The following is a 55,590-nucleotide window of genomic DNA, read 5'->3' as shown; positions in this document are numbered from 1 at the left end:
TAGGAGAAAACAGTGGTCTCACAGTCACAGGGGCATGGCTGTTAGGCTATGACAAGTGGGAGTGGGGTCAGAGGAAGCCTGCTACATACAAGTGCAGGACCAGGGTCTCTAATGCCAGAGATTCTCAGGTTCTGACTGAAGTCACTCATCACACCAAGGACTAGCTCTGCAACCAAAGGAAAAAAACCAAACAAACAGGTGACAAAGGATGACAGCACTGATTCATCACAGATTTTACAATTATCTGATGTCATATAAAAATGAACCATATAAAAATGCTTCAAGAAGCAACTATGATCATGCTTGAAGCCAATGAGAAAATAATCCCAGCAAAGAGTCTCATTAAATAAAAGAATCAAATGGAAATTTTATTTTTATTTTTTTTGGTACCAGGGATCGAACTCGGGACCTTGTGCTTGCAAGGCAGGTGGTGGAAGCACTGAGCTAAATCCCTGGCCCCCAAATGGAAATTTTAAAGAAATTATATAACCAAAAACTCAATGGATCAACTCAACAGTGCAAGACATAGAGGAAAGAAATCTGAGCTAGAGGATAGAAATCATCTAATACCTAGAGAAAAAAAGGGCTGCCTAAAAAAAAGGAATGGGTCTCAGAGACTTGTGGGACTCTCTGAAAAAAATCTGATATTCATATGATTCAAGGCCTAGAAGGAAAGGAGAAAGAGAACGGGGCAGAAATGTGCTGGAAGAAATAATGGCTGAAAACTCCCCAAACTTGGCAAAGACATAACCCTCCAAATTTAAGAAGCTGAGCAACTGCAAACAGGTAAGCCTGTTTTACTGGATGTATTTTTGTCTTCACTTTATTTTCAATGCATTGTATCCTTATTTTACATGTGTTTCAGTTAACATATTGAAGCTTTAAGCAATATAATAACCCGATATAACAGATGAACGCAGAACTCTATAAATGGAATATACATCCACACATATGAAATATAATCACACATTACTTAAGGATGGTGAGAAATGCATTATTAGGCAATTCCTCATTGTGTAAACAGAGCAAGACACACACAAACCTAGATAGCACAGCCTTACACACTGTGGCTATCTGGTGTATACCATAATATATGTGAACTGTTGATGGAAATGTCATTATGATACATGTGTGGTTAAAAATTTTGACTACAAACTCGGCCAAAAAGCAAGTCTCAGGAACTCTTAAGATTACAGAGACCACAAAGTAGCTAACTTGGTAGTCAAAACAAAAACAAAGAAGCCAACCAACCAAGCAAGCAATGAACAAAACCCTTAGACAATCCTATTTGGGCACATTATTATGCTACCATGGATCAAAGAATTATGATGGGAAATTCAAATATATTGAGAACCATGAAAAAATACTACATATCAAAAAATCTGAACTAAATAAATATCAAATAATGAAGACAAAGTCAAACTTGATCCTTTGAAAAGATGGATCAAACTCAAAGCTGGCAATATGGATAAAAAAAATGGAAGGCACAAAATTAATAAGGATGAAAGAAAAAACATGACTGCAGATGCTGCAGATATTAGGAATGTAGCAGGCTTTATGAACTTCATGCAATAAATTGGAACACTCAGATGAAATGGAAAAATTCTGGAAAAATATGATTAATGAATAAAAATCCAGTCTCATAATCACAGGACTGAATCAGGCCAAGTGTGGTGGCACATGCTTGTAACCTCAGAACTCTGGAGCCTGAGGCAGGATTCCAAGTTTGAGCCTGGCCTGAGCACTGAGCAACTCAGACTCAGAAAGATCTGTCTCAAAATTAGAAATGCAAAAGGCTGGGGATGCAGCTCAGTGCGAAGGCCCTGGGTAACACACACACACGTGTGCACATGCGCATGCACAAAGTGCAAATACTGAATCAGTAATTTTAAAATAATCTCACAAATGGGATCCTAGACCTCAATGGTATGGTGAATTCAAAATTCTTATCTTACACAAATTTTTTCAGAGTATAGAATAAGGGCAAATACTTCATGACTCATTATATGGGCTTGGGAGACAGTATTTATGACATACATAACCATAGGAACAGTACCAGAGGATTACAGAACTATAACCAAGCATTGCGAAAAAAGTAGAAGACAAAAACAGTAAGTTCACAGGAAGAATATAAACAAAGAAATGTTTAAGCTAGTTAATTAAAAGTAGTATGAAACATTTCATATTCACCAAATTGGCAAAAATTAAACAGTAATTTTAAAAATTAAAATTAAACAATAAAACAATGCTAAGTCTTGATAAGACAATGCAACAATGGGGCCGGTTATCCATTACTAAAGGGAGTATAAATAAGCATAGTTATTCTGAGAAATGGTTTGGCATGCCAAAAGTTAAACATGCATATCTATTCTCAGCAAGTCCACTGTATTGTTTCATAAAAACAAAAGCCCCAGGGCCTGAGATTTAGCTCAGTAGTTCCACTGCCTACCTCGCAATCGCAAGGACACGAGTTTGATCCCCAGTACCAAAAAAAAAAAAAAAATAACCAAAACAAAAGCCCCAAACAATCCAAATGACCATCACTAAGAGATACATGAATTATGGTACATTTATACAATGAAACTACTAAGTCCATCAAGATGGATCAGATTTTTAAAAAACAGCAAACATTTTGATTTTAAACTTAAAAGGGCAACAACTAAAATCACATACAGTATTAAGATACTAAAAGGTACAAAACAAAGGGAAGAGATTAGTACAATATTTAGAATTGGGAATCAGGGAGGGTAACTGAGACTTTTAAGAGCACTGGGAAAGTTTCTTGGCCTGAGAACTATACATTTTCGTGTATTTTATATGTAGTAATAAAATTATTTTGAACAGTATGGTAGGTACATTTGGCCACCTCAAAATACCAAATCTTCAACCTTTGAATTTGTAATATTACCTTATTTGAAGAAAAGTTCTTTGCAGATGCAATGAGGGATCCTAAGATTATTTTGGATAATCCAGTGGGCCCTGGATGCCATGACCACTGTCCATAGAAAGGCAAAGCAAGACTTTATAGAGAACATAAGAAGGCGATGTGAAGACAGAGTGGAGATGGAATTGTGTGGGGTAAGCAAGCCAGCCAGCAACCACCAGAAGCTGAAAAGGGCAAGAACCGGTTCTCTCTTAAAAACCTCAGAAGACTGTGACCTTCATGACACCTTCATTTCACATAGGAAAACTCTGTATGACGGTTATAATACATAATAGTATTATCTTATTTTGATCAGAGTGGCATTTTCTATTAATTTGCTCCACAATATAAGAATTGATTTGAAGCCAGGTGTGGTGGTGCACACCTGTAATCCTAGCACTCAGGAGGCTGAGGCAGGAGGATTGCCATGAGTTCCAGACCAGCTTGGGCTACACAGTTCAAGGCAAGCCTGGACTAAATAGCAAGACCCTGTCCCCCCCAGCCAAAAAAGGATTTGATCAAATTTTACATATGAAACAACATACAATGTGGTATAAATTTGTGGCTTCACATGCTGTATTTAAACAAAGTTTATAGTACAGTATTGCCAAGTAACTTTACATTTTCTTTTTTCATAGATTTCAATGCCAGTTATTATGTAATCAGAGAGAGGTAACAGAAGAGTTTAACTTCAAAATTAAAGAAAAAAAAACTACCGATATTGTGGACAATACTATCCACATAAAAAATAGGAGAATCTACATATTATTTAAAAAATAATGAAAAGATAAAGGATGTTTCATATTTCTATCAATATCAATAGATAAAAATCCAGAGGTATTTGTATGCCACTAATAAACAATTATAATTTAATTTAAAATATAATTTAAATGTTACTATGTATAATATCAACAAAAGCTAAAAGATGTAAATTTATAACTTTAGTAGAAAATTATAAAACTTTATTGCAAGGCATAAAAGATATAAATGGAGACACCATTTTTATAAATACAAAGCCTCAGCATTTTAAATATGACAATTCTCCCCAAATTGATCTATAAATTCAGTATTCTTTATAAATGAAAATCCACAAAGATTTGTAGGAATTTGACAAGCTGATTCTAAAACTTTTATGAGAGTAATGTATAATGATTCAAGATGGCCCAAACTAAAAAAAAAAAAGCCCCAACTGTGTATAACAGTAAATCATGACACTGCTGTGTTCCAACCCTGGGTGACAGGAATTCACACTGCAAAGCTATACTTAAAGGGTGATAGGGCTACATATGGTACTGTGACAAGGCATACAGAAAGGGGTACGAATAAGAAATTTGATATATGACAGAGGTAAATAAAAGATGAACTTTAAAATAAATGGCACTGTGAAAACTAGGTACTGAAAATTATAAACCCGTGCCACAAACTATATATACCAAAAAATACACTCCCTAGTGGCTCTGAAGACCTAAGTGAAAAATAAAAACATATTCAGAAGAGAACCAAAGTAAGTGAAGCAGAAACCATAGGGAAGATACTTAAATATTAAAAAATTTGTACAATAAAAATCATAAAACTGAAAGATCAGTCATAGACAGGGATTGTAACCTATATAAATATCATGGGTTAATCAGGAATATATAGAAAGCTCCTTAAATCAACAGGGAAAAGACAAGGACCACAACAAAAAAATTGGCAATCAGGGTATAAACAGGCAATGTAGAACAGGGGCAGTAAAATGGCCAATAAATATCAGACAACCTTAACAGAAATCAGAAACACACAAATTTATAAACATCAGAGACTGTATTTCAAATTTATCAGGCTGGCAAATAGTCCAACAGCATCCAGTATTAGTTAACTCGGTAGTAAGTGGTGAAGACAAGACTCAAATTTAGGCAGTTTGGCTCCAGAGTACATATTCTTAATCAGGAATATTAGCTGCCTAATTGAATAGTCAATTAGAAAAAGGTTACTAGGAAAACTTAGCCTGATGATTACAAGTAAGGGCTTTTAAAATGAGACTGAAATAGAAGCAGAGTGCTTAAAGTATTTTTGTTTATTCCTTGCCAAACATTTAAACACTATTGTAATTCTATTTCTTTTTTGGTAGTGGGGATCAAACTCAGGACCTTGTGCTTGCAAGGCAGGTGCCGGAACCACTGAGCTAAATCTCCTGGCCCTGTAATTCTATTTCTTGCTTTGAAAATCAGTTCTCCTTTGAACTGCTCATGCAGTTAAGATGAAGATTTTCTTTAATACAACAATCAGTGCACTCTTTCAGTTTCTTTATTAACTTTGTTGCATAAAACATATACATTCTCATGTTGACATTTTTGTCATGAATAAAGGCAACAAAAACAAGGCAATTGCAAGATGTGCTTCACATAAACAATCACATAATAGTCTAGATCCCTGTAAAATAAAAAGATTAGGAAACAAAATATGGATAAGCTTTCTATGCAGAATATACTCAAATACAGACAGTATACTCATAATATTGCTCACTTAAGCTCTTTTATGGTTTTTTTTGTGTGTGTTTTTTTTTTGCTACTGGGGATCGAACTTGGGACCTTGCGCTTGCGAGACAGGCAGCAGAACCACTGAGCTAAATCCCTGGCCCACTTAAGCTCTTTTATGATGCATAATTTCTTAATCATCCATTGGTAAAATAAGAATATTAACAAACATGAAATCCAAATCACATTTATTTTCACAATATCAAGGCTAACCTCAGAGAAGGAATTTCACTGACTCTAAATGCTAAGGGTTTCAAAAGAGGCAATCTTAAATTATTTTTAACCCTCTGAATAAGGTCTGCAAAAAAAGGGGTGTATTATTTTACTCCTTTTAGAAGACCAGGCCCCAACCTGCACTTACATGGCATATGCAACAAGAGAGCCAACAGATACATTTCTAAGAGCAATGCCTATCCATATAAAAGCAGCCAGGTGAACTGTGTTCTTTCTACTTCCATAGCAAGCCTATTAAGCCACCAGCATAAAAGCTCTGACCTCATGCAACAGAAGTACTAAATTAACCACACATTTGTTTGACATTTCCAAGTCCCTGGTCCTAACACAGTTTTAGTATAACTATTAAGCACAGCAGGTCACTTAAGAAAACAAAACAAAAAACCCAAAAAAACAGAAACAAAACATATACCCAGTCTTTGCAATTAAACATTTTTGTAACATGAACAATGTTCAGACAAAATTTGAACTGTCTTTTCCAAATATATTTTATATAATTAAGGCTTTCTTAAAGACAGGTCTTAGGTATACGATTTATACAAACTTATGGTAGTGTATATTCCAAATAAAGATTTTTTTCCTATTATGACATGACAAAAGAATTGTTTTCTGAGTAAAGATATAGCTAAGGCTTAAGGTTGTAAACACTTTGAAAGGAAAACAGGTTAGTGAAGAAATTATTGTTCATTTAAAAACGTGTATCATCTCATAAGAAGCTCCTGAACTTTCAAATTTACATGCAAGAATACATTTACATCTTAAATGTCTATGAAAGGCACAATTTTTATGTAAAAAAGCAGCAAAATTTTAAACCCATCAATTTATTGAAAAAGCCATTACTTTTATTAGAAAAAAATGCTTCTCAAGATGTTGGCAACAAGTCACGGTACAGACACAGGTTTGGTTCAGTGTATTTCTCCCGGAATTATATTCCAGGAGGAGGAGCAGCCCCTCCTTGGCCATGGGAACCAGAAGTATTTGAGGGACTATGTAAGCTGGTCTCCTTGTACACAAACCAAGCATTTCCTCCCCACAGTATCATATTCAGAAAGCCAAAGATCTATGAAAGAGAAAAGTAAATGTGTAAATCACATGCTTAAACAGTTTACTTTTTAACAACTTTAGGCAGTACATCGTTTTATTTCATTTAATGTTTAATACTATATACAAAGTAGAATAAAAAAGACTGTATTTGAACACATAAAATTTGGACATGTGACTTATTCCCAACTAAATACAGCTAAATCTCTAAATCTGTAACACAGAAAAGTCATGATTAAAAATTTTTATTTTTGGATGCTCACTGTTATAAAAAATATGGGATTAAAATAAGAACACTGAGGGCTGGGGATTTAGCTCAGTGGTGCCGCCGGCTGCTTCACAAGTGCAAGGTCCTGAGTTCAATCCCTGGTATCAAAAAAAAAAAAAAAAAAAAAAAGAACACAGGGCTGGGGATTTAGCTCAGTGGTTCCGCCACCTGCCTTGCAAGCACAGAGTTCGATCGCCAGTACCAAAAAAAAAAAAAAAGAACGCTGAAAGTCTCCTTGTATTACTTTGTGTTTAGCTCTCCAGGTTTCCTCCTTTGGGGCTTTCCCACTTTTCTCCTGATTGGAATTGTTACAAGCTGCCCTTGTGTACCTTTTCCTATTTCCCTCCTGTCTCCCCCAGTGCCACTTCCTCTACTTCAACCCAACAGCTATCTAGAAGAGCTTTACTTCCCACCCTGCACTGATCAATGCCAAAGAAATTACTCTCCTCACATATCTTCTGACTAGGTAAAGTGTGAGATGAATAAGCTGAAGCTACTTCATTTTAACAGAGTCCTTTATAAATATATACAATAGTATTTGTAAAGGACTATATTACTAAAGGACAAATGCTTTATCTTTTTATGTATTTATATACAAAAACATTTCTGAAAATGTTCAGCTCAAAGCACTATCAATATAAATCTACTGACTTCTAAATCACAAAGTTACAAAACAAAAATTTGGGCCAACTGCTTTATAAGGCAGTACTGACTTCTACTGAGAAGACATTTTTCTTGAAAAGACATGAGACCTCCCGAAACATAATACAATGCAGTATATTTACAATACCTTTAACAATAAATTTAACTATATTTTGTTAAAGTAGCAGACAAAGTAATACTCAATAAAGACTAAATTTTAGAGTTAAAAAACCATGGAACTAGTGTTTTCATTTACCCTGATTAAGTCACATTTATACGGCAGGCCCTAACGTCAGATCTGGTCCAAACTTTGGCATGCCATTTACTAGTTGTGTCCCTTGGATGATTTACCATATTTGAAGGGAATATCAGCTTCCACATTCCTTTTAAGATGGTTATACAAATTAAGATATGATAGCAAATGCCTGGCACATAATTTCAACAAAAGTTAGTGATTATGATCAGTGCCTTTCAAGCAAAAGTCCTACTTTGAGGCTGGGGATTTAGCTCAGTGGTTCCGGTGTCTGCCTGGCAAGCGCAAGGTCCTGAGTTCGAGCCCCGGTACCAAAAAAACCAAACGAAAAGTTGTACTTTGTCAATTTTGGTGAAACATGACTCAAGCAGATCTTGGTCAAACCTGTTCACAGATAATTTCTTAACAAATTTTCTTCAGTCATAATAGTAAACATTATATCATAACTAGGATCCTGATAGCTCAGTACAAATAAAAACCAATATATTCATCCAGAGATTTATTAAGTTACAGCTTTTCTAATCATCAAAAATTAAAAATTGTACAAATTAAGCATACATACCACAGAAACATTTAGGGATCCCATACTTGTCACAGAGCCAAAATGACACGCTGTTGGTGACTGTTTACAAGGCAGAAGCTCCTGAACAATTCTGGGACCTGTAGCTACTTTAATATCTGTAAGAGCTTTAGCCCAGGCTGAAGTGCTCACCAACCACAAAAAAGTGGCAACAACAGTAACAACAAAGTCCTAAAACAAAAGTAGTAATAATAAACGGTCAATTTAAAAACACTCAATTTTAAATCCACAATGAAGAAATAGGTTACATTTAACTTTATGGTACTAAGAAATGGCTTTTATATTATTAAAATTATTAAAAGATCACACTCAACATAGTACCTGAGATACAAGAGTTAATAAGACTCATTTCTTCTGGAGTCTTATAATTTTTACAGTAGAAACCAAAGTGTTCCATAGCTCTTGCCATAGTCTTACTTCCAAAATCAAACCGTAGACCCTGTCATCACCAGTAACTGTGTTTCCATAAACCTCTTTGGATCACCTACTCTCTAACAGCACCTCTTCCCCCTCATTCTCTGGCATCCCAATCTCCAAAGTCCTGATCCACTAAGACCTACAATCTGACCCTACCACTTTTTTTTTGGTACCAGGGATCAAACTCAGGATCTTGCGCTTGCAAGGCAGGCGCAGTGCCACTGAGCTAAATCCCCGGCCACTGACCCTACCACTTTTTTACTGTCTCACCTTCACTCATGTTCTCATGTGGTTGTTATTCCCTTGCATATGCCCTTATCTTTCTCCTACTTCCTCATACTGTTTTGGTAAAATCCTAACTTTAATTAAGTCTAATTCTCCATGAGATGGGCAATAAGATGATAGATCCAAAGAATACAACCAGGTTTTAAAAAAATTCGTGACTATGAATTTTAAGAACCTCACCATATAAATAAAAAGACAAAAAACCCCGAAAACCCCAAAAATGTCCCAAGACACCTTATTACTAGTAATGTCCTACTAAATCCTTTGTTATTTATTACATTTCTAAGAGTAAAATGAAAAGTTTTAATATCTGGAATAGTTTCTTATTAAACCAAAGAGATGAAAAAGGGGGAAATTATTCTCCTTAATCTTCTCTGCTGGGGAAACAAAATTCTGTCCAGTAATAATGGTGACAATGATCTAAGTAACAGTTTAAACATCTATCTGTACAACATACAGTATAATGCCTTGTTTGGTCTTCTGGAAATTCAGTGACCAAAGTGGGAATAATACCCAGTCTATAGGTTTATAGGTTTGCTATGCGAAGCAGATGGGTACACTTGGGGCTCATATCTGTGGCAAAAATCTTTCTAAGTGCAGACACTTTTAGGGTTTATCACTGAAGTATTTTGCTTTTTAAATACGGGTTTAGATTTTAGTATTTTGCGAGACACCTTTAAAAAGTCATTTATTTAGGATAAACATCAGTAATCTCTTAAGAGATACAGAAGACATGCCATACAGCTTGCCCACTTGGTCAAGATAGCGCTGAATACCTTGTGATTCAAAAACAAATGCCACTTGTACAAGCATGCAGGTATCCACGTTTTTTGCATTTGAGCTCTTCTTAAAAAATGAAGAGCAAAGAGCAAACGACAGAAATATCTTTAGCTGACATTCTCCGCACTGTGGGAACACTGTGCCGTACTCTGCTATACCTTCTGCTGCAGACATTTTCTGTTTTTACTAGAAATATAATGCCTTTTGGAGAACTGATAAATAAGGTGAACAATGTTAAATAAGTTCCCTCCAGGCTAAATCATACCTCCAACCAATGTTATGTCAAATCCCTTTAATCCTCATGTACTCCTTCCAAATTCTTTACTAAAAATTACACTGTCTCCCTCCTTACCTCCCTCACCTTCCTACTATGTTCTTCAAGTCTACTTTGCTAATAGCTTAAGGCATGACCTCCTTATATTTCAAAAGTAGGAAATTTTCTGAAAATGATGCACAAAATTAAAAGAGAGTGAGGGAAAGCGAGGGATTATTCTGGTCCCTGTAGATTGTATCTGTTCTACTCGGGACTATAGTCACGCTGCAATCTAAGTGAAACCTGGAATTCCATCATACAAAACTGCAGTTGCCAAGGGCAGCCCCGCTCCCACCAGTAAGTTAGGATATGGTTCATTACAAAGTTTTAAAATTGGGGATATCTTCCTATTTTGTTTGGCTTCATTTTCCTGTATTCCTCATTCCATATTGCTTAGAAGCCTTAAGCATCTGCTACTTAAGACAGACAGACAGACAGACAGACACACACACACACACACACACACACACACGCACACAGTACTGTATTTACTTAAAAGAGAATTGAAGTAGATTTAAAATTTCACAGTTGAAATACTCCTGGGAATACCTTAGCACAGAATTGAGAATACTGCTGAAAGAGCATATCTTTGTTAATAAACAGCCCCTAAAAATCAATGTTATATTTAAAAATCTGGGTATCTTTAAAAAAAACCCTTTATATTTACATGGTTAATTAAAAGAATTCAAAACTTAAATAAGAAGCATTCACTACATGTTATAACAAAAACATTTATGGAACCAGTTCTAGAATCTCTTTATATGACCACTAACTGACCGTTCTTAAATAGAAAATTACTTTTCACTTCCAGGATGATGCAACTACATCAGTTTTATAGTTTTAACAGAGAGAGAAACCCTCTCCAAAACTGATGTAAATGCTGCTTTAAGAAGTATTGTATAAGGCCAGGGATTTAGCTCAGTGGTTCTGTTGCCTGCCTTGCAAGTGCAAGGTCCCGAGTTCAATCCCTGGTACCAAAAAAAAAAAAAGTACTGTATAGTATTTTTTAAAGTTTATTAGACAAAATTTTATTTAAAATTTTTTTGAAATACTGACAAGAAACATCTTCTAATGAATTTTAATGAGATATAATTATCTATATGATCACCAGAGTCCCTTTTTATTTTTAATTTTATTATTATTTTTTTGGTACCAGGAATCAAACTCAGGACCTCACACTCACAAGGCAGGTGTGGCACCACCGAGTTACATCCTCGGCCCTTTTAAAAATAAAGCTTGGGAAGTCTAAAGAAGATATAGATTCATAAAATATAACTCCTGTTGAATAACCGTTGCAAATTAAAATAACTTATGCCCATCTTTTTGAAAGGCATTTAACAACCAAGAAATATTTTAGAAAAATGTCTATAAACCTGCACATTAAAAGACTAACTTATTCCTTACTTACCCTTTGCGTTCTTTATGATCCAGGCAGCAAAAATTAAAAATAAATAAGTAAATAAAGCTTTAATAATTTCTTCATATTTAGATAGTTTTCCCTTTAAGGGACATAAAAGTAATTAGCAGACATCAGTAACTAGTATCACAAAAATACCTGTTTTCGCTTCAAGTTAATACTGACTTTGAAGTTACTCTTTTACAGTGAAAGCACAGTTTGCAATCATAGCTTATCTCTGGATTTACCACTGATAATCTAGGGCAAAGTCTATTCCTTGAATCTCAGACACTTTTATTTGTAGTTCAGTGAGTCCTGAAGCCATGAAGGGTATCAGGATTTCAAATCCAAATCCTCTGCTGGCATCTCAAAGATCCAAAATCACTCATGGATGCCATTAATGCTAAATATAAGAGTTATCTGGGTTACATTGAAATTAAGTAGTTTTAGCAAGAAAGCTGCATGGACAGTGTATAAAGGGTGAGTATGACCATGTTCCCAAAACATTGTTTTAAAAAAAGAAGTGAGTCAGATTTGATCTGTGGACCATAATCTGCTAATCCTTGCCATAGACAATTAAACTCAATAAAATATTGTAAAGGCATAAAGAGGGCCTTTGAAGAAAGATTAAAAAAAGGTCAGGAGGTGGAACACTGCTGGTATGATTTGCAATTCTTCAAATTAAAGGCATTAATTTCTACTTAATTTTTCTGTTTAAAACTTAATAAGATTTATCACCTGTTTTGAGTTTTTCCAGGTTAAAAAATCTTTCTCTGGAATAATCAGTGAACTTAAAGAATTGGGTTAAACATAATAATGACAGAAAGCTCAACTTCACAACACATAAACACACACACACCAAAATATGTTTAACTTACGTCAAGAATTCTGATATCTAGTAAAAATACCTATACTTAGCTTCAAACGTAACATGTACACTCATATAAATTACTTTCCTATAAAAAGAAATAAAGTGCTTACTCACAGTCATGGGAAGTTTACGACTATCCCGGTACAGGTTTGTGTAACCAACATAAAGCAGGAGGGTGGCGATGCAGTATAAGAATACAAAGACTGCAAATGTAACATAGAATTGTGCAGAAGAGGAGTAATCTCCTATGAGGACATGTCTTTTCCAATCTACACCACAAACACTTGAAGGTGACTGAAATGATGCCTGATTCAACCTATTAAAAAAAGGCTCAAGTAAATGTATGAATTACTGGGCTCTCCAACAGATACAGAATATTAAGCAGAATACTGAAATGACATTTCAAAAAATACTCCCTGATATTAAAAACATTTTCTTTTTTTAAAAAATGAGAATTGAAATACTTAATTAAACTAAAATTTTCACAATATACCTAACATTTTATCTGGTAAGTGGATGATGACAGATTGAATATAGACCGAATTACAAACTTTCACACTTAAGACACTACCTTTCTGCAACTGAACAAACTAGCAGATTAGGTGGGCTCATACCGAATATTTTACAGTTTGAGACACTTCTATTCCAGAAGGCAGTCTGTGTGATTTTCCCTAGGAGAGCCAATTATAACAATGATTCACATTTTAAACCTTAGATTAGTTGTTATCTGAAAAATCACACTGTCTCTAATTTTCCCCATCCATAAATTGCAAAAGCACTTATCACTAAAGATGCTGGTAACAGATTCCAGAATTATACAGAAGGGATAGCACATAGAAAGGCTTTGATGATTAGTTAGTACTCAGTACCTGACATAGATAAGTTTTTATTTGAATATCAAAAAATCTTTAAAAGGTAATAAATTTCAATTTATTGGACAGAAAAACTGAGTCTTAGGTCAAGTAAGTTAAGTGGAAGAAGATTCATGTATCAGCTTAAACACAGAACATAGCAATGAAGACTGCAAAAACTAAATGTTTATTCTTTTTTTTTTTTTTTGTACCGGGAATTGAACTCAGGACCTTGCACTTATGAGGTGCAGTGCCACTGAGCTAAATCCCCGGCCCCTAAATGCTCATACTTATTTAAGAGTAAGATCTAGGCGTGGTGGTGTATATTTGTAATCCCAGCACTTGGGAGGCTGAGGCAGGCGGATCACCTGGAGTTTGAGGAATACATGCTGAGGTCAGGGCTAGATAGCCTCAACTACATAGTGAGACCTTGTCTCAAAAACAGAAAAGAGGGTCAGGGATTTAGCTCAATGGCACGGTGCCTGTCTCCAAGGCCCTGAGTTCAATCCCCGGTACCAAAAAAAAAAAAAAACCCAGAAAAGAAAAAAGAAAAAAAAGAGATTATGAAAGTATGGTTTTATGTTAGGGAAAACAGGAATTCTTTATATAAATACACATGTTAAAAGCTACATAAAGAACAACATTCAATAACTGCAAAAACATGAAAAATCTACATTTTTGTGTCTCTATTAGGGTTTCTCCCACTAAAGCGAGACTAGTCTTTATTTTTCATTTTCAATCCACCCTGGAATGATAAGATAAAAATGCCAAGGCAATGTAATATTATCATCAAAGTTTGTAAATGGTTATTGTCAGCTGCTGCATTTATTTCAACACAGACTAGGAAAAGTTTGTGCACAGGTACTGGTCTCTGTTCTATGGTTTGAGTAGCAAAAATTAAAACTGAGCAGGAAATCAGAAATTTTATAACATCCTCTACATAATAAATTGTTGAAAATAAATGACTCAATATGAAAGTAAAAAGAATTGTTAATTCATAAAAACTACTCACTCACCTGAATGGATAACCAAAAGTAGCCGTAACAGTTTCATTCTTAGTCCCATTACAACTCACTAGAATTTCTGTTTTGCCCTTAAAACCCCCACAGGTGGCAAAAGAGAAAATGGCAGCAATCTACATAAAGTATGGGAAAAAAAGAAAGAAAAAGAAGCATTACTGTATTCAAAACAAAGGTCATTAAAACAGCAAGTAGACTGACTCTCAAAACCTGGCTCAATAACATTCTAGAAATTGCTAATCATAAACTAAATGTATAGTAAAAAGTATTTAAAAAATTTTTCCCAAATCTCAACAAATGTCATTTTATTTTCCCTTGAGTGGAACAGAGAAATTTATATTCCAGTCCATATGTCATTCTCTCATACATGAATGTATCTACTAAGTAGTATGAAATTCAGAGAAGACTCATTTATTAGTATCAAAATAAAAAAGGGCAAATTAGAGATTATTTTTATTTGGAACCACAATACTGGTAAACTGTAAAGGCGAGAAATCATGTGGAGTGAAGAGATGTTACTTCAGGAGCTGTGAAGTAACAGGAAAATTGTTCTCCCGATCATGCAGATGCTTAAAAGAATTACAATCTTCTCTCAAATGGTATTTATAAAAGGGGAAAAAAACCGTGGGAGCCTCCTAAATGTTGACAGGGAAACAAACAATAGTTCATTCATATAAAGGACCATAAAGATGTAAAATGTTGGGGGATTATTTAATAATATAGAAAAATGGCTACCACACATACAGTTTGCTTAAACAATGCACTGTACATGTTCTACATCTTTGTATATGTAGAATAAAATCTAGAAAGGTCTTGCACCAAAATTTTAACAGTGGTCACCTCTCAAGGCAACAGAAGATAAAAGATTGGATTTCTTTTCTATTTGCCTTCTAAATTTTCTCCTAAACAAAGTTAAAAACCCAGATTATAGTATCTGTAAATGAGGACTCAAATACTATGTAACATCTACAACTATGAGTCTAATATATTATAATGTCCATAATATAACTGAGGACCTGATCCTTTAGCAAAAGCTAATGGCTCTTATTTTCAAAACATATTTGGAATCTGACCACCACAGCCTGATCTAAACCACCACTTCTTGCCTGAATTTTGCAATAGGTTTCTAAATGACCTTCTTGCTACTGTCCTTGCTCCAATTTCAGTCTATTATGGGCACAACAGCCACGGTTATCTTTTAAAAACTAATTCTAGAAAACTTTATCCTTTCCTCAAACCCCTGCAATGGTTTCTGGAATCTCTCTCTCAAAAAACATAAAGTTCATATAGAATCCTTTCCTCCTTTAATATTTTTTTACCCCAAGTTGCTTTTTCCTTTGCCTCATATCTCTACACAAAATTGTTTCCCTGCTACTTCTTAAACTTCTCCATCAGGGCTTTCCTAATGGCTCTTTCCTCTCCCTGAACACATAGTTTAATACATCAACTCACCACTCCTTGTTCCAAAATGATCTTACCAGTGGGCTTTCCCTCCCCACATTATAAGGAACAGAACCCACACCACTGCGGTACCTATTCCACCTGCTCGCTGCTCTATTTCGCTTCCATCATAATTTTATCGCTGCCTTACACCATGCTTAGTGTTTTTTTGCCCCTAGAACAGAATCTTGAAGAGGTCAGGAACTGTTTGCTCAAGGCTACAACCCCCAGGAGGTGGGAGATAAAATTCAATGCAGATGTGTAGCCTTATCACAGGTCCAAAAGCAAGTAGGCCAACTTATCATGGACTGCACTTCTGATGTCATAAGCCAAAAGAAATCATTCTTACTGTTAAAAAACTTATCTCACGTATGTTGTAGTAAAGAAAAGTTAACACACTTTATATTAGTGCCTCTAATAAAGTATTCTAGGGTCTTGAGTTTTGTATGCCATAATCAATATCATAGTAACTACTGAGGTAATTTTTCCCCATAAAGGAGAGATATGTGAAAAACAATCTGGTTACAGATATGAGTTTGAGGTGATGTCCAGCACATAGTCTGGGGTCTTTTGTTAAGAATCCGTAGATAAAGATACAAGAATGGATAGACTCTCAGAATAAATATACATGAAAACAAAACACCAGGAAATGAGTTTTGGCTAGAAACTCACTTTTAGGGTTAGGAAAAACAAAACTAAAGAAAAACAAACAAAATGAGATATACAAATTGAACCAACAGAACAAAATAGGCCAGAAGTGGATTAGTGTGTATAGAGAAATTATATCTAACAGGGCTGGCATTGCAGATTACTGAGGAGAAGCATATGGTGATTTTAAAGATATGTTCATAAACTGAGACAACTCTTTTCAAGAGGTGGAGCATAATTTCCCTTTCTGTATGTGTGGAATGGACCTAGTGCCTTGCCTTTAGAAGAGTATGGTAGAAGAAATGGACGTCTTCTGATATAAGATGTAAAGACTGAAACTTCTGTCTTCCTTTTTTAAGCTCCACATACTCACTATCTGAGGGAAGCCAGCTGCCATGTTGGAAGGATACTCAAGCAACTTATAGAGAGATCCACGAGGTATGGACCACCAGCAACCACATGCCTGAGCGTAGAAGTGCAACCTCTGTGGCCTGCCAGTCACATGAGAGAGATGCAGGCCTGGTGACAACTGCAAGCCTGGTCAGTAGCTTGACTGCAACTTCAAGGGAAACCATACTGCCATGCCACTCTCAGATTCCACCTGATAGAAACTGAGATGACAAATGTCTTGTTTTAAGATGCTCAGTGAGGACAATTTATTGGGCATTAACAAACAACAAATACAAGGAAAGGTTGTTCAATAAATGTAACTTAAATGTAAAATCTTTAAGAAGTAAAATCTGCTAGGTGTAGTGGCATATTCCCATAATCTCAGCATTTGGGAGGCTGAGGCGGGAGAACTTCTGCAAATTAAAGGCCAGCTTGGGCTACAAAGTGAGAACCTGTCTCCAAAACAAAAAACAAAACAGGAAAGTATGTAGTCAAATAGAAAGAATTTAACATTAAAAAAAAATACTAACAGATTAATTTCAACTACAGAAAAAAGACTTTAAAAATAAAAAATTAGCTTTTGAATGTAAAGCAAGCTACAAACTAGGTGAAAATTATTTATAATAAATAAATCAATAAATAAAATAAGAAATCTACTAGTCTATAGATCTCTGAGAATCTTAGAATACTAAGAGACACATACATGAATGTTTACAGCGATGATGTTTATAATATCAAATTAGGAAGGGGAAAAGCAACAGGAAAACTGGTAAGATACAGTAGTATATTCTTGCAATGCAAAGTTATATAGCAAAAAGTATCTAGGAACTATAGCTACTTATGTCAATATAGATGAGTCCTAAAATCGAATGCTGATTAAAAAAAACCATTGTGTAAGACTACCCAGAAACCATTTTTTTTTTTTTTGGTACCAGGGATCCAACTCGGGTCCTTGCGCTTGCGCAGCAGGCAGCAAAACCACTGTGCTAAATCCCTGGCCCAGAAACCATTTTTTTAAAGTTCTATTTACATCATTTTTTTTGCTCAAGTCCTCACCATTTTTCACTGGGTCTAATCCAATAGACTCTTCCTCATTTCTACCTCATTCTAATCACACCATCAACAGTGCAGGCTCTAAAGCTGCACTATCTAGTAAAGTAGTCACCAGCTACTTGTGGCCACTGAATACTTTAAATGTGACTAGTCTAAATTGTGATGTACTCTAAGGGTAAAATACATCCTGGATTTTGAAGATTTAGTATGAAAAAGGTAAAATATCTTAATAATTTTGTTTGTTTGTTTTTTGGTATCAGAGATCAAACTCAGGACCTTCTGCTTGCGAGGCAGGCACAGTGCCACTGAGCAAAATTCCCAGCCCTTCTTCTTAATAATTTTTACCTTGCTTACTTATTGAAATTTATGTATATTTGGTTAAATTACACTTATTACCTAAATATATATTACACATTACACTTTATTACATAAAATATATTAAAATTAATGTCACCCACTTTTCAGTGAGGCTAAGTGAACACTTAAAATTATTAGGTAGCTTGCATTTTAAAAATTTGCACTGTATTTTTATTGGGCAAAGGTACTTAAGTGATATCATATTGATGTGAAATAAAAATTGGGCTTCACATGGTGATGTGCACCTATAATCTCAGCATTTGGGAAGCTGAAGCAGGAGGATCGCCATGAGTTCAAGGCCAGCCTGGGTTACATAGTGAGTTCAGGGCCAGCCCAAACTACATAGTGAGACCCTGTCTCAAAACAAAACAACTGGGGCTGGGGATTTAGCTCAGTGGTTCTGCCCACCTGCCTCCCGCCTGCCTGGCCTGCCTGAAAAAGTGAAAGGACCCGAGTTTGATCCCCTTGATCCCTGGTACCAAAAAACAAAACAAAACAAAACAAAACAACCAGATCATGTCACTCCTTTTAAACAGATTTCCTCCCTGGTTTTCCAGTTCTCCTTTTTTTTTTTTTTTTTAAAGAGCCCAGACTTTTCAACTTGGCATAAATCCCATGGCTGATCTAGCCTTAAATTTATCTTCTAGATTTACCTGCAATACATTCCCTGCCAGGTACTGCAGGATTCTATCATTTGGTACCACTCACTGTTTCTGAAACACAACACATATTTATGTCTTCGATGTGTGTGCTTCTCTGGCTGGGAATGCCTCCACTCTCTAAGTAGCTCTACCTAATTCCTCGGGGCAGAGCTCATTATTCTTCTGTGCTGTCACAGACACCCACTCTATTACATACTAAACTCCACTACTGGTATTTTTTAATGTATCTTGCTATATAAAACACAAAATACAAAAAATCATTTTCTTAATAAAAAACCCCAAATAAATGGGACACCGCACTGTATCATCAGTGCTGTTTTTAGGACGATCACCTCTTCTGCCCCCTTTCCACACTGCCATGTCTCTGCACCTGGTCTTGCTTGAGACTTTCAGTGCACATAGGACAGAACACCTGACACACAGCAGCGCTAAATACCTGCTTAATTCAGGAAAATTTTAAATTTCTAAAACTTACAAATAAAATCATATTTTGAGTCTTATATAACCATTACTCTAAAGCTGTCTTTTCATAGTTGGGCATGGTGGCATATGCCTGCAATCCCAGTATCAGGGGGCTGAGGCAGGAAGATCCCCCAAGTTTGAGGCCAACCTGAGCTACAAAGTGAGATCCTGTTTCAAAAGAAAAAACAAAACAAAACAAGCTTTTTGTTACAAAGAAAAGTGTCATATTAACAATTCTGGTCTTTATCTTTTCTTATAGAAAAAAGGGACACAGTATACATTTTATATTAAATGAAGCTCAAAATAGTTTTAGAATGAGATTCAACCACGTCATTTCTTCCAGTATCCTACTGCCATCCTGGTTTAGATTGGAAGTTATCATCTACTGGCACAAGTAGAAAATACTCAGATGTCTATTTAAATGTACTTGTAGACCTAAATATGGAATTAAAGCTCTACTGCCTGCAGATATGTTTGTGTAGTCTTTCCAGTATTTACTTTTTAAAATGTGAATTTATTGTCAACATTTTAATATCAGGATACAGTACTGCACTTAAAAATGTGCCTTTCCTGCGTACACGTGTGAAAACCGAAGATGGAGCAACATCAGACCCACACTGTCATAAAACAATCAGCTGGGACCCAAGTGATAGATGCCATTCAGGATAGGGCATGTCCTTCAGACTGTGTGCTTCTCTACTGTCTTACCCTCAGGACAGGAGTAACTAGGCAGCATCAATGAGATACTCTTGTGTTTCTTCTGAACAGCTTGTTTCACTTACTTTTATGAAGGTGGTTCTACAAGCACTTACTTCATTTGGACTACACAGCAAGACTTTATCTAAAACAAAACAGTCTTCAAAGAAACTATAGATTGATAATATATATAAAAAGAATAGAAGCCATATTACAATGTAAAAACAGCTTCTACTTAATGGAATTATAAGAATTTGATTACCAGAATAGTATCTGAAATTGGGATTTAAAAATATGAATGACTTTCTACTCTGCGCATACCATGCCCTTTAAGATATTAACATATAAAAATATGCATCTAAGTTACAGATGCAAATTGGGACTCCGGGCAAAAAATTGTAGACAGGAATTTATGGCCAAAAAACTGGACAGCACTGGGCTTTTCAAGGAGTTATCCATCCTTCAGCCAAAGCCACAGTCTAACTCTCACTCTTACACCCTGCTGTCAGAGGGATGTGGAGAATGCTGGAATTCATCCAGCTTACGGGTCCACATGTTTCTAGTCACTCCCTATCAGGTTTCATCATTAAGCTGACGTCATCTACTTACATTTTCTTCTGTTCAATGTTTAGTTTATGAGAACAGCATGATTGAGCCAGGCACGGTGGCACATACCCTCTAATCCCAGCACCTTGGGAGGCTGAGACAGGAGGATCACAAATTGCAGGCTAGGCCAGGCAACCTGGCCACCTAGTGAGACACTGTGTCAAAATTTCAAAAACAAACAAAAGGAAAACAGAGCTAGAGATACAGCTTAGTGCAAAGGACCTGGGTTCAGTTATCAGCACCACACACACACAACCCCCGATATAAATGAAATCTTTAGAAGTAGATTATATATCCTGTTTTTACTTTTAAATCAAATGATCATTTAGTACTTAAGATGAACTATGACAGTGTTTGTTTTTTCAATCATAAGATTAGATGCTGAGAGTCAAGGAACTGATTTTTATGGATCAACTTTAAAGCCTGTCACCTTTATTCTTAAACACTTATTCAGCTGTGTATGGAACTGTAAATCCCCAAATTATCTAAATATATTTATTTTAAAATAATTATTAGGCTGTTCAACTATTTTCACGCCCTGTGCAGTTGAATCAACATCTTGATTGTTGATCTGGCTGTCTGTCTTGAAGTGTGGCTGTCACTTCATGGAAAACTGATAGTATTTGCTGCAATTGATTAACTTTGAGTTTTTACATAAAATTTAGTTTCCTTCATGTGTTTTAGGGCATTTGATACAGGCTCAAGTTGGTATTACCCCCCCCCTTTCTATTCCTGTCTAGTAGTTGCACTGTCATTTCTCCTAGGGCTTATCTGTCCCCTAGTTCACCACCCCTTATGATGGGAGTCCCAAATCACCAACATATGAGAATATTCCAGTTATCACACACCTAGACCTTCAGCCAGCAAGTACACTGGTCCAAGTTTTGTTCTTGGGGGCTATTTCTCTTTCCACCCTTTCGTAAGTACTCAGCTCTAGGTAAGCCATTAAGTCCAGAGAGATAGCCTTTCCTATTCTGCTATCTAAAGACTCACGGAGAGCTCCCAAAACTCAGAAACTCACAAAAATAAAAGATCTGCATAAGAATACTAAGGCATTATTTACATTTTCCAATGTGTTGACATTTGCTTTAAGCAAATGCATTGGAGGATAAAACTGCTGAGCCTTAGTAACAATCAGCATTAGTACCACACAGTAGCAGTTAAGAGTTTCACTTAAAGGGAGGGCTGGGCAAGGGTGAAAAATAAGAACCAAGAGAGACTATGTAAAGGTGCAAATTTCCAATGATGAATGTCATTATATTGTACACCTAAAATGTACCAATGATAAGGATGAATAATCGATAATGTAAAATAGGAAGAAAAGGTCCAAAAGGGTAGGGGTAGTGGGAGGGGCAGGGGAAAGGAAAGAAGGGAAAGGAAAAAATGATGAGAAATGGAAAAAATGGAAATAAAGTCTTTGTAAATAGGGAAGGGTGGAGGGCGTGAAGGGAGGGCTAGGAATGGGGGGGGGAAGACTTTCACTTAAGAATGTCTTTGATGAAGCACTTATTTTTTATTAAATCTGACACACTTAACATTTTATGTGATGAAATGGAAAGTGTAAAGACTTTTGCTGCATACCAAATACAATGACTGTCTCCATGGAAAGCATTCAAGAAATTGAGCTATAAGCTGAATTACTCTCTTTTTAAAATATCACTAAAGGCTCTCCCAGCTTCACAAATTATGAATATATTGTCTTCATTATCTTACCAGATATTCATTCAGCCTACTTCAATGTGGCTTCTGATTTGACTGGAACATGGAACTGCTCTTGCTAAAGCTGCCAACAGCCTCCTGACTACCAAAACTAGGGGACACATTTCAGCCCTATTTACTTAACCTCTCCATTGCTCCTAACATTACTGAGTACTCTTTTCTTGAAATTCTAATAGTGATGCCAATACACTATTGCTCTCCATCTTCCTAGTGACTCTTTTTCTTTGCTGTGAGATATATGCTGAATATGTAGCCCATACTTAAGTGTTTTAAACTCTAGGTCCACATATACAACTGTGCATAGGATAACACCATTTTATGATCTTAAAGATCTTTTATATCCTTATTGACCTTCCACAAATATTTGCTCCTCTTCCACTTAGTAACTTACCTTGGATAATGAGGCCACTACCAACCCAAGCCAGAAATATAGCAGTCATCTTAAGAGTCCTCCTTCTTCACTTCTAAATATATTCTAATTTCTAAACCTCTTTATCTTCACCCCCATTAATTTTAAGCCCTAATAATTTCTCATGCAATATATCACCCTCCTCCAATTCTGACCCTTTCAATCCATCCTCTACTGCTAACAAAATAAAGAAATTCTAAAAGGCAAATCTAATTATATTATTCACTTGGATTCTGGGCTTATTTTTTTTTGGTACTGGGGATCGAACTCAGGACCTTGCGCTTTCGAGGCAGGAGCGGGGGGAACCACTGAGCTAAATCCCCAGCCCTGGGCTTATATTCTATACCTAGCACACAGGCATTTTCCTAATGAAAGGGTCCGAGATTAACCCCAAACGTAGCAAGCCCTTCCGAACCTTTCAGAATCATCTCAAACCATACCCTCGTTAGCAGTATGTATAGGTTCCAGCCAACTCCCAAATACGTTCAGTTCACATACAGGGCTATGCTGCTTCCAACTTTTCACCCCAATGAACATCAGATGATCTCTGCCTGGAAAGGGACTCCTAATCTGCTCCCCAAGTGAACAAGTGCTCATCCTTCCAGTGTTCTTTCATCTATGAAGTTCTTCCTAGCTTAGTGGTCCTTCTTTCCCCTTATACTTTGTAGACACCTTTATTATGGTATTTCTCATATGGCATTTTCATATTCTCCATCCTTAAGAAATCATGAGGAAAAGATCATTTTATTCATGTTTGTATGCTAGTGTTTAGCACAGTGCTGGTAAATAATATACACTGAAATACTGAGTAAATATTCTCTATAGCATTAACAACATGCAGTTTTGTCACAAAATTATTTCTTGCATAATATAAAATTGAAAGTATTTACTTAAGAAGCTTAGATTTTCTCCCAAATACTTTAGAAAACTAATGAACCTATCATTAGCACTTCAAAGAAAAAGTCTGTGATTTTAAAAAATTGACAATACAAGCACAAACATAAACCGTCTCTTCCTTCAAGTAAAAATCTACATATAAGGCTTCTTCTCAATCTTTACTTTTTTTGTGGTGCTGGGATTGGAATTCAGGGCCCCAGCATGCTAGGCAAAGGACATAACCCCAGCCTCCTAATTTTTAAATTTGATTAGACTAGTTAAATAATGTAATTTCTCTCCCAATTTTTAATTTTTGTATGCACAAATAATGTCCTTTCTATTTAACCCTGGATCCAGGTTTGCATAAAAATTCATGTCTTTAAAGTGGCCATTTGTGTGAAACAAGCACTATTTCAATTTTCAGAAAAGCAGCAAAACTTTGGGGATGTGGGGTATGCAGGAAATCAGAGAATGGTGTATGTACAAATCAGAGAATCTTGAGTTTCCGTTTTACTTTTTAAAAATATCCTAGCAGGAAACTATAAGTTTCTCCTCTTCTTTACCTTTTCACGAAAACAAAGGAGGAAAAGGAGTTTAAATGTTGCTGACTGTAAACACGACCTGCCTGCATACTGGACAGAGGCCAGCTGTCTATTAACAAGGTTCTGAAAATCAGCACCGAAATATGTACTGGGCCATGGAGTTCGACGGAAACCTTCAGTGCATGTGAATTTACTAACTCCTCCAAGCACACTGATCATTGCCAAAGTCAAATGAAGGTCTCCTTTGATGTTAATGATTGTTAAGTGTTCCCCGAATGAACTAAAACGGACTTCCCAAGCAGGATATTGCTTGCAAGGACCTAACACCAGCATGACGTCCTTTTCTGGCATGCTGGAAAATGAACCGAATTCACTCGATAGGTTTTCTGAAAAGTTCTTTCCCCTGCTTCCCTGACTCACAGTTTCATTATTTTTAACAAGAGTCACCCTTCAAAGCAAATTCAAAGCGCAATGCTCGCTCCATCTGGTCCACTGGGGAGGCGGGCGCGGGCGGTCCGGACTTCGGTTGGCCCGCAGCAGGAAGGAAGCCCGCTCTCGCTTCGCGGCCCGCAGCGGGGCCGGAGAAACCCGAGCCCCCGCCCCCGGGACCGGGACGCGCTCTGGCGGCAGGGGGCCGCCCCGACTCTCTCGCACTCGTGATCGACACCCGCCCCGCCGTCCTCCGCGTCCCGCCGGTCGCTCCCACCTCCAGCCGCGCCGCGCGGGCCGCACTCACCCACTCCAAGACCTTGATGAAGCCCAGCGGCTCCTGGAGCGGGACCAGGTTCATCTGGAAGGCGGACATCCTCTGAGGGAAGGAGGGGAGAGAGTGAGGACGGTGGGGTGGAGGAGGAGGGGACCCGCGAGACAAGAGCGGCAGGGCGGCGGGGACAGGAAGGCGGGGCGGGCGGGCCGGGCTCAGAGTTGGGCGGGGCCGAGTGGTGGCGGTTGAGTCGCGGGCGAAGTGCTAGGGCGGAGTCGGAGCGGCGGGCCGGGGGGACGAGGGGGCCTGACCCGGGCTGGAAAGGGAAGGCTCCGCCCCTGGCCGCACCTCCCCGAGCCTGCTGACCCACTGACGAACCACGTAGAGGCTGGACGCCATACTGCGTATGTCACACCCCGTTCCTAAAGCTCGGCCCCTGGCGTGCTGTCGCTTTCTGCGCACGCGCGGTCTCAGCCCGGCGATCCTTTTCCGGTGCCTTCCCCGCCCGTGGCACCCCCGCACGCGCACTAGGGACCCACACGCACCTGCTGCCTTCGCCGCCCGCAGCCCTACAGAGGACGACGCTTTTCTACTTGTCCCACCACGTACTCGCAGTGCCCAGCTTCTAGATGACGTCATGAAGTGTTGACGCAGATGAAGCGTTTCAAAGTCTGTGTTAAGGGCCTTTAATTAAAATGGTGGAAAATTATTGCAAAGCAGTGGCCTTCTGGCGACCTGCAGTTGGTAGAGTGCCTCCAAAACGTGACTCACCAAACATTCCTACAGAGATTACGTTTATTCTGTTATTGGAGCCAGGGTTGAAGGAGGAAGTCACGCCTATTAGCGGAAGTTCTGGCTGCATAGGCTTTTGATGGCCTATCCAGTGTTCCTTCCTTGGGAGCGTCCTGCAGAAGGCAGCTGCCTCAGGAGCTGCCTAGATGGCACCTCCTCCTGGTGCTGGGGCTCCAGCTGGTGACTTGTCTGCTTTTCATTACCTGGCATATTCTTGGGAGAGCTGGAATAGTGGCCTGTTCGTGAGTGTAAGATGGTTAACATTGTGAAATACCTGGTAAATAAGGACAAAAAGACTTCAGCTCAAGAGGATCCCAGTACAGCTTCCAGGTACTTACCTGTACAGTAATACCTCAGTTCACAAACGCTTCTGTTCGAGAACGATTCTGTTCACGAACAGAAGTGTTCAGCAAAATCTTGCTTCCGTTTTGAAACTGCATCAGGTGACCAACACAACTGTGGCCGTCTTCCCTGTGTGAACACAAACTCAGCCATCTTCCCTGCTCTGACGTGCTTGTGGCCTTCTCTCGATGAGATTGTGGTTGTAGTCAGACATGTGCAGGCTTGCTGTGAAGCTTTTTTGTGTACTTTTAAGCACATACAGTACTGTACAGTATTGTTTAATCCAGCATGGCTCCAAAGAAAGTGCAGAGCAAGCATGGTGGCAAAAAGAGTGCTGAGCAGTAATGAAGGTGACAAGTGCAGAACAAGAATGTTAAGAAGGTTTTGAAGAAAATAACCATTGTATTGAAGAAGAAAATTGTAGAAAAGCATGAACATGATGTTCTTGTGACCGATTTGGCCTTGGAGTACAAGATGGCGAAGTCGACAACCTCACCTGTTGTTGTTTTTGGTACGGGGGATCGAACTCGGGACCTTTCACTTGTGAGGCAGGCGCCGGAACCACTGAGCTAAATCCCTGGCGCTATCTCACCTATTTTGAAGAATAAAGATGCCATCACAGGGGCTGATGTGGCTGGCAAAAGGAGTAATGAAGTTTAAGGTGGAAGAGGTGGAAAAACTTTTGTTGAATGAGAAACAGCTGACAGGTGGTAGTGTTCGTGAAGCTATGATCTGTGAAAAAGCTAGGCAATTGCATGGTGATTTACTACAAGAAAACCCCTCTCCAAGTGCAACAAGTGATACATTTAAAGCCAGTAGAGGGTGGTTTGATAAATTCTGCAAGAGAAGTGGCATCTACAGTGTGGTAAGACACGGTAAGGCTTCCTGTTTTAACAAGGCTGTTGCAGAAGCCTACAAGAAAGAATTCTCAGAATTGAAGGCAGCAGGATATGTTGTTCAACAAGTGTTCAACTGCAGCGAGACAGGGCTTTTTAGGTTGAAGATGCTGAACAGAACCTATATCACACAGTAGTAGGAAAAGGCATTGCTGGGGCAGAGTGAGCAGCAGAAGGCATTTGTTGAGGAGCATTCCACTGAGAAAGAGGAAGACAGAAAAGATGTTAGTGGTGTGATAAAATCCATTATGGTAAAATGGAATGATTTCTTTGAGAATAAATGCCAGCATTTCTTTGAGTAGCACCACCCCAACATAACTATAATGAACAGGCTGTTGGAGCTGATGGATGATAACGTCTCTCATTTTTGGAGGGTTGTACAATGCAGTAAAAAAGTGACATTAAGCAAGTTTTTGTCAAAATTGACCCTGCAGCTAAAAGACGAGAGAGGAAACCCATGCAAGCGATCTCCCAGATGTCCTTATGGTACAGGACTCTCCCTCCAAACAATAACCTCCTCCCCATCTACCTTCCTGTTCTCTATGCCAAAAGTTGTTTCAAGCAAGGGTAGTGTTCTCTTTTCATACTGTACTGTACTTTGTTTCATATTTTCGTGGTAAAAAAAAAATATGGTTCAGAATGGATTAACCATATTTATATTGAATCTTATGGGGATATTTGATTCAGTTTACAACCAATGCGGTTCACGGCCAGAATAGTGAAATGAATTAAATTCACAAACTGAGGTACCACTGTATATGCTAAGTGCCATTGAAGTAATTCCATCAAGGCAGCTGTTCTTGAACATCTTTCTAGTAAAGCTAACCTTTCTTCCATCCCTTCCTCCTCCTCTCCTTGCTGGAGATTAAACCCAAGGCTTCATGTGTTTGAAGCAAGTGCTCTGGCGCTGAGCTGTACCCTCACCCCAACCCTTTCTCTTTTAAGGCCTGTCTCTATGTTTGGTTCCCAGAGTGCAACAGGAATATTTCCATTTCCTAGTAGACAAAGTATTTATTTTTTTTCCTGGCTCAAATCTAGAAGTTCCCTGCACATTGCCTTGAGCTCGGTGGCACTTAATGGGTAAATGCAGATTCCACTTACTAAGCGGGCATTGTAGATGCCCCTGTGCCTAGGTCAGTGGAGGGTGACCGCTACCCAGTGCACCCGCGACCAGCACGAACATAATCCATGTCTCTGAGCTCAGTTTCATGCTTTCTGAGTCTCATTCTTTTTCTTTCTCCTTTCCCCTCCTGCTATTTTTATATCTTCCACTCAATATTTCTTTTTAGTCTCTTTAGCCCATCTTCCTAAGCCTGTCCTCCTGTTCTGTTGAGGCCTTTTGAGTAGGCACCTGGGGATGGAGTAATGGGTAGGATTATTTACCTTGCGGTTCATGTTCAGGTTCAACTTGTACTCAATGTTATTTCCAAATGAGATAGACAACAGAAGGATGCACACTTTACAACTTTAGTTAGTAAGAAGATTGAAGGTCCAAAATAAGCAGGGCATGGTGGCATGGACCTGTAGTCTCAGCTACTCTGGAGGCGGATGTAGATGAGACCTGCTTAGTGAAATCATGTATCTTAAAAAAAAAAAAAGGATCTGAAATTCATTTTCACTTATTGAAGGTTTCAGAAACTGAAATTCACTTATTGAAGGTTTCAGAAACTGAAGTTCACTTATTGAAAGGTTTCAAAAACTGAAATTGGATGGGCCCTTTCTGACTTTGTGCGCTTTACTTTGTATTGCCTGTCTGCTGCCTCTTTCTGCTTTCTCTCCTGCTTCTTGTTTAGTTTCACCACTGGGAGGCCTGGTGACTGCTTCTCCTCAGGAAACCTTTAGTGCTAGTAGGGCACACCCTAGAACTTTGAGAAGTCTCCTTCCTTGGCCCTGTGCCACTGGTTTTTAAGGTTGTGACTACGTAAGGTGAGCAGGACCAGTCAGGTCACTTGCCAGGATTTGTTCATGGGAACCAACTGAGCATAGCCAAGCAAGAGCGAGCCATTGTGGTGACCTTCGGTTAGGCACAGCCCACCACTGCTGCTGCCAGTCAGCCAGCTCAGGGGACGCCTGATTCCTCAGAAGAAGCTGGCAGTGGCTGGCAGAGCCAGTGACATCTGATTAGGCAACATGATAGTTGTGAAATTATTTTTATGTTCCCATAACGAAAATGTTGAAATAATACCATTTCATCAAAGCCACAACTGTTCAAAACCTGTGAAGGATGTTCAGACGACTGTATCATGTTGACTGCAATCCTGGTCATTTTAAAATTTGTTGCTCAAATCTAAGGAAAAAGCCAGAAACTCTTGAGCACATGTTCCAAATGTACCCACCCCCGGCCATTATGAAATAATTCTTGTTAATGCAAAATTGTCTTATCTATCCGAGGTAGTGTTGTTGAAGCATACTGCTTCATCAGTGGCATAACCATGGGTAAAGTACTTACATAGCTTTTCAGGGTTGCACTTTCTCTTTGTTGTGTACAAAACATGTCCCAGGTTTTGATACTTGGGATTCAAGGATGTTCAGAAGGCCAAGCAGGAAGCTATATTTAGGCAAGTCCTGTTATTGGCTAACTATAATATTCATTTGCTTTTCTCAATAGGAATACAAAATTTCAGTCACTTTATTTGCAAGATTTTGTGACTAATTCCCAAGCCATTTTTTTTCTGACTATATAGCATTTAATGTGAGTCTATTCAAAACCTGAGTTTCCCTTATACACAAATAGGTTTTTCTTTTCACTAGTGAGTTGAACAGTCACTTTAGAAAAATTTTAAAATAACTCTACATTTATTTAGTTTTATAACAGACTGATTCAAGACCTAGGAAATCTTAAAATAATTAAATTGCAGCCTTTTAAAACTAAACTTTGAATTTTAACACAGTAATGATGTAGCCATGTTCAAAGTGTACATCCGTTTAAAAAAAAACTTTGAATTTTTAAATTTGTTGTAAAAAAGAAATTAGTATATAACTGCTGACTACAGAATTTTTCAAACTTCATCAGTTGTCTACTAATGTGTTTTACCGCTCCAGGAGCCAGTCTAGGAATCTACATTTAATCTCATGAGGTCTTTCTCAAAGGAGTGTTCAGGGTGGAGGGAAACATGTAAGACAAAATCATTTTCTAGTCTATTGAAAATGGGAAAATGTGCACAAGAAGAAATCAGTGTACAGCAGCAGTTTGCCTTGACCCCAGAAGCTGCCTGCTCTGTGGGTGCTGCTGGGGTTTTAATGTCTACCCCTGTTAGGGTCCTGGTGTCCAAACTTGTAGCTGTGACCTATGCTACATACGATAGGTTCGGGTACAGACCTCTCGCAGCCCTGCTTCCCACGTCATCAGAGTAACTGTGATCCTCGAGAGAATCCCTTAAGCTTCTGCGGTCACACAGAGTGGTACAAGTCAGTGATTAACAGCCAGCAGCGTTGTCAGAGTCCTGGGGTTGAGCTCTGCCTTGTGGCCTTCAAGCTGTTAACCTCCCTAGGTTTCCATTTTCTCATCTCCAGTCTTCAGAAAGGAAACGAGGTTTAAATCTTATAATCATCAGAGGTTACTTGAAGCGCGCCTGGTACCAAGAAAGAACTGAGTGACTGCTATTTGTTGTTGTCGCTGTGTTCCAGAAAGACTGCGTGCATCAGTCAACCTATTGGGTGGTGAAGAAGCAGCAAAGATTTAGTGCTAGAGGAAAATCTGTTTAAGGAAGTCAAACTTATTATTTGCTAGGAAGAATTAGAGAGATAAGGAAGACTTTGGCTGATAAAAGAAATAAGACTTGAGGACAGAATTCTAGAAATCAAAAATAAAGACTGAAACTCACCAGGCAAATACTCTAATTCCCTCTGTGTGGGTCAATTTTGATCTGTTTGTGCTGGACGTGAACATAGTTCTCAGCACCGTTTCAAGCTTAGCTCACCCTTAAGGAATGAATAAATAGGGTTAAATGTTCTCATTTGTAGAGATTAATTTTTAAATTAATTTTATTGGTACATTTTAGGTATACAATATAATGATATTCATCATTGGAAATTTGTACCTTATTTTTTCCGCTTCCCCTGCCCTCCCTTCAACCCTTCCACCCCTCCTTATTTACAAAGACTTTGTTTCCATTTTTAACTTTTCTCATATTAATTCCATTCCCTTCTTTCCTTTCCCCAACACCTCCCACTTCCCCTTTGGACCTTTTCTTCCTATTTCACATTATGTAGAGATTAATTTTATAATAATCTTCACAGTTGTTGTAATTAGGTATGCAAGGAAAAAAAGTCTTACGTAGAAACTTATTTTGCAGAGCCAGGCTTGGTGGCTTATGCCTGTAATTCCAGCACTTGGGAGGCTAAGGCAGGAGGATTGCCACGAGTTCAAGGCCTGCCTGGACTACATAGTGAGTTTGAGATCAGCCTGAACTACAAGCAAGACCCTGTCTCAAAAAAATCCAAAAACCAAAACCAAAACCAAAAACCCAAAAACTTACTTGCAGTAACATAGCTTGGTGTTTGGATAGTATTTTCTATTTTTCACAGAACTTTCACAGTCTCTTTTTCATATGATCTGTGAATTAAAGGAGAGTGTGGGAATTACGGTCCCCGTCTTGATCTTCCGAAAACTGAAGCTCAGTCTGAAGAAAACATCAAGAAAGGCTTCATAGAGGAAGTGACACAACACTGAAGCTAGAGAGATGTATAGGGGTTCCCCAGGTGGAATGCTGCAGAGATTGGGGCGCAGCAGTAGAGGGAGACTTCTCAGATTGTCCTGTCTATCTGCTGTGCAGAGGCAGGACTTTATGTGCTACTCTAGGAGTCTGGACTTTATTTCCTGATAGCGAGTTGCTTTCAGGCAAAGGAGAATAACATGATCAGATTTTAGTTTAGGAAGATCCCTGTGATGAAAGAGTAGAAGAGGAACTGGAAAGATCTTCAGTGGGGAGGTTCGTGATGGATGATATGTTCTAAACCTGTTGGTCAAGAGATCTGAGGACCCAGGTACAGTGACAATGAACAAGAATATACAGCCAAGTTGATGCTAGCTGCACAATCCTTCCTGCCACAAAAACATGAGATTTAGACACAGAAATCCCTGGCTCCAGGGCTGGGGATTTAGCTCAGTGGTTCCGGTGCCTGCCTCACAGCACAAGGTCCCGAGTTTGATCCAAAGTACCAAAAAAAAAGAAATCCCTGGCTCCTGCCCTGCATTTGTCAGATATATACATTTTCAAAGAGCATTACGATTTAATTTCCTTTACCTTATCTGTGTAATGAGGGTATTTGTATGGCATCAAATTTGCATATGTTAATTAACATTGATGGACTACTTTTGACAACAGGACTAGGGTATTAAGACAAATGTGAGGATGTCATAGGCTGATCCCAGAATCATACCCAAGGATGGCTGGTTCAGTGGGCTGCCTAAGCTATGTAGCCCTGTCAATAGAGATTTTAGGATCCAGTTTTGAGCAGCTTCTATTGGAAGTAATTACTCAATCTTCTGGAAAGAGTTAAAGACATCATATTACAATGATACATGCATACCCATGTTTATAGTAGCACAATGCATAATAGCTAGATCTGGGAAACAGCCTATATGTCCATCAACAGATGAATGGATAAAGAAAACCTGGTATTTACACACAGTGGAGTACTACTCCAACATAATGAAGGATAAACTTAAATCATTTGTAGGAAAATAGATGCACCTTAAGACCATAATATTAAATGACATAAATCAGACACACAAGCTTAAATAGCGAATGATTTCTCTTACACGGGAAACCCAAAGTATAAATTAAACAGCAAAGTAAAAGATAGATAATAGGAAACAGAGAACTTTTGCAAATGAGAAGGGGACCAAGCGATGGGGCGGGGAGTGGAAGGGGATGTAAAAGGAATTAAGAGGTGTTATGTCAACGTACCGACTCCCCAAGAGGAATGTAATCACTATGTACTGCAAACGTGCTAATAAAAATGAAAATTTAAAAAGTAATTATTCAAAGGATTTCCCCATTTTATTGTCTCCCTAGAAAGCAGAGCACCCCAAATATTTTGCAGAGTTTCAAGTTTACTAATGTATTATATTCAGAGTTCTCTTGAAATCAGGTGGGAAGCAAATGAAAATGTCCACTAGTTCTGTATGAATGGTTTATTTATCCTGTTTGCAGTCACACAGAGAACTGAGTTCCTGTCAGGGGGAAACAGCATGTGATACATCTTCTGGGACACTGAACTGGGTGGATCAGGTGCTTTGCTTTAAGCATGCTAGACAGGATGTTTCAAGCCTGCCAGATCGAAGATCAGAAACTCAGAAAAATGAATGCACAGTAGCCCTATGTCCTGATTCTGGCTTTGTAGAATTTGTATCAGAAACCACCGTGGTCTTCTGAGTGAAATCATTGTAGCATTTACTAGGAGAAAATAGCTCACCAAAGACAGCCACTTTCAGTATTAGGTAGTCACATGCCCAGGAAGTCTAAAATGTTATCAACAACAAAAATCTTCCTCTAACATGATTCGAAGAGGAGAAATAAATGACCAAGTGGAAGTTGGCTAGGTAAAGTCTGACACTTATAAAATAATGCAATGGAAGTTTTTAATAATATATTTAGGAAGTGGAAGAAAGTACATGGTAGCCAGGTTTCTAGAAGTTAACTGTAATTTTTACAAATGGAATTTTACTTTTAATATACTTTCTGAGTTGGCCATTTAAAATAATCTTTTTTTTTTTGGTACCGGGGATCAAACTCAGGTCTTTGTGCTTGCACAGCAAGCGGCTAAACCACTGAGCTAAATCCACGGCCCTAAAATAATCTTTTGGAGAAACTGTTTGTGATCATTCTTTTTATTTCTTAGGTTTGTGTATTTTAACTCCCACCCACCCCAATTTTTAAAAAAGCAACAATCTTTGGAATTGCCTTACAGCTAAATAAATTGATCTTTCTTTTCTGAAGCAATTTCTTTCTTTATTTTCCTTGAGAGAAAAGCGAGCATTTTCATTTGTTTATATTTAAATTTCTTTCTTTCTTGTTAAACCTCTCTGCTTTCTTTCTTGTTTTTATGTACTAAAATAACCAGTGATGAGAGACTGGGGATTTTTGGACTTGGACTCTGCAATCCAGGCAGGTAACCACCTTTGTGATGAGGTTTGGGAAAATGAGGAAAACTCCAAGCACCCCACCACACACCTATGGAGCTAAACACATCCCACTGACCCTGAAATCCGTTATAATACATTTCCTAGCATAGGCCAGCTGATTCATGTTTTAAAATACACCCTGGAGAACTAGTGCATTATAGTCTATTGCAGCATAGCATTGTGACAGGAAATTATCTGAATGGTTTTGTCCTGGGAGTGAGAATAATAGGAGTTTTAATGGGAGTGTAGGAAGGGATAATCATGGAACCTAGGGCGCAATCCCAGGAAGACCAAGAAGCTGCAAGAGGGTTACTGAATGCCCAGAAGTGTGGCACAGAAGCTGCCATGTATTAAGGAAAAGGCAGATGGGAAGCAAAACCAAGGCACACTTCATTACAAAAGGTGCCAATCTTTTGATAAGAAAGACCTGAACAGTCCACACCTTCCTTCCAGCATTTATTGACCACTCATGTCCCAGGCACTTCGCTGAGTGCTGATCATACAAGAGGAATGTGACGTTCATGTCATAGAGCTTACATTCTAAAAGGAGAGATAGAAAAAAAAAGATAATGAAATTATATTTTCAAGTTGTAAGTACAATGAAAACTGCAAAACAAGCACCATATATAGATATATATTTTTTTCTTTTCTTTTTCTTTTTGCTTTAAGATTGGACAACCCTACAAAATCTGTGGCAAAACAGAAATAAGTTGACAGGGCTACAGTCTTCATTGTCTGCATAACAAACTATTACTGACTGAGTGCTATGTAAGCAAGTTTCTAGGGATAATCCTGTGATACTTTCAGGACTCTTTGAAATGCTGTAGACTCTCCATTCTGGACACCAAGGGATTCCTGGGAGCCAATTCTAGTAATTAAATAGGTGAGATTGACTACCACTTGGGTGGTTTGATTTTCAGACCTATCTTCTATTTGCTAATTCCACCACCAACATAATGCCCACTCTGCTGCTGCATTTCCAGAAAGTACAGTGTTGAGAATTCTGGGAGGCTGTCTGAGGGGAAAATAAAAAGGTGTTGGTCGTGAAGCAGCTGGTGATGAGAGAAGTGTAAGGAATATGCCCAGGGTCCCAGAACAAGTTAATAAGACAAATTGAAAATGCTGCAGGTAGAAGAATGAACTCATGCCAGTTCAAGATCAGCAACTTGGGTGACGAGAAGAGGAAGGGTAGGGAACAGAATTTCTCTTAAACCCAAGTGTATAGTGTAGGAGCTCACACCCCGAACTGTAAAGCAAGCCCTCGAGGTGCTCAGTGTTACAGAGGGACTGTAACTATGATAGGCCATATCACAGTTCTGAACATTCTTTAAGCAAAGCATGTGATTACAAAAGCCATTAGGAATAAGTCAGAGCCAGGTATGGTGGTGCATTCCTGTAATCCTAGCATTATTGGGAGACTGAGGTAGGAGGATTGCAAGTTCAGGCCCTGCCCAGCAGTTTAGCACTTGAAAGAGACCCTGTCTCAAAAATAAAAAATTGAAAAGGACTAGGAAAATGCCTTAGTGTGAGGGCCCTGGGTTCAATCCCCAGTACTACCAAAAAAGAAAAAAAGATGTCAGTAGAAGATAACGTGTTATTTTTATATTACAAGGATAAGTGTACTATTGTTTATAGAATACTGAGAAACAATGTAAAATACGGGGCCATGATAAAAATATGTTTAATTTTTTTTTTCTGGCCCTGTGGATTGAACTTGGGACCTTGGGCTTGTGAGGCAGGTGGTGGAACCACTGAGCTAAATCCCCGGCCCAAAAATATGTTTAATTTTGTAAAAAATTGATTCTGCTAAAAGACATTATCATTAATCCCCTTCAAGATAAATACTCCAGCTCACTTTAAACACACTTATTCCATCATTCTTGCCACTTTCTGAAGCAGTTCTGGGAGTCCTCTTTCGTGAGTGTCCAGTTGCGCTGTCCTGGCTGCCTCTATGTCCTGAGTTGATTCAGATGTTTACCTTTCATGGTCATTTTGGCTTGGGAAGAGCCAGAAGTCACATCATGCCAGATATGATCAACAAGGTAGATGAGGATGCACTGCTTTTATTTGATAGAAATTGCTCTAAACAGTTGATCCATGAAATATGGTTAAAAATATGGTGAATGGTTAAATTTTAAAAATTATTACAGTATAGGACACATTACCATTATTCTTCCTCAAAATACTCTCCATTGCCTCAGACACACTTTCCCATCATTCTTGGCAATATGTCTTACTATAATCAGTTTTTAAAAAATTAAAGCATTTACTGTATCTTTTGATCACCCCTTGTACATTTATGCCTTGTTCTCACGTACCTATTAGTGAAAGGAGAAGAGCGGAATTACTAAAGCAATCAAGTAAAACTATCTTCTCCAGCTGTTCAGTGGCACGCATCTTTATGTCCACCCAACCTCGTTTTGAGCTTTGAGGAACATGCTTCTCCCAGCATTCAGAAGTGTTCCTAGTCAAGTGATTTTTGTCCGGGGATAGGTTGGTGATCTAGGCTCAGTCAGAGTATTTTATCCCCCTAGGCTAGTGATGGCACAGCTTTTAGATCTTTCAGTGCTGCGAACAGCCTGCTGTGACACATGGGCCATAGCTTCACCATGACTGCACTAGGCATAGTGGTTAGTTCTTGAAGGAGCATGTGATAGAAGCTGGACACACAGAAGTCTCTCCGGGTATTTTATCAGGCATCCAGAAAAACATCCTTTTTATAGTCTAAAATCTCTATAGAGGTCTGGAGCAGTCAAGATATGTCTTGCTGCCACACAAAGAGTCAACTTGTTGAAGAAGCCCAGCAACAGCAAAAATGCTAGAAAGCATAGAGTATGGGGGAAGAAAGAGTGCAAATGACACTTTATCCATTCTAACATCCCTCGTGTGGGTAGAGCGACAGTTTACCAACCTCTTAGAACAGGGGAAATGGAGCTACGACTCACCATAGAACCAGTTGTCCTTGTCAGGAAGGACCAGACTCCAGGAAATTTACAGTGGTGCAGCAGTTATGACAGCAAATGACCCAGCTGAAACTTTGTTGAAGTTTTGTGCCTTTGGGAACTAAGGTTGGTGTATATTTGCCCATCTTCCTGAAGGCTTCCAGTGCCTTCAGATATTAGTCTGAGTTACCTGATTCATCTAGGGGGGAAATGTGCAAAAGAAATAGGAAGCCAGCGATAGTGCCTGAGTCCAGCGTAATGAGTTTCTGGTCTTTTCCAGGCATCGGACTTTGTGATGTTTGAAGGCAGGGCCTGTAGCTCCCCTCCTGTATGTTTAGGCCTAGCACAGCTTCCAAACTCAGTACCTCAAGGAAGCACTAAATGAGTGAACCTGATGTGGTAAATAGAGATAGAGGCCCTGAAATACTCAGTTTGAGAGATTCATTGCTTTGGATTAAAGTACTGCCTCTCCAAACATCCTCTTAAAAATGCAAAGACCCAGAGGAGACATAAAAAATTTAGCTGTCAACCAGCAATTCTCATTTTTGGCAGTTATCAGAACAGGAGGGACCATAAAAATTGGATTTTAGAGAACAATCTCAGTATGATAGAAAGGGGTAGACTTCTGTAAGTGATTTGAAAAACAGTTTGCCATTATGTCTGAAAGCTGAGCATTTATTCACATATGACCCAGAAATTCCACTCCCAGGGAGTGACCCCAGAGAAAGCCTTATAGATGTAAAACTGGAGATGTGCAAAAGAACACTCATAGTTGTACTGCTCAGATGCCAAAACTAGAAACAATGGAAATGCCCAACAGCAGGAGAGTAGATGGATAAACTGTGTTAGAGCTGCACAGCTGTTATATGGCAATAAAAGCAAATGAACTACACTGATTCACGACAGTATGGCTAAGTCCCAGCAACAAACAATAAACACAAACTGAACAAAGTGCCCCCAATTTATACAATATAGTATTTTTATAGACTTAAAACAACAAATGTAAAAATTTACTGTATAGAAATGCAAACGGGTACAACAAAATTACACATTTTTAAAAGTAAACGAATTCTGGATGATGGTCACCTCGGGCGGGTAGTAGGATGTGGGGACCGTGGAGTTAATGAGGGTTATGTTAAGGTTCTAGCTTTCGTTGCAGATGGTAGGCTTTTAGGCACTTACCACATTATTAAGAATAATGAAATAAAAGGACTAAGTATGAACAGAACTAGATAGCCTGGGCTCTCGAGGAAACAAGCCAATATTTAGTTGGGGCTGTGCAACCTTGAAACTGACGGTAGAGGGTGGGAAGCAATGTGGGGCTGCAGGCTGCCTGGCAGTGGGCAGGGTGCTCACCCAGCAAAGTGAGGGTCTTCAGGTAGGATCGGGCAGGATCAGAGCAGTCTTTGGGTGGAAGGAGGGAGAGGAAATTGTCAGAGAGAGGGTCTGATGGGCAGGTAACTTCCCCAGGAACCACTGCTGGGTTGCTTCTTTGGCCCTGTTGGTGGCTGGGGAACTGATCTCACACACTGTGGAGGCCACTGAGCTAGAATTGTCAGCTGAGCACTCAGGCCCCAATGGTAACAGGGATAAGGTGTATCCCTCATCTTATAAGATAAGTTGTAGAGTGGTAACCGCCTCCAAAAGTTGTCATGAGAATTGAGACGGAATGTGTATAATGCAACAAGCAGAATTTTTGGCGCCTAATAAGTCTCAGAAGATGTTACCCTACTCCACCATTCCCCTGCCTGGAATCATGATTGAGATGCTTGGGGGGTGGGGTGAGCGGACCTGGCTTTGTTCCCCTTTCCTTTTTGTCCCACCCCGCTCTTTTCCTAACCCAGCAGCCCAAGGGCACTGTGCCCATGTTACAGGATAAAGAAAAGAAACATTTTTCACCCTCTTTCTAGCATCAGGCACTCTTCTGTGGCTTTTCTTTGAAAAGCTCCTGGGTTTAAAGAGACATCCCAAATGAAGCTTGGCGCTCCTAGTCAGCAAATAATTCACCACCTCCTTCAAAGAACAGTCTTCAAATATTTGTTTAATATTTACTTGCTCCGGAGCAGATCTGGCCCAACAGGATGAAGGCACCTTTCCCCAGTATGTTAGGAGTGGGGTGTGGTAGGTTTCCAGTTTATTTCAGAGATATTTCCACTCCCTTAGGACTAATGTCACCTGTTCACCTGGTTCTTCCTTTATGTGCCCAAGAGCCCGCCAAGGGTGATGAGGTCAACCAGATGTCTTGTTAGCTGGTAGACTTCTCTTTCACTCAAGGTTGTTTTTCTTTTTTCGGTCAGTTAAGAATACTCAGTTAGGGGCTGGGGATGTGGCTGAGCAGTAGAGCTCTTGCTGGGCAGGGTCAAGGCCCTGGGTCTGCCCCCAGAAACCCCCACCCTGTCACTCACCCATTTTCCAGTTTGCCTCATTTGTCTTTTATACATTTATGTGCCTGTGTCTTTCATAACACTGCCATTGGTTCTTGTGATTGCATACTTATCAGGGACTGAAATAAATTCACATGGCTATTTTGCTAATGAAATGTGGTTATGTTAGTGGAATTTTAAATTTCGTAGGTTTAACTTTGAATTTTTGTAGACTATTTTCTGAGTTACTTAGATGAGTAACTTAGAATTTTCCTTTCTTGTTCTTAATTGTTTTCCTAACTTGGGGGGAAATGCAGCTAGGCAGGGCAGGGTTGAGCTCTCAGAAGGGACTCTCCTTATCACGAATGCATGTTTACCCATGCCTTAGCACCACCAGGCTCCTCCTCTCTCCCGGCACAGCCACTGGGAGGACACAGAACATTCCTCATGCCGAGCTGCCTCTCTTCCTTTGAGTCCCATGACCTCCACAAACATGTAGAAAATTTTAGAGGCGCACACTCCTCACACTCCACAAATTTTCTTTGGTCTCTCCCTCCTGGCTCACTTCCTCTGAGGATACATTTGGGCTCAACTTCATTCTAGTGGGCCAGGATCAAGGGAGTAGGAAGTGATTTAAAGATTTTGCACTATTATGCAACATAGTACTCTAGAAATGATCTACCTGTTCCCCTTCATCCATCTTGAGGAAAACCTGGAATTCTACTACCAGAACTCCTTTCCCCTGGCTAAGTTTTGATTGTTCTTATCAGTTCTTTGGAGACCAGAACTTTAAGCTGTCCAAGTCATCTCCATCTTAGTGTGAATGTGGAGCTGCTGGCATCAGCAGAGGGTCTCGGGACAGCTGAGGGGCGGAGAGGGAGGAGACCTGTCATTATAGCTCAGGACACACAGAGAACTTTCACTTTTGTAGAGTCATCTTGGGCCTGATTGCACGTGTTTAGTAACATTTTGATCTTGAATCCCACCCTGCCCACCTGTTGCTCCCTTGTGGGGTGTAGCTGCTCCTTGCCTTCAGCTTTCAGATTAGTAATGTTTACTTCTGGTAGCAATGGAAAATACCATGTAGGTTAGCAAAGTCACCAGAGGTCAGAGATGCCTTAAAAAAATAAAATATCAGAAAAGTGTCATCCAAAATGCAATATTGAAAAGAAGTTAAACAGTAAAAAGAATCTCAAAAGCCAAGAATGAAAGCTCCTCAAGGGGAGAAACACATTATCATACTTTCCACTCTTTCTTTTCTTTTGCCTGTGATATTGATTCATCTTTTATGAAAGTCAATAACTTTAATGTTAGAGTACCTCTGGAGACAGTGTTATTGCTTACATCTAGATGCCCCCCTAAAGCCTCATGGGATTATAGGTGGGAACCTTTGGGAGGTGATTGGATTATAGGAGCTTATAGCTGGCTTGATGTTAGGAGGTGGGGCCTGGTCGGAAGAGAGAGATCACTGAGGGTGAGACTGGAACTGGCCTCTTCCTTTGATGCTCTCTGCTTCCTGTTGGCCATGCCATGAGCAGCTTCTTCTCTGCGATGCCCCTCTGCCATGCCATTCTCCTTTGAAGCCAATCAACTATGGACTGGACCCTCTACAAACTGTGAGTCAAAATAAACTTCTCCTCCTTTAAATTGTGGGGGTTGGGTGTTGTATCTCAGCCACGAGAATGTAATTAAGACAGGACAGGCAGTGTAAGATTTTATGGCAGGTAAACAGGGAGTTACTGAATCTCACCAAACCATCTGGTTAATTGTGTTCCTTATTTGATGAGGAAACTTGTGGATCATCCAAAGGCAAGGGCTTTGTTGAGTTGCAGATTAAAGGCATGAGAATTGGGCCTCATTTGCTTTCATTTCTAACCTTAGAGAACCCATTTATTCTTTATCAACTTGTCAGGACCAATCTTAGACATGTTGAGAATTATGTGCAATCAATACTGATATTTATATGGCTCTTCATAGTTAGGAAAGCACCTTTACATCCATTATTGCATTTAGTTCTCCCAATAACACTGTGAAGTGGGCAATCCTGTTATCATCATTATTGTCACAATTTTGCAACTTGTGGAAACTGATGCTTAAAGGGTGCTGTGACTTGGCCGACTTCACCAAGAGAGGGAAAGGCTCTGAGCTCAGGATTTCTGGCCCCAAGTCATGTTGCTTTCCAGATCACATTGATTCTCAGATGCCAATCATCCCTGGTGTTCCTCGCCCTCTTATTAACAGTGGTACTGGAAGCCAACATTTGGGGTATCTGGTGATACCTGGTGCACCCCATTTAATCCTTACACCAACCTATGGCATAGATTTGACAATAAACTTTACCTTTCTGTTGAGCAAACTAATTCTCAGACAGGATGCATAAGTCTCAGACAGGTTAGGTATGTCATCCAAGGGCACATGGTTAGTAAGTGATGGAATCAGAATTCAAATCCAGGCCTGTTTGGTTCCTGTGCTCTTAAACACTCAACTGTATGACCTTTCTGTGCCCTTTGGTGTCTCATCCAAGGTTTTCCGCTCCTTCCACCTGTTAAGTTCACATAGCAGGAGCACAAAGAGTGCATTCAGAGGCAAAGAACAGACTTACAGGCTTCAGGGAGGACACGGGGTGAGCAATGGGTCCTCTAGGACGTACAAGAGTGGGGACACAGGTGACCTGTAGGCCTGAGAGAGCAAAACAAACGGTAGTGGTGGCTCAGGACAGCCTGCCTCAAGCTTTGGCATGTTGGCAGATTGAATGATTTAAGCTGAGGGGATCTGAGAAAACTACAGAAGCAGGAAGGTCTCTATACCTTCTTCTTTCTTTTCCCTGGAAGCAGATGGGAGAGGTGCCCTCTATGTACCTGAAGAGAGGAGTATCCTTGTCTCTGAACTCCCACAGTCACAGAGAAGAACCTAAACAAACAGGGCTTGCTAAATTCCCACCTTCTATCACCATTAGGTCATACTCTTTGCCCCATCATCCTATGACTGCCCACTCTTTAGCAAACCTACCATGAAAAACAGGTTTAACTCTTCATTTCTATAAAAGTTCTTGTTATAGTAAAAAAAAAAAAAAAAAATATATATATATATATATAGTTACAGTAAATAAATTTGAATGCTTTGCTCTTACTGTTTTTAGTTTTAGGGGCCTCAGCTATGAACCTAGGAAGAATGAGGAAAAGCTATTCTTCCTCTTCTACAACAAGAAGTGCATTAGTGAGCCAGGACACGTAGCCTATGGGAGGTTGGGCTGTAGCATCCCCCACTGAGGCATCTCTGCTCTGCACCATTCACGTTTTATAGCAGGAGACTGAACTTAACACTAGGTATCTGCTAGAATGTGGAATTCAATGCCTTCCAAAGGCCCATTGTTCTTGGAGTGTTGCTATGGGGGGTGGGGGTGGGGTGGAAACTTCAAGGGGTAGGGCATAGGGGACAGTCTTCAGGTCACCAGGGATGGCCTCAAAGGGAATTGTGGGATCCAGCCTCTTCCTCTTCCTCTCTTTTTGCTTCCTGACCAGAGTGGTTTTGCTCTGTTGTGTGCACCTCCCCCCATGAAGTACTGCCTTGCTATGGGCCTACAAGCAATGGGCCCCACCCTTGTTAAAGTGACAGTTAGATGATGTCCCTTACTTATACTGACTTAAGGTACCATGGAGGGCTCATTGTCCCCCACAGCGTACTAGGAGCTCCTTGAAATCCATGGTGAAGACAGCAGGCTGTTCTGGACATGACTGATAATGTTAAGCCCCTCTGGCTGATTATACATGCTCCTACACTAAATGAATCCTTAAAGCCTTTTCATTGTAAAGACTAGACATATAATATTTCCCTGAAAATAAGATTGATCTTATATTAATTTTTGCTCCAAAAGACACAACAGAGCTTATTTTCAAAGTGTCTTATTTTTTCATGTACAATATTCTACATTTATTTATATTCAACAATCTACATTTATTCCTTTATTCATGTACAAAGTCTACATTTATTCATGTATAAAAACTACATTTATTCAAATATAGTCATGTCATCTTCCTCTGGAACATCATCATTAACTTTCCAAATCCTTGTGCTTGCTTCAGCAGTACATATACCAAACTCTCCAAACCCTGAATTCCAGCCTGAATTTCTTGTGACTCCATTTCCTGTAGAACCATTGGCCCTGATCTTGCATGTCCAGCAATAGAGCTCTCCTTAAACGAGCACTTCTTGTCCACATAGCCTGCTGGTAGTGCATTATTATGACACACAATACATTGAATTATGAAGATTCGTATTAGGCACAACCACATGCATTCATTATCAGGTGCACATGTTATTCCTGTGTTGTGTCTATATTCTGATGGTCATTTGGCAATAAGTCTCAAGTTCATCTGTTCATATAGGCATTTACCTCTCATCCAAAGGTGCCCTCTTGAGTATTTACAAATACGTAACTATAATTTATATTATCATTTATTTTAAGTTTTAATGTCAATATTACTTTTGTTTACTTATATATTAATATTATTATTTTACACAGTAAGTCCCTGATTTACCAACGGGTTCTGTCCCAGAGAACGTTCATAAGTCAGATTTGTTCAAGTCCGACAAAGTGATTCTTATACACCTTTGACACAAATGCTTTACAGTGTAAACCATAAGAAAACAACTCCACATCATTGCTTTTCCTCTTGTTGCTGGATGTCCTAGGCTCTGACCAAGCGCTGTACCACTATGCACTACCACACTGTACAGTAAACACACAGCAGCACAACTGTGACAATGTCCAGCAGGCACGTGAGCTACTTCCATGATTTGTTCGCATCTATATAATGCAAGGTCTGTTCATATCTGAAAATTCGCAATGCGAATGTTCATAAGTTGGGGACTGACTGTAATTCAGCACATCAGTTCTGTGTTATGATGGACATACTAAATGCCTTTGGCTGATCTCAACTGGGGCTTATTTTTAGGGAAGGGCTTATATTCCAAGCAACCTGTGGAAAAATAAAAAAATCACACTAGGGCTTATTTTCTGGTTAGGTCTTATTTTCAGGGAAATACGGTACTACACATAACTGCTGCTTAGGGTGTCATCACCATTAAAAGCAAAAACAGTGCCTGTCGTCTTTGAGAACTCATTCCCTTGCTGGTTACAGATGGCAGAGGGTGAAGGAAGAAGCTGGTGAGATGGGGAATGGGAATGAGACAACTTGTCCACCTTCCTGGAAGGATCTGCCTTGGAGGCTTGCAACAGTGATAGAATCGGAGTCTCCCTTCTCCCATGCCTCCCTGGGAAGTGGCTCTGGGTTCTCAGCCCAAAGTGCACAGTAGAACCACCTGGGGAACTTTTTGCTTCTTCCCATGCCTGGCACCCACCCCAGAATCTCTGTGATGCCGCCTAGGTAGTGCAGTTTTGAAAGCCTACCCAGGTGACCGTGAAGCACGGAGACCTTCACTGCCCTAGTTACAGTCACCTAAACAGATAACTGGCACAAGTGTCCAGTTCACCTTCCTAGTATTTTGGTGAGTTTGGAAAGGAATAGGCATTATAGACTGGTTATTTATTTATTTATGTGGTAATGGGGGATTGAACCCAGGGCCTTTGCACTGAGCTATATCCCCAGCCTTTTAAATTTAATTGTTTTAGTTTGAGACATGGTCTCATTAAGTTGCTAAATTGCCCAGGGAGGACTTGAACTTGCAATCCTCCTGCCTCAGCCTTCCGGAGTGCTAGTATAATAGGTGTGTGCCACCATGATTGGCTGTATACTGTTTTGTTTTTTTTTCCTATTAAGTTTATTGGTACATGTTGGGAGCAATGCTACATAATTCTAGGGATAAATCATTTGGTTAGCCTAGTTCTCTTGCCTACAGCCCAGCTACAGAATAACTCCAGTTTGGCCTCCGGTCACAACTGAGACTTCAGTGATCCAGTGATGCTGTGATTCTCCAGGACAAGAAACATCCTGGGAGAACAAACATCTGCTCAGTTCCTCATTGTTCTTGGACTGATTAACATCTTGTTTGCCGGAGATGTACTGAACTCTCTGCAAGCCTTCCGTTACACCTTGTTTATCCCAGTGTGAACTATTGAACTCTCTGCAAGTCATCTGTTACATTTGTTTCTCCCGATGTACTGAATAAAAGGTGTGGTAAGCTGGGGGCTTTTGTCTTTGCTGCCCAGAGCAGCACTGATCAGACCCAAAGCTCAGCTTCTTCTCGGTCTCATTTTTCTACCTTTCCTGTAATTCGCCGTGTGCTGCCGTGGCTCGCAGGAGACCAGGACTAACTGCAGAGGTTCTGGTAATGTCCCCTTCCCCTGTCCCCTACAGGTACATTTTCGGTATAAAATACAGTTACATCCATCATTGGGATCGTGTACCATTACATGAGCATCTTGGTTCTTATTTTTTTTCCCCTTCCCTTGCCCTCCCTTCACCCCCTCTACCCTTCCCTATTTGCAAAGACTTTGTTTCCATTTTTTTCCTTTTCTCATATTTTTTCTTTTCCCTTTTTTCCTTTCCCCTACCCCTCCTACTTCCCCTGCTCCTTTAGACCTTTTCTTCCTGTTACACAATATCAATTATACATTTTTAAAATTACAATATCAAGATCTAGGAGACATTACCACAGATTTTACAGAATTTAAAAAGAAAATAGAAAGCATATTACAAAAATCTTTTTTGAAATAAATTTGACAACTTCTAAGAAGTGCCTTGGAAGACAAATTAATGAAACTAACTCTGGAGGAAATATAAAATTTGAATAGCACCTATTAAAGAAAGTATATTCCTAGCTTGAAAACCTACCTATATGACAACAGCAGGCTCATAATCATTTTAACTGACAAATTGTATCAAACAAAGCAGAAAAAAGAAGGAACACTTCTCTCATTTTAGGAACTCAACATTGTGCTAATCCTAAAATTGGATAAAGGTAATAGAAGAAAAAAGTATGAACATAGATAGAAATTTGTTTAACGAAACAAACTCTTAGAAGTCAGATCTGGCAGGATGTAGAAAGTGGTTTTGTTATAGGGATGGCAGTATTGGTTCCGCATTGGAAGATCCACCCCCAAAAGTCATCATTTTGACAGAGGAAAGGAAAAAGCCATATGATCCTGCCACTAGTTGGAGAAAAAGTATTGGACTAAATTCTATAGCTGTTCATGGCAAAAGCTATCAGGAGAGTAGAAGTAGAACAGAACCTTCTCAACAGATTAAAGACATGTACTCCATACTTCCAGCAAGAACGCCTTATATGAATGGAGACGATACAATGCTTTCTCCTTAAGGTGGGGAACAAGGGCAGATATGCTTTTTATCTGTCTATTAAACTTTGAAATCTAGGCCCCACCAAAATAGTCTGGCAATAAAATGACACAATTAGGATAGGATTGGCAAGGTAGAAGCAAAGTCTTTATATGTAGATGAAATGATCATCTACAGAGAAAATACTAAGAAATCTCTAGGAGCCCCCCAGAACTTGTATTTGAATTTAGCAGGATTAGAAAACACAAGGTATATATAAAAATTCAAGTCTGTGTATACTTGCTATAAATGAAGAATTGGATATTGAAATTTAAAAGTTATGTAAGAGTACAAAGGACCTAGAAAAGTTAAAAAAAAACTGTTGGAAGATGTTTAGTACCTAATTTTAAGATTTCTTCTAAAGCTACAGTAATCAAGGCAGTGTTGGTGTAAGGAAAGACATATAGATCATTGGAATAAAACAGAGAATCTAGAAATAGAACCACACATATATGGCCCACCGAGTTTTGAAAGATTATTTAACATTAGCATTTTATAGAATATAGACTCAATTCAAGAGCCAAGGAAGAGACAGTGTTTTCAGCAAACGGCACTAGAACACCTGGTATCTGTACATAAAAAATTAACCTCAACCCTTTATTTCCATACATGAAAATAACTTGAAGGGATCTATGAACCTAAATATGAAAACCTAAAAGTATAAAACTTTAAGAAGAAATAGGGAAAATGTTTATGAATTCAGGCTAGGCAAGAACTACCTAGGATACAAAAAACATGATGTATAAAAGAAAACAATTGATAAATGAGATTCCATCAAAATTTAGAACTTTAAATGACATCATTAAAATGAAAAGTAGTGCTTAAACAGACCATATTTAAAATGCATATAACCTATGACCAGAATATATAAAGAATTCTTAGAGCTCACTAATAGACAACCCAATTAAAAAGTAGACATAAGATGATAAATAGCCAATATAGCACAAGGAAAGGTGTGCAACTCTAGAATCAGAAAAATACTAATCAGTACAATAACAAGATTGAATTATGCACTGATTAGGGAGATGAAGTTAAAAGTTTTAAAAGCCTTGTCATGACTTTCTCTTTTTGTTGGATTCTCCCCCTTTGCGTTTAATTTGTCCTGCCCAATGGATTCATTCTGCTGGGTTTCCTGGGGTTGTGATCATCATTGTCTTTTCCTAGGGTATTGTCTAAAATTTTTTGGAGTGCTGATTTGGTATTCATGACGTTCTTGAGGTGCTCTTTATCATGAAAGTATCTTATTTCTCCATCAATTTTGAAAGATAGTTTTGCAGGGTAAATCAATCTGGGTCAGAGGCTGTTTTCCTTTAGAGCTTGAAACACATCACTCCAAGCTCTTCTTGCCTTGAGGGTTTGCATTGAGAAGTCTGCTGTGATTCTGATGGGCTTTCCTTTGTATGTGATTTGTTTCTTTTCTCTCACTGCTTGTAGAATTTTTTTCTTCTGTTGGATTTCTGGAATCCTAACTATTATATGCCTATGTGTAGATTTTTTTTTGATCAAGGCTAGCTGGAGTCCTACATGCCTCACTTATCTGTATGTCAAGTTCTTTTCCCCTCCTTGGGAAGTTTTCTGCCATCACTTCTGTGAACAGTTTTTTTATGTCATCTGCACTCTCTCCTCTTTCTTCATTGACTCCAATCAGTCTTATGTTATTCTTCTTTGCATTGTGTAGCAGCTGTTGGATTGATTTCTCATGTTCCTTTACAATTTTAAAGCAATTTTTCTTTTTCTGGTCACTAATTGCAATCTTTTCTTCTATATCTGAAATTTTATCCTCACATTGGTTCATTCTGCTGTGCAGACTTTCAGTGGAGTTTTTAATCTCCTGGAAATCTGTTTGCATTTGTTTTATGGATTCCATTTGTTTCCTATGTTGGGATTCCATCATGTTCCTCAGATCCTCTATTTTTTATCTGTGTCCTCTCTAGATTTATTAATCATGCCTTACACCATGAGCAAAATCTTTGCTGTTATCTGAGTAATTATTTCTGATTTCATTTTTCCCAGATCCTCTTTTGTTGCCAGTTCAGAGAGTCCAGATGGTTGAGTATCAGAGTGTTCCATCTCATTTCCCTTTGGGGTTGCTGTAGGTGATCCAGAAGTCTGTTTTTGAGGCTTGTTTATGTGTCTTCTCATTTCCACGGAGTGGGGGGGTTGCTTCTGGAACCCGCGAGGCTCACCTTCTCTGCCCTAGGAGCTTGGGATGGTGGCAGGGGAGCTTCCTTCCAGGTGCTGGGACCAGCTCACCTTCTCTGCCCTGGGAGCTTGGGATGGCAGTGGGGGAGCTTCCTTCTGGGTGCTGGGACCGGCTCACCTTCTCTTCCCTAGGAGCTTGAGATGGCAGCAGGGGAACTTCCTTGGCTATATACTGGTTTTAAGAAGAAGAGTCACAGAGGGGAGCATCACTTTCCCCAGGTGACACCACTGGTGAGTGATGGGGTTGGGGTAGGAGACATCCTGCTTTATGTCCTCCCACAGCCCTTCCTTGTGGTTGCATACTCATAGTCTTAATTGTTCCAGTGGCTTAGCTTTGTTGGTACCCAGGCAGGATATCCCTACCCCTTTACTGGATCGATCATTCCACATATACCTGTGCTACTGTTTGAACGTACTTTCCGGTATGGAAACCCAAATATTCCTTTTCCAATTCTTGGTTCTTTGCGAGTCTGAGCAGTGGATCCTGAGGCTTCTGCATCCTTTAGAAGGAACCAAGGACTGCATTTCAGGCCTTCTGTATGAGCACAGCACATGCATGAACACGGGGAGCATACCCACAAGGGTGGATTTCAGACTGAACTCAGCCCCTGCTTTCAGTTCAGCCATAAACCCAGCATGCCTGGCATGGGCTTTGCAACTGCTCACTCTTCAAGCACAGAGCTAAATCCCCAAGGAGGCCTGGGCTGGAGAAGCCACCTGAATGGTGGCCTGCTTCATGGTGTGGTCATATTTCCTGATTTAACTGGGTCAGTTGGGTTATTTTTGCGTTTTGTTTCCAGGGCAGGGCCGGCCAAAGCATGGTGCTGGCGATCTCATGGCAGCTCGCACCTTGAGTGATAGGGACAGGTGTTCCAGAATGCTTGGTGACTATTATTTAATGTTGCTCCTACCCCAGCCTCATGGTTTCTAGGTGCACTGTTATGTGGCTGAGCTATTTTTAGTTGCAAACATTCTCTGTTCAACTGGAATCATGCTCAGTTTGCATTATGCAAGCTGACTCCAAAGTTTGCCAGGAGTGCTCACGTGCAACCATTTCCAGCCTAGTCCCTGAGACCCCCACAGTAAACCCAACAGCATGTACACTTGCTGCAGGATAAAGCTTTAGCCATGTTAAAGAACTGTGCTGCCCGGGGGCAAAAGCAATCTGGCCATCTCCACCAGCTTCTCTCATCAGACTCCGACTAATCCCAGAATAAATCCTCTGGGCTTCGGGAGACAACATGAAGAAAGCTTCTGGGGAAGAGGATTAAACCTGAAACAATTCATAATGAGGCACAAACAGTGCACTGTTCATTGTGAGGCCTCTCTGCTGGGCGGGCCCTTTGCAAAGCTGCTCTGATGTGGGTGCTCCACGCAGCCATGTGCTCTCCCCAAGTGAATGCTGTGCCAAGTCCACAGCTGCTCTCAGGTCTCTTCCTTGTGGTGATCATAGAGAAGTGGCTCTCAGGAAGTGCACAGAGCCATGAACCTTTTCCTCTGACTCCTGGAGACTAGTATCTGACTTATTTACCATGATCCAAAGCCAGGCACAGTGGTGCATGCTTGTAATTCCAGAAATCTGGGAGGCTGAGGCAGGATAAAGCTTTTAATTTGATCCCGAGTGGGTAACTTAGTGACTTAGGAAGATGCTATCTCAAAATTAAAAAAAAAAAAAAAAAAAAGAAGGGCTGGGAATGTAGCTGAGTGCACAGTGCAAAGGCCCTTGGTTCAATTCCCAGTACAAAAAACAAAAAAATTCCAGAGAAGGGCCAAACCTAGAAGAAGCCTGCGGGAATGTTGGTACCAGTCAGGGTTCCTTGGTGTCAAGAAAAAGAATGAAATTTTTAATAAGAGTTAATCTACTTAATCAGAAAAGGACTTTTTAGAAAATCAGTTCCCTAGAGCAGGGGCTGGTTTGTTCACTACGGTTTCCTGATAGAACAGCACCTTGGATTTCATAGGCATTCGGGGTCTCAGTCCACTCCGGCTGCTTCAACAGCACACCCCACAGCGGGTAACTTACAAACACCGGACATTTACTTCTCACGGTTCTAGAGGCTGCGCAGTCCCTGCCCAAGGTGCCTGCAGACTGTCGTGTGAGCCCCTCCAGGCGGCGCCTGCTGTGGAGGAGGGGCCAGACAGACGTAAGGCCCCCTTTCTTACACCTTACATTGGGAGTTAAATTCCACCCTTTGAACCTCAGGGAAAATCAACTTCAGAGCACTCAGCAGATGATTGTGGGGTCAAGGAAGAGAGAGCACGGCCGAAGGAATTGTTAGGAAGACTTCGAATCAGGTCCAGAAAAGGTGGGAGCATCCATGTCTGGAGGGTGAGGGCACAGAAGGAGGTCCCTTGAGGGTGTCATGAGGGGACCGCCACGGCTAGGGTGAATGCTCCCGAACCACTCCCAGAGTTTTCAGGGTCCGCACTCCTGACTCCTAGGACACCGTGAAAGAAGGGCGAATGTCCTAGTCAAGGTTCCCTAGAGACAGGGCCGTGGGATGCACATGCGCGGGGCCCTGGCTCTCTCAGGTCCGGCCTGCAGAGCCCGCTTCGGCCTTCAGCGTGGAGGCCCGGGAGAGCCGGCGCTCCTGTTTGGAGGTCTTCACGCCCAAGAACCATGTTGCCGCGGTGCTAGATAATTCTTTCGTGTTTGAGAGGGTTGGGCTTTTTGTTCTGCTCAAGCTTCTACTAACTACATGGAGACCACCTACGTTATAGAGGGCGATCTGCCTCCCTCTCCTGAGAAAATGTTAATCTCTTCCGGAAACACCCAGAATGCCTGACCGAATCTCTGGGCAACCCAGGGCCGGTCAAGGTGTCACACTATTAAGCACGGGAGAAGCAGGGTGCGGCCGGCCAGCCCGAGTCGCGTGCCCACCTCGTTGGCCAGTAGGCGGCGGTGTTTTGCTCGGCGAGTCGGGGGCTCGGCGAGTCGGGGACTCGGCCGGCGGCGGAGCACTTCTGACTTCACCGAGGGGCGGGGGCGGCACACTGGGAAGCTCTGCCTGTGGTGTGGGTCAGCACCAAAACACATTCATTCCTCTGCCCTGCTTGCCTTCCTGCAACTCCTCTTCCCTACGGAAAAGAGAGAACACCTGGGATGCAGAGCATCATTTCCGTCTTTTTCTCCACGTACCTCCAGTAGTGTTTGAGGGTAGATCCGCCCCTCTAAGCCCCTGCTCTGAGAGTTTGTGCCGATGGTTCAGCACTGAAATACTGGCTCAGTCTGGAAAGACCCCAACACACACCGGAAAGGACGTTCACAAGACGTCCCCGCCCTGGAAGAGTCTCAGTCTGTTGTAAACTGCATTTTAATATTTTTATATTCCCCCTCTCCCTCCCCTCCCTCCTGAAGTGTCAAGCTGTGGCTGCTACTAATCCGTGTAGTCCCTTGTGGAATTAAAAATGCACTCTTTCCTCAAGATACCTGTCACCCACCAGTCAGAAACTGTCATAATGTACCAATTTTGTTAGAACACAATGCTGCTGCTATATGTATGGCAGAGAATTGTCACAATACACATGAATCTACCATTTTTACCATCTGAGGGATACCTCCTTATAGTATATGGTACCCTTGGGCATGCACAATCTGTCCTCCTGTACATAGCAGGCCTGAACTACTGAGGGAAAGGAAAACTACCAGAAAAGTAGGCGAAATACAACACAGTTTTGTTCAGTGTTCTTATAAACAGTGTGTGTGAGGGATTCCCCTCACCTCTCTGGGTTCTGACCAATAGTTGAACCCACTGATCAGATTTAAAACAGAATTGTGAGTCCAGACTCAGGAGACGTGGCAGGGCCACATGGTCCCTGAGGAAGCTAGCTACAGTGAATTAGGGGCACTGTTCTCCTTGGGGCAGAATTCCAGGTGGACTCATGTAGCTCAGGCCAGGCCAGCAGGGAGTGGTGATGGCAGATATGGCAACTTCCCCGAACAGGGATTGTGTGAGGCTCTTTGGAGGTTGGGAAGGCCAACTTCTGATCGGTACATTCAATCACTGAAATGACCTGCTGCCAATTCCATGGCTCCATGAGGGGGCCCACAAGATCAATAGCCTACAGTGAAAAAGATAAAAAAAAATACAGAGAAAGTCTTATATTTCTTTTCATGTCTCCCTGGATCAGACTGGCCACACCCTGGAGCAGGCAGGGCTCACAGCAGAAACTGACTCGGAATCTGTTACTCTGCTTACAACCTGGGCAGATTAGCGGATGACAACGCATCCTCCAAGCTGGAGTGCTCCTCACTGAGCTCCACTTCAACACCTGTGCTCTCTAGGGGTTGGCAGACCGTGCTGCGAATGAGGCCACCTGGTTGATAAGTATACTTTTATGGGAACCCAACCACACTCACTTGCGTATTGTTCACACCTACTTTTACACTACCATGGCACAGCTGAGTGGGCAGTCAGTCTTGGGCCTTGTGCATTGGTGATGAAAGGAAAGCAGGAGTCTTGAGGTGTTGCTGATGGTTCCTGCCAAAGCCTGGAGACTTTGAGCTTCCTCTTGGACAGTGCATGGAGGAGCCAGGGTGGGACATAAGGCTAGGCAGGCCCCGGGGAAGTGTATATGAGGGGACCCTTCTGCAGAAGCATACAGTGTGAGGGCAGGAATGATAAGGAAATAACCCTGACTTGCTGAAGAGGACAGTAAGGAGATCTGCCAGTCTTAACCTTGGCACCAGATGGAAGAGAATAAAAAAAGGTCAGAAGAGAATTTGTAACGACAAGCTGGTTCTCTTAGAATTTCGGTCCAAATGTTTGTACCTTGTGCAGTTAAAAGCCTGAAACAGAGAAATTTAGACCAGCCCTGGGTTGATCAGGCCCCCAGGGAAATGGCAGAAGCAAACTGAAAGCCTTTCAGGAGGAATGCATGCTTCTGGGAGACTGGAAAGAGAATCTCTTTACTTCCAAGTAAACGAGCATAGAAAGCTCATATTTTTTAAAAGGTGGGAGTGAGGCATAATAACTCAAGATCAGTGGAAAAATCTATATCAGAAAAGACTATGAAGACCTTAGATATGAGAATCATCAGGTGCAAAGTATAAAATAGCCATATTTAATGTGTTTAAGAAAATAAAAGAAATTTGAGAATATGATTGAAAAAAAGACATAAAGGATGACCAAGCAAATTTGAAAAAATAGAATTTCTAGAAGTGCCCAAGTAATACTTGAAAGTAAAAATTCAGCCATGTATTAAATATCAGATTTTAGGTGAAGCTGAAGAGAGAACAGCTGAACTAGAAAGTAAAATAACTAACCCACAGATCAAAGGGCTAAAGACACAAATGAGAGAGGTAACTAGATGTGGAGGATAGAGAGGAGGCTCTCACAGAAGCCCAGGCCCGGTTCTGGAGGGGACAGTGTCAAAGAGGCAACGTTTAAGGAGACAATGGTTGAGAATTTTCCAGAGTGGATGAAAGCAGCCACAACTGATTCTCAGATTCAGGAAGCCCAAGCAATCCCAAGCAGTTTAGATGACAAGGAATCTACCAAGACCAGTCGTAAGTAAACCATAGATTACCAATACAAATAGGTTTTAAACTATCTCTACTACAAAAGAGTAGCAATTAGAGGAAATTGGTTCTTAATAGTAAGTGGAAACCACAAGACAGTGATCTAATAGTTTCAATTTGCTAATGGAAATAGCCTTCAAATTAGGATGCTATGCTCACAAAATATTTATCAAGTATTAAGATGCAATTAAGACATATTCAAAGCTATCAAATTTGATAGTTTACCAATAGCCCTTCACCAGAAGAAAATTCAAGGTTGAAGGTCAGGAAAAAGAGGTTTCCAGAGAGGAAAAAAAAAAATCATGAACAAATACACTTATAAACTTATAACAAATACACAAAGAAACTTATCCCAACCCTTTAAAATAGTGACAATAATAAGTTTATAGAGCTCAAACAAAATAAGACCAAAATGTTGAATAAAAATAGCATGTAAGTTATCAGTGTGTGACTGGAGTTTAAACATTCTGTCCCTTGTATTATTTGGGAGGAAGGTAAGGACATTGATTAACTTTAGTCTTTGTAAAAATAAACATCTTAGGGCTGGGGATGTAGCTCAGTGGTGTCGTGCCTGTCTGGCAAGTGCAAGGTTCTGAGTTTGATCCCTAGTACTGAGAAAAAAAAAGAAAAAGAAACAAATTGTGTTTAAAAACTTCTGAGGGAGATTTAAAAGTAGAGGGAGGAGAAAGAGGGCAGTACAGTCAGTAAGTTGATAAAAATCTACAAGCAGCAGAGCTACAGTTAGGATCAGAGAAAAATGAAAAATGAGATGGAAGAAGCAAATTGAAACTTATCCTTGAACCCAACAAAAGTCAGTAGACTACAATCCAGTTACAAGATAAAGATGCCAGGCTGGATTAAAAACGAATGAAATCATGCTGTTAAATGAAACCTAGGGACGAAAAAGATAGAAAGTTAACAGAAAAGCTGGTCGCTGCATAATGATTAAAGATTTACTTCACTGGGAAGGAACAATAACTCTAAACTTGTATGTCCCTAACAGCACAGCATTACAATATTTAAAGCAAAATGGCAAATCTACTAGGAGCATCGTCATTATTATTATCTCATTAGTATAGTGCTAGATTTTTAGCACATTGCTCTCAGTAAGTTTTGGGTCATGCAGACAAAAATCAGTGGAATATAGGTGACCGAA

General features: G+C 39.9%; 1 protein-coding gene across 3 annotated transcripts; it reads right to left on the bottom strand.

The window, feature by feature from the left end:
- Positions 1-5,191: 5,191 nt before the first annotated feature.
- Sypl1 (synaptophysin like 1) lies at positions 5,192-25,655 on the bottom strand. Of its 3 annotated transcripts, none has more exons than XM_004839679.4 (6): positions 25,498-25,655; positions 24,986-25,057; positions 14,387-14,505; positions 12,634-12,835; positions 8,440-8,628; positions 5,192-6,733 (listed from the first exon to the last, which is right to left on the bottom strand). In XM_004839679.4, the coding sequence occupies exons 2-6, from the start codon at positions 25,052-25,054 to the stop codon at positions 6,599-6,601; spliced, it is 714 nt and encodes a 237-aa protein (XP_004839736.1). In that variant the 5' UTR covers positions 25,055-25,057; positions 25,498-25,655; the 3' UTR covers positions 5,192-6,598. The 3 variants fall into 3 exon arrangements, with proteins under 3 accessions (XP_004839736.1, XP_004839735.2, XP_004839734.2); XM_004839678.4 differs by lacking the exon at positions 25,498-25,655 and adding an exon at positions 25,331-25,426; XM_004839677.4 differs by lacking the exon at positions 25,498-25,655 and adding an exon at positions 25,301-25,366.
- Between the last annotated feature and the right edge of the window lie 29,935 nt (positions 25,656-55,590).

Source organism: Heterocephalus glaber, unplaced genomic scaffold (genome assembly GCF_053883595.1).
Source record: "Heterocephalus glaber isolate CG9 unplaced genomic scaffold, H.glaber_assembly_v1.0 deba00000676, whole genome shotgun sequence".
NCBI classification, from domain to species: Eukaryota; Metazoa; Chordata; class Mammalia; order Rodentia; family Bathyergidae; genus Heterocephalus; species Heterocephalus glaber.
This window is presented reverse-complemented; position numbering and strand designations above follow the sequence as displayed.

What these genes read in the sequence shown, in the direction of transcription:
- Sypl1 (XM_004839677.4), bottom strand. Translation starts at nt 25,351, where the DNA reads ATGGCGTCCAGCCTCTACGTGGTTCGTCAGTGGGTCAGCAGGCTCGGG. An exon ending in ACTTTTGGTTATCCATTCAG is followed by an intron (nt 12,836 to 14,386) that starts GTGAGTGAGTAG and finishes TTTTTTTAATAG; the next exon opens with GTTGAATCAGGCATCATTTC. An exon ending in GTCGTAAACTTCCCATGACT is followed by an intron (nt 8,629 to 12,633) that starts GTGAGTAAGCAC and finishes CTTTTGTTTTAG; the next exon opens with GACTTTGTTGTTACTGTTGT.